Consider the following 72,089-nt stretch of genomic DNA (forward strand, 5'->3'; position numbering starts at 1 on the left):
GTTCCAGACTGAAGCGGCTAGAACCGCTCGGCCATACCGGCCGGCAAATAAATAGTTTAATAAACCTTTCTAATAACTTAACACTTCGGGATTGTAAATACTTGTAAGATGTGAGCGTTAAGTAGGCATAACTGTACCATTTTCGAACATGTTTTAAGTGGAGTTCACATTTTCCCCATTGCTGTAGTTGTGTAAGCAATGGATTTTAACATTTCCAGTTGATTATTACGAAACACCTATTTATATTTCATTTATAAACATTATTTAGGGGGTATGTTGTATTTAGTCTTAGTCGTATTCACTATAAGTTATTGTGTAGTGTTATTTCGCAGTCAGTGATTTAGCGTGTGTTCATCGCGATGTGCACTCACTGCTCAAAGTAAACGTGAGTGCTGTGACTGCAGTTGCTGTCGTAGGTTTAGTTACAGTACTGGTGAGAGTGATCTCTGAATCCTGACGTGAGATTTGGTCGATATTTTTTCTTTCCAACCCCTTGCTCTCTCGTTGTCTATTAGAATATATACAAGCATATACAAGATATGGTAATATTGGGCGATAAAAAGGTAGATGTACAGTTACAACTTGATGCGTGGAAGGAAATAATGAAAAGGTATGGATTAAAAATAAATAAAGATGGGTAGTAATGATAAAAATTGTTGGTGACGGCCGGCCGAGGTGGCCGAGCGGTTCTAGGCACTACAGTCTGGAACCGCGTGACCGCTACGGTCGCCGGTTCGAATCCTGCCTCGGGCATGGATGTGTGTGATGTCCTTAGGTTAGTTAGGTTTAAGCAGTTGTAAGTTCTAGGGGACTGATGACCTCAGAAGTTAAGTCCTGTAGTGCTCAGGGCCATTTGAACCATTTTTTGTTTTTCTTTTTGTTGGTGATGTCTTTCAGTCTCCCTATGAACGGGAGATTTCTATGTGACTCCCACCCACATAGGGTAGAATGGCAAATCGGAATAAAATCATACCGAATTTATAAAGTGTTTCGACTAGGAAACGTAGGCTTTGCACCTCCTACCTGCTGATGGCTATTTCCTGCACTAAGAAACGATATTTCTGTCAAGTGATGTATGCAGTGTAACAGATTTCATGGCATGTCCACTCGTGCAGTATATGTAGGGGTGGTTTCACAATGAGCAGAAATTGAGAACCATGCTGCAATGTCGCTGGCTGACAGCATGTTGGGGGTCGAGCCTTTTTGTTGAGGTGACAGCAAATCAAGAGTGATGATTTAGACCTAGAGTAATTGAGCAAAATGTGTTGAAATTAAGAGAACCTGGTAATATTACGAAGACTGATCGATAATACGTAAAATTTATGAAAATGCGTGAAAAATGTGGAGGAATGAGTATACCTACATGCTCGCCTTGCTGTATGAAGTCACACCATTCCTCCAGCAGTGGTACTGCCAACTAATCGTGAATACTATCTGTGCTCTATGGGTTTAAGTCTTGTAGGTTACCATCTTGTTCCACATGTGGTTATTCATTGTAAGTCACAAAAATGAGAGACGTAGTGTCCACAGATCTGGAGATCAGAATGACTACCACCTAGCACACTGAAACAGCAAACACACACCTCAGTGCAATAGGCACCATCAACATAAGGAATGAGTTCTCTGCGTCTCTTTGAAAATGGAACACTGAGGCATCTACTGCCCCATTACCTCAGAAGATGAGATTAACTGTAGAGATCATCTCATTTGAACAGCTTTTTGGAAACGCTCCACAATGAATAAAACTGTTCCAGTTTCCCTTTATTTAGATGTCTTCCACATTTTCAACCGTATGAAACACTGCCTCTGCCTTTTCAACCATCCTGCCTGTTGTGGGAACAGCTTAGTTTACAGAATGCGATATCGAGCTTTCTCTGAGAGTCAGAGAGTCAGTGGATCAAAACATATCAATGTCAGTTTAGTACCTGAAACAGACCTTGAAGTCATGGTAAAAAAAAAAAAAAAAATGTTTCGCTGCATTCACAGCTGTAGTCACATACTGCTTCCAAGTGTTACGGCAAAAAACAGTGTATCTAAATGATTATGAAACAACAAGAACCCTGTACTGTGATCGATAGTCTGTGGTATATGGCCTTTCCCCAATACAGGCGATTAAACTATACACTGGTCCGTGGGAGTGACTTGGATCACTGGCCGTCTGTTCCAGCGGATCAATACATGTATATTTAATGGGTTCACGACATATGGTCAATATATTCCGGAGAGAACCAGCCCAGCCTTTATACAACAGTTCAGAGAGTGGCCGCTGTCAGCAAGGGTGCTCTGATCGCCCACCAGAGCAGCATGTGTGGGGCAGTTGTCTCATAACTGTTGACTGCGATGGATGACCAACCGACCTCATGGGGAATATACAGGGTGCTACTATATAGGGTGCATGTGCTTATGTTTGTGGGATCTGTGCGTCTTTGTGGTATATGCATGAGTGCCTGGTGGTCCATAGATACATGGAGGATGCTGAAGTGATGATTTTATATGGTGGAGGATGCAAATTGTGTTTGTTAAAATTATCTGGTATGGTGGTACCCTCGTTAGTGGTTGATTGGAGATCGGTTTCATACCGAAAAATTCAAGTTTTCTTCAACAGTAGCGGAGCAGTGTAATTGAGGAAGTATCTTTCTCTATATTTTCCATATCTTGATCTGCAGACCACTCTTTCAGGGTTTAAATAGCATTGCGATATGACTACTTAATGTTTTTCGATCAGTACAAAATAGTCCATCGCTGTAATTCTCGTAATTTGTCTATCTGTAGAAAATGGTGGACAGTGCTCCCACACCAGCAGCAGCAGTTTGGCAGGTAAATTCAGTAAGAACCATCAGAATGCTCCAGTCACAGGAAGTTCCATGATGACAGGGAGTCACAAGACATCCTCCTTGGGGGCATAGGAGTATCTCACAAAACAGGGGCAGAACAAGGTATCTACAGAAAGTTCAGTGACGTATTCTTTGTTCGAGTGTTCAGAGACGAGTCCAGACAGGCCAGTCTTCTTTGGGATGCTGTCCCCCATCTGCCATTGTGGCTTTAGAGATATCCATATCAGCAATTGTAACACACGGAAAACTCACCGAAAGTTCCAGGCATTTTTGTCACCTGTAGAACAGTACTTGAATTCTAGCAGAAACTTTTAGACATCCGATCTGGTATGTGCCTGTGTTTTTTTCACTATCTGTTGTGGGTTTCGAAATGTGTCATGAATTTTTATTAATGTAATGTTCTGATTTTCCCTTCTGTTCTTACGCACCAGTGTGCTTCGAAAAATGAAGAAAATAAAAATAAGTGCTTTAACATCCCTTACTCCAGTAGCAAATATAAACTAAACTCAACCAGCGTTTCGAAAAAGTGATGAACACCACAGCAGCTGTAGGAGTCAGAATTTTTTTCTGCCTGGCAGTGTCTTCAAACAAGCAGCTAAAACTGGAAAAGTGATGAGCGTCCTGTTTAGAGTTACTGAGATATTTATTTATTTGTAGGTAAGGGAAGCGCTCTATGTAGAGTTTCAATCTGCCCGCTACTGGTTTCGAGTGTTACTGTGAACTTTTTCAGCAGATTAACACCAGTCGTGTGATATCATTAAATCGATCTTTATTGTCATTTAAGAAATAAATAAACTACATGAAATCCATCCCTACAATTTGTTTAAATAAATAATATTCTGCACAGCTTTGGCTCCTATATATTGTTTAAATAAACACTATCCCCAAAAATTGTTAAACAATATTCCTATGCATTAAATTGTTAAATGCAATGTTAACAGTGATATATTAGCCTATTTTGATGAGATCTTCCTAGTCCAACACCGAGCGAGGTGGCACAGTGGTTAGCACACTGGACTCGCATTCGGAAGGACGACGGTTCAGTCCCGTCTCCAGCCATCCTGATTTAGGTTTTCCGTGATTTCCCTATATCGTTTAAGGCAAATGCCGGGATGGTTCCTTTGAAAGGGCACGGCCGATTTCCTCCCCAATCCTTCCCTAACCCGAGCTTGCGCTCCGTCTCTAATGACCTCGTTGTCGACGGGACGTTAAACACTAACCACCACCACCACCACAACCACCACCACCACCTAGTCCAGCACTGACTGAGTGATTTTTCCAGCCATTTCCAGGGGTGGCTGGGTGCTGGGAATGGGTGACATCATAGGAGTGATCGGGAGCTGTATTTGTGGATGTAGCCCAAATACTTTATTTTCCAGCGAAAATTTGAATTTCCAACAATTTTTTCGGTGAGTGGGGGGAGATGGAGAGGTGAGGGAAGGAGTGGGGAAGGGATTTTCCAGTGCAATGGTGGGGGAAGGGGACACATGCCAGCCAGAAAAATCCCATGATGTCTTGACACGATGGGGGAATGAAATGGCCAATTAATTAATTTGAATAATTAATTTTATGTCACTTTGATATCAATCTTGCATTATTGGTTTTCTGAAATGAAAGAATGCGTCTTTCCATGCTAAAAGCCGCAGTAAGGCATGAAATTTGATGTGTATACACGTAGGTACCCCTGAGTTCCTTTTATGATGTTTTGAAATCTGTCCGATGCAGTTACATGGTACCAAAACCAAGAATATAAGTGGAGTCCTGCAGACTCCATGTGCGTGACGGTGTACCATGCTAATGTCATTTAATAATTTATGAAGTACTATTAATTTCATAGCATCCACTGTGCTCGCTCTGATGGGTGGTTTTCGCAGATGGCACTTGAGCAGTAACAGAAAAGTGCAGCAGCAAGCGTCGATGTAGGGTAAAGGAATTCACTTGTTGTATGGGTCCGTTTAAACTGAAATTCCACAACTTCACGGTGTCATATTTAACTTACTTTGTAATTTATATGTATGTCTTGAAAGCTGATATACTGTAATTGAATTGCAAAGCTATCTGTGAGCCACTTGATTTGCACATGTCTATAGGTGCTCAGAGCCCATTATTACAATTGGAATATTTTTTAATTTCCTAACTGCTTTTGAATTTTCCGTCATTTTTTTCTGACAATTTAGACATGGGATTAATAGCCTGTGTTAGAGGGGTGCGGGGCGAGAAGAGGGGAAAATCAAAAAAACTGTGCATGGCGTTACTGGCCATGTAATATACGATATCATCAGAAATCAGGCAATGCTGAACTATACACCCAAACACAGTCAGCCTTGCTACTAATGGTGGCGGACGTATTTTTCAGTGTCTGCGTACTGAATGAGTACTCTTGCGCTCTACATATTTTCCTCTACATCATAGTGCGTGGCCATCATGATGACGACACCTCTTTCCCTATGACGTCGTTTCACAGCATTTTCAATTCAGGTCATGGGACAAAACTACAGTATCCAGTACTGACAATCAGTACATGATCACCGAGGTAGCTTCGGGCTTTCTTCAGGAAACTATGGTACGCGGCGGTATTAACGACCTAGTGCATAAGATTAACGGTAACTGCTTACAACATACTGATGATATATCGGCAGATGACTACGGATTATGTGATATCCTTAAGGAACTTGCAACTTTTCAGCGTTGTGCAAAAAATACCGACAATAAGTAATAAAAGTTGAATAAAGGGAGATGGAAGATTAGGGACTAACATACAGTCGGCAATGATGTCATTAGAGAAGCTAAAGCATAAAATTGAAGATTTGTGTAGATAAATGTATAGCTAGTTGTATTTGATAGAATAAATGCAGTAATGCTATAGTGAGTCATTTGAAATAAAGTTATATGCGTGTGGATATGAAATAAACTCTCACGGAATAAGTAGCTTATCCAAAGTTGTGTGAGTGTTTTAATTCCCAGTGAAGAGCAGAGTAACACGTTTTGCCGCCAACCTTCCTTCACTCTTACAAAAAGATGGATATACAATACGCTACTGGAAATTCATAATCCTTCTGAAAAGGAGATTTACAGCAGATATACTAACAACCCTCCCCCCATGAACCATGGACCTTGCCGTTGGTGGGGAGGCTTGCGTGCCTCAGCGATACAGATGGCCGTACCGTAGGTGCAACCACAACGGAGGGGTATCTGTTGAGAGGCCAGACAAACATGTGGTTCCTGAAGAGGGGCAGCAGCCTTTTCAGTAGTTGCAGGGGCAACAGTCTGGATGATTGACTGATCTGGCCTTGCAACATTAACCAAAACGGCCTTGCTGTGCTGGTACTGCGAACGGCTGAAAGCAACGGGAAACTACAGCCGTAATTTTTCCCGAGGACATGCAGCTTTACTGTATGATTAAATGATGATGGCATCCTCTTGGGTAAAATATTCCGGAGGTAAAATAGTCCCCCATTCGGATCTCCGGGCGGGGACTACTCAGGAGGATGTCGCTATCAGGAGAAAGAAAACTGGCGTTCTACGGATCGGAGCGTGGAATGTCAGATCCCTTAATCGGGCAGGTAGTTTAGAAAATTTAAAAAGGGAAATGGATAGGTTAAAGTTAGATATAGTGGGAATTAGTGAAGTTCGGTGGCAGGAGGAACAAGACTTCTGGTCAGGTGACTACAGGGTTATAAACACAAAATCAAATAGGGGTAATGCAGGAGTAGGTTTAATAATGAATAGGAAAATAGGAATGCGGGTAAGCTACTACAAACAGCATAGTGAACGCATTATTGTGGCCAAGATAGGTACGAAGCCCACACCTACTACAGTAGTACAAGTTTATATGCCAACTAGCTCTGCAGATGATGAAGAAATTGAAGAAATGTACGATGAAATAAAAGAAATTATTCAGATAGTGAAGGGAGACGAAAATTTAATAGTAATGGGTGACTGGAATTCGAGTGTAGGAAAAGGGAGAGAAGGAAACATAGTAGGTGAATATGGATTGGGGCTAAGAAATGAAAGAGGAAGCCGCCTAGTAGAATTTTGCACAGAGCACAACTTAATCATAGCTAACACTTGGTTTAAGAATCATGAAAGAAGGTTGTATACGTGGAAGAACCCTGGAGATACTAAAAGGTATCAGATAGATTATATAATGGTAAGACAGAGATTTAGGAACCAGGTTTTAAGTTGTAAGACATTTCCAGGGGCAGATGTGGACTCTGACCACAATCTATTGGTTATGACCTGTAGATTAAAACTGAAGAAACTGCAAAAATGTGAGAAATTAAGGAGATGGGACCTGGATAAACTGAAAGAACCAGAGGTTGTACAGAGTTTCAGAGAGAGCATAAGGGAACAATTGACAGGAATAGGGGAAAGAAATACAGTAGAAGAAGAATGGGTAGCTCTGAGGGATGTAGTAGTGAAGGCAGCAGAGGATAAAGTAGGTACAAAGACGAGGGCTGCTAGAAATCCTTGGGTAACAGAAGAAATATTGAATTTAATTGATGAAAGGAGAAAATATAAAAATGCAGTAAATGAAGCAGGCAAAAAGGAATACAAACATCTCAAAAATGAGATTGACAGGAAGTGCAAAATGGCTAAACAGGGATGGCTAGAGGACAAATGTAAGGATGTAGAAGCTTATCTCACTAGGGGTAAGATAGATACTGCCTACAGGAAAATTAAAGAGACCTTTGGAGAGAAGAGAACCACGTGTATGAATATCAAGAGCTCAGATGGCAGCCCAGTTCTAAGCAAAGAAGGGAAAGCAGGAAGGTGGAAGGAGTATATAGAAGGTTTATACAAGGGCGATGTACTTGAGGACAATATTATGGAAATAGAAGAGGATGTAGATGAAGACGAAATGGGAGATACGATACTGCGTGAAGAGTTTGACAGAGCACTGAAAGACCTGAGTCGAAACAAGGCCCCCGGAGTAGACAACATTCCATTAGAACTACTGACGGCCTTGGGAGAGCCAGTCATGACAAAACTCTACCAGCTGGTGAGCAAGATGTATGAGACAGGCGAAATACCCTCAGACTTCAAGAAGAATATAATAATTCCAATCCCAAAGAAAGCAGGTGCTGACAGATGTGAAAATTACCGAACTATTAGTTTAATAAGCCACGGCTGCAAAATACTAACGCGAATTCTTTACAGACGAATGGAAAAACTGGTAGATGCAGACCTCGGGGAGGATCAGTTTGGATTCCGTCGAAATGTTGGAACACGTGAGGCAATACTGACCTTACGACTTATCTTAGAAGAAAGATTAAGAAAAGGCAAACCTACGTTTCTAGCATTTGTAGACTTAGAGAAAGCTTTTGACAATGTTGACTGGAATACTCTTTTTCAAATTCTAAAGGTGGCAGGGGTAAAATACAGGGAGCGAAAGGCTATTTATAATTTGTACAGAAACCAGATGGCAGTCATAAGAGTCGAGGGGCATGAAAGGGAAGCAGTGGTTGGGAAAGGAGTGAGACAGGGTTGTAGCCTCTCCCCGATGTTATTCAATCTGTATATTGAGCAAGCAGTAAAGGAAACAAAAGAAAAATTTGGAGTAGGTATTAAAATTCATGGAGACGAAGTAAAAACTTTGAGGTTCGCCGATGACATTGTAATTCTGTCAGAGACGGCAAAGGACTTGGAAGAGCAGTTGAACGGAATGGACAGTGTCTTGAAAGGAGGATATAAGATGATCATTAACAAAAGCAAAACGAGGATAATGGAATGTAGTCAAATTAAATCGGGTGATGCTGAGGGAATTAGATTAGGAAATGAGACACTTAAAGTAGTAAAGGAGTTTTGCTATTTAGGAAGTAAAATAACTGATGATGGTCGAAGTAGAGAGGATATAAAATGTAGACTGGCAATGGCAAGGAAAGCGTTTCTGAAGAAGAGAAATTTGTTAACATCGAATATGGATTTATGTATCAGGAAGTCGTTTCTGAAAGTATTTGTTTGGAGTGTAGCCATGTATGGAAGTGAAACATGGACGATTACTAGTTTGGACAAGAAGAGAATAGAAGCTTTCGAAATGTGGTGCTACAGAAGAATACTGAAGATAAGATGGATAGATCACGTAACTAATGAGGAGGTATTGAATAGGATTGGGGAGAAGAGAAGTTTGTGGCACAACTTGACTAGAAGAAGGGATCGGTTGGTAGGACATGTTTTGAGGCATCAAGGGATCACAAATTTAGCATTGGAGGGCAGCGTGGAGGGTAAAAATCGTAGAGGGAGACCGAGAGATGAGTACACTAAGCAGATTCAGAAGGATGTAGGTTGCAGTAGGTACTGGGAGATGAAGCAGCTTGCACAGGATAGAGTAGCATGGAGAGCTGCATCAAACCAGTCTCAGGACTGAAGACCACAACAACAACATACTAACAACATTGTTACCGCAACTTTGCTAGAGTATTTCCAGAAGATTGCAGTTACAAAAAAGAAAGAAAAGAGAAACAAGAGAAAGGGCACTCCATACGGTCACAAGTTCATGTGACTCACTGAGAGGAACAAAAAAGTTGATGGCATACCTGAACTGACAAAACCAATTTTTAAAAAACTGTTGTCTAGAAGGAAGACATTGCCACATAAGGAGAAAACTGCGTTACTATTCACCCTCCTACGTGCAACTTTGGTAAGAATTGTTCAAGCAATATTAAATTCCTTGGTTACAGATATCTGCAAGAAGTCATTAACCCTCTTGTTCATCTATGAATGGGAAGCACAGTTAAGACACTCTATGCAACACTCTGTAAGGCAGTATCATCTAAATTTAGACCTATGTATCACAGAGACAAATGAACGTGGTTAAAGTTTCCACCTTCGCACAGCCGTACAATTACACTTCGCCTCAAAGAATCTGTTTCGTCTCTACGAGCAGTTCTCCGATTGACTGAGGTTGCCTTTGTAGGAATTTGTGAGTGCCGCCTGTATCTCACTGAAGGAGTCGCATTTCAAAGAGAATCTGATTGTCCTCGGCTCACGCCTTTGAAGGAGGCGCATTAAAATACTTCTTTGAGTCGTTTTCAAAGGGAAATCAACAGCACGCTGTTAGCAGAGGAGTCTTAAGCGGCGATTTGTTTCCGGAAGGGGAACAGCCGCCGCGTTTCCAGTGACTCTGGCTGCATTTGTCTCCAGTGCCCCTCCAGAGCAGCTCCTTCCTTACTGCTCTTTATAAACATCGTGCCTGAACCAGCACAATTTGTGGAAAGACATATGCCCGAGCGAAAATTATCATAGTGTGACTATATGATGTGCATTTCACTGTATGACCAGAAACTTGAGCTTACATGAAGGATTATAATTATTGAACTATATGAAAGAAGTGGCCTCAAAGGAGGATAAAGATGAACATCAACAAAAGCAAAACGAGGATAATGGAATGTAGTCGAATTAAGTCAGGTGACGCTGAGGGAATAAGATTGGGAAAAGAGAAACTTAAAGTAGTAAAGGAGTTTGGCTATTTAAGGAGCAAAATAACTGATGATGGTCGAAGTAGAGAGGATATAAAATGTAGACTCGCAATGGTAAGGAAAGCGTTTCTGAAGAAGAGAAATCTGTTAACATCGAGTATAGATTTAAGTGTCAGGAAGTCGTTTCTGAAAGCATTTGTATGGAGTATGGAAGTGAAACATGGACGATACACAGTTTAGACAAGAAGAGAATAGAAGCTTTCGAAATGTGGTGCTACAGAAGAATGCTGAAGATTAGATGGGTAGATCACATAACTAATGAGGAGGTGTTGAACAGGATTGGGGAGAAGAGGAGTTTGTGGCACAACTTGACCAGAAGAAGGAACCGGTTGGTCGGACATATTCTGAGGCATCAGGGGATCAATAATTTAGTACTGGAGGGCAGCGTGGAGGGTAAAAATCGTAGAGGGAGACCAAGAGATGAATACACTAAGCAGATTCAGAAGGATGAAGATTGCAATAGGTACTGAGAGGTGTAGAATCTTGCATAGGATAGAGTAGCATGGAGAGCTGCATCAAACCAGTCTCAGGACTGAAAACCACAACAACATCATGAAAGAAAATTAGTAACAAACTACGCCGTACCTACACTTTGTTCAAAACGTAAACATCACTACAGATATTCTGGTTTAGGTTATGAAATGTTCTATATGCCTACCATCATTGGCGATGATGTGCCGCAGAACAATAGTGAAATTCTGTATGACCCGCTGAAGTGTCGGAATTTCGGTGATGTCGATGACCTCCTGAATGGCTGATTTCTGCTCAGCAATGGATTTGGAGTTATTGCTGTACACCTTGTCTTTAATATAGCCGCAGAAAAAGGAGTCGCATGCGTTCAGATCCGGAGAATATGGCGGCCAATCGAGGGCCAGGCTAGTGGCCTCTGTGTATCCCAGATCGTTCCCCAAAATGCTCCTCCAGGGCATCGAACACTCTCCTGGGCGAGCCAGGTCTTGGATGAAATCAGGGTCACTTTGGATAACGGGGATCAAATCATCTTCCAAAACCTTCACGTACCGTTCGGTAGTCACCGTGCCATCGCACCGAATGGCTCAAATGGCTATGAGCACTATTGAAAATGGCTCTGAGCACTGTGGGACTTAACATCTGAGGTCATCAGTCTCCAAGAACTTTGAACTACTTAAACCTAACTAACCTAAGGACATCACACACATCCGCATCCACCGTAGCGCTCGCTCGGTTCTAGACTGAAGCGCCTAGAACGGCTCGGTCACAACGGCCGGCTATCGCTCCAATTATTCCGTGACTGGACATAGCACACCACACAGTCACCTATTGTGGATGAAGAGACTTCTCGATCGCGAAATGCGGATTCGTAGTCCCCCAAGTGCGCCAATTTTGATTATTGGCGAACCGATCCAAATGAAAGCGGGCAACGTCGATGAACCAAATCATGCACATACCACTTCCCATCATGCCCCGCGGCCAACCGTGCTGTTTGAACGTCCTAACTCAAACCATCCAGAAGTTATGAAGTTCAATAATTGTCATTCTGTATGTTGTTACTAACGTAGTTATGCGGAGGCTCTACACCAGCAATTAGCTATAAGGGCAGATCAAAATGTCTGTGCACCAAAGCCGTACAGTCCACAATCGGTATGACAATCAGGCAGAATTTCCGTGAGCATTGATCCAATTGTACCACTGACACACCAGGTTGAAGATACCAATTTGGTAAAACACTGTGTCCATCTGCGTGAAGAAGTCCGTAACTGCCTGCTGCACATCTTCATCCGACATGAATCATCGACCCGTCAAGATCTTTTTCAAGTGATCGAAGGCGTGATAATGACATGAGAAGACGTCAGTACCATAGGCCGACAGCTCGAGTGCCTTCCACTTGAGTTGGCATCACCTCTGCATTACGACGTTTTGCGATATGGGGACGTGCGTTATAATGAAGCAGCAGCAACCCTTGGCGCACCATTCCACAACGGTTGTTTTCGACAGACATGCTGCCCCGTACACATTCTTCATTCTAAGATGGATGTCTACCGGTGTTTATCCTTCGGCAGTCAAGAAAAGAATAACGGCATGTCGCTCCTGTTTGGAAGCATTTAGTAATAATGCCGCCGTAGTTCACGTTTCCACGCATATCAGAAATACAGGAATACCACACTAATCCCTTGACTGCATGTCGGTGCTTGTATACCCGCAACGGAGTCGCGCTACGTTGTTTATACACTGCAGCAACGCCCTCAAACAGAAACGTTTTGATCGCAACTTTTGGTACCTAGTCTACCGCTTGGGATTACGAGGGCTGTTCGGAAAGTAAGGAATGATAGGTCGCGAAATGGAAACCACAGTGAAAATCAAAAGTGTTTCATTTGCAAAAGTTAGCTACAACGTCCAGCTATTTGTCTCTATAGTCGCTGATCCGACTTAGACGATTGTCGTAGCGTTGTACCAACTTCCCAATACCCTCGTTATAGAAGGCAGCTGCCAGTGCTTTCCTCCAATTCTCTATGCTGGCCTACAACTCGATGTCTGTCTTGAAAAAGAAACCGCACGACAGTTACGTAATGTTGGCTACATAGCTTCAGGCCAAATTTCTCACCAAGCCCTAGTACTTGGCGGGAGACACTGTTGTTCTAGGTATCTTAATGTGCTCCCTGTGTGCTCAGAAATAAAAAGAACAACGTAACGCGATCTACGGACATACTAGAGACACTCCCCAACACACCTGTGCAAAACTTCATGGGATTTTCACTGTGGTTTCCATTTAGCGACCGATCGTTCCTTACTTTCCGAATAACACTCGTACTTTTGTCGTGAGAATGTGGCTAAGTTCTTTTCTTGTGTCTAATTATCTCAACTGCGATTCCACTCTGTCATGATTACACTGTAAAAACAGATCTATTTTCACTGGTAAGACAGTAAGGTAGGGTCTAATGCAGAGGTATTTGATTCGTTTTCTGGTACAGCAGGAAATTGCATACGCAGTATTCGGCCACAAGCTGCAAGTGTGGTGGCAGAATAAGATTTCCGATCACCAGACTATGTGCACTTGTGTCGGGTTTAATTCCAAACCTCTATCGAATGACACTATTTGCACACCCGAAGACACTTGCAAGAAATTTAGTTCGCATACTTTGCAAATGAAGGTGCTCAGTGACTGCTAATAAGTGAATCCTCTCCTATTTTAAGTGCCTAAATCCACAGCAAATATCCGTGCTAATGATAATGTTTTATCATTAAACATATCTATGCGCCATTTGCACTCAATATCAAACTTTTCTTGTACTATGTGAAATTTATCCCTAACCTTTCAACTTTAGCGTGAATACCCCTAAAGTCCTTTGGGGCGTAGACTGCAATTCATAAAGAGTTGGTTAACATTCGAGTAAACCTCTCTAGCAACTATAAAAAACTTACTAATTCGTTACAATCGATTTCTGAAGAGTCTGCAGTCCTCAATGTCTTGCATGTTGCTCCTTTAGCCAGAAATATTAACAATTCACAAGAGTCATATGTGTTGTCATTTTTATCCTATCCATAATGGATACAGCAGAACCCTGTAGTCGTATATTAACTGAAATGTGAATACAGACGTCTGGAAGCAATCACTTATTAAATATTCATTTATCTACATGAACTAGTTTTCGAGCTTGATGATTTTCATCTTCAGATTAGGCGTGCAGAAGTTTACATTTTCATACTTGTAGCCCGATACTGGCCACTGGAGTTTGCGGCACTATGACAAAAAGCTAAGAAACAGGTTAATGTATCTCTCTGCGTCTTAGTTATATGTGATCATTATTCTCACAACCCACTGCAAGTGGAAACGGAGCAGATATGAATGGAGAGTCGTTGCAGCGATGATACGGACTGCAAATGTTCATATTCACTAACAAAAGTGACACCAGATTTTATGGCCTGGCTCATTGGAACGAGCGTGTCGGAACCAGCAAAATTCTTCTGCTGTTCGCGTGCTGCTGTTGTCAGCATTTATGGATAATGTTGGAAAGGTGATGAAATCACAAGTGGCGACAAGGTGTTCAACGTTCACGCCTCATCACAAAACGTGAACATCGGAGACTTCCCTACTCCGTAAATTGTGGTAGGTGGTCATCTGCGGGCCGCGGGATGTGTGTGATGTCCTTAGGTTAGTCAGGTTTAAGTAGTTCTATGTCTAGGGGACTAATGACCTCAGATGTTAAATCCCGTAGTGCTTAGAGCCATTTGAACCATTTGGTGGCGATCTGTGGTAGATCTGACGAAAGACTGCAATGGCGGTGCAAGTCTGTTTCCGGATACACTATCCAGCTGACTCCGTTGAACATGGAGGCCAGCAACAGACAACCCATAAGTGTTGCCATGTTGAGTCAATGGCACTGTGAGTTACGATTGCAGTGGGCACAGTAGCGTAGATACTTGACCATGGACCATTTGAAACGTTTCACCTGGCCAGATGAATCACATTTCTTGTTACACCAGGTCGATGGTCGTTTCTGGATACGCCGTCTTCAAGACGAATGGGTGCTCGAAACAAGCATCATGCCACGGACGGAGGCCGTTGGGCGCAGTACTATGTTATGGGGAACACTCACTTGAGCTCTCGTGGGATCTGTGATACTAGTCGAAGACACCATTATTTCTGTGGACTACATGAACATTACTATGGAACACCTGTATACAATTATGCTCGATGCCTTCCCCGACGGTGACGACATCTTCCAGCAGGATACCTGTCCATATGAAAAGCCCAGAACCGTGCTATTGTGGTTTGACGAGCATGATACCTCAACGTTGATGTCTTGGTAACCAAATTCGCCTCTCTGGGCCCTATGAAACCCAGGACGCTAACGGGCTTCTACTCCGTGCCCACAAATCACCGGCCCTTTATTAACGACAACAGTTTGACCTGTGCTTAGATATCGGGTGGCACATATCTCGTAAAACCTACCAAGTGCTCCCGAAATCCGTACCAGGCGGACTGTATTCCAAATGTCGACTAACATGTAACTAATTATTAAATGGTCTCAATGTTTTGGCCTTTCAGCGTGCATTATTCTTCGTTCTCAGGTATATGAAATTTAACAGCTTTAATACAGGCAATGAGCATCATTAACTATAAAAACAAACACCCATCCACATACTTTACCGTGATCTACAAAACACAATTAGGTATCATGTGATAAGTTGTACATCGTATATATGAATATATGGAGACTGACGTTGTCACGTACGCCTTGTAAGTAATTGTTAACGCTTATTGCATAAACGGTGACGGAGTGTTTTTATTATCAAGACGGCGTAATGAATGATTGCCTATGCTAGAAGAGGTTAGAACGACACTGGGAACGAAACGGCAGGCGGAATTCAAGCCCTGGGTGGAAGGCTCACACAGGTATGATGGTTCAGCTCCACACAGGAAGTGCCAAGGCGGACAGTCCGGACACCTGAGAGCGAAGACACATTGTAGTAGGGCCGGAAGGATAATTAGTCGGACGAGTCTCGTTTAAAATTTTATCGAGTGGACGGACGTGTCCCGGTGTGGACACAACCTCATGAATCTGTGGACCCTTCATGTCAGCATGGGACTGTTTAAGTTGGTGGAGGCTCTGCAGTGATGTGGGGCGTGTGCAGTTGGAGCGATAAGGGACCCCTGATACATCTAGATACGACTCTTATAGGTGACACGTACGTAAGCATCCCGTCTAATCATCTGCATCCATTCAAGTCCATTGTGTATTCCAACGGACTTGGGAAATTCCAGCAGGACAATGGGATACCCCACACGTCCAGAATTACCACAGAGTGACTCCAGGAACACTCTTATGAGATCAAACACTGCCGCTGGCCACCAAACTCCCCAGACATGTACATTATTCGGCATATCTGGGATGCCTTGTAACGTGCGGTTCAGAAGCGATCTCCAACCCCTCGTACTCTTACGGATTTGTGGACAGCCCTGCAGGATTCATGGTGTCAATTCTCTCCAGCACTACCTCAGATATTAATCGAGTCCATGCAACGCCGTGCTGCGATACTTCTGCGTGCTCGCGGGGACCCTACACGATATTAGGCAGGTGTACTAGTTTCTTTGGCTCTTCAGTGTACATCGGACTGTATACAATCATGTAACATCCTAAAACTTTCAAACCATGTGTCTCGCATTCGGGAGGACGACGGTTCAATTCCGCACCCAGCCATCCTGATTTAGGTTTTCCGTGATTTCCCTAAATCACTCAAAGCAAATGCCGGGATGGTTGCTTTGAAACGGCACGGCCGACTTCCTTCCTCGTCCTTCCCTAATCCGATGAGACCGATGACCTCGCTGTCTGGTCTACTCCCCTAAAAACAACCCAAAATATGTGTCGAAATGTGAACAGGTGAAAGACTTGAGAGGTGGCAAGAGCCACCTCTCATATTTCTATCTTACTTTGAGTAATTCGCTTTTCCTCTCTAATTGCATGCGGTGAAAAGTTGCTGTTCCTTCACGTGCGGACTTCCCATGCAGCGTCTCTCATCACCTGGGTGGTCGGGTGACAGGCGGGTTCTACTGATCTTGAAAGGGTTAAGCCGACGGGTGTGAGGGAGTCTAGTGGATACTTTCCAGACGCCGACATTCTCATAAGAGTGGGGGCGACACGCCCCACAGGGGCCTGACGGAGCGGCTGGGCTACAGATTCCGTTACTGCGCAGAAACTTTGCGAAAACACTTTCTGGCAGGCTACCAGCGAGGCGTGGGAATGACTTGTGTTCCCAGACAGTCTTGGCGGGCAAATTCCCGCGTTTTTTGCAAAATCATAACTGATTGGCTGCTCAGGGGATAGCTCCATGACGTAGCAGAATCGGCGCAGAAATTGGCGCCAAGTATCTCCACTGGTGGAACAGTAGTGCGTCGGCAAAGAGTGGAATTCTCTGCCGGCTTTCGAGTTGCTGATTGGAACGTTTAACCACGGCCACTGTCGTGGAGATAGGAATGTTCTATGTTCGGCTTGCACGGGTGCTCTTGAGAGGGTTGGCTCTCAGCTTTCAGACAGAGTAGGTTACAAGACTGAGCTCTCGCTGCTATGAGCAGCCTACCTTCCGTTGGCTGTCTAATATACTTTCATTTAATTATAACTGTTTGAGAAAGTTGCTGAAGTTTCGACTTCCTCGTAATATTCCGAGTACAGTTGGCAATTGAGCGTTCTGCGTACAAGCGGCCTATGTTGTCCGTCTTGAACAGTTTTCGCTAAAGTTCACTGTACTGGAGTTACTGTGTGACTTCTCCTGTTAAAATCACTCACTGTACCGTCAGTGAATGTGTATTGAGACTTCTTCGTCTCCCTCAGAGTCGTATTTGTGTTGGTAGGAAGTCTTTAGTCTGGAACAACCAGACCAGGAGAATTTGTTTTGGGCTATACTCACGACATTATCATCAACATGACGGGACGTTGAAGCAACCAGCCATTGCCTCCGGTATGCCAGATCGTGTCCTTGCAGTTAAGAAGACAGCTTGGTAATGTACGTCCGCAGCACCGGCAAATCAGGGAATTTTGCTGGGTGATAATCAGAGCTCAGCAGAGCGCGCCTGTTCGTCTTTTCTAACTTTGTTCTGTCTTGGGTGTTCATTGTCTGAGTTCTCACTACTGTAGCAGCAATTAATGTTGGGTTGGCTGGGTGTTTCTCTTAAGATTTGAGTTGCAAGGAATTGGCTCCACATACCACTTGGTCTTAAATGTCACAATCTAGTTTATAGACAACCTCACCTTCACAGAATTTATTTGAGTATGCAATTTGATGTATTGTAAATGTTTCATGTGATTTGTTTATTATTTTGAGTTTAGTCATAATAAATCAAATTGTTATTTTGGACAGAACTTTCATTCTGCTAATTGGTAGAGCAACCCTTTCATTTCTCAGTACGTTAATGAAACTTTCCTTTATCTAATTAATTTCTATCAAATTAAATTATTGCAGGTGCCAAACTCTTTTCTACTCTACTTGCAGGGTCGATTACAGTCAGTTCGCGTTTCTTCTTAAACCATGTGCAACAGCAAAAGTCGAAGTTAGAAAAGGGGGGGCTTAAAGCATCATTTCCATATGAGGGTTCTAGAAGAACTTAGTGTTAAATTCACTGCTAGCTCCGGCACCTCGCAGACTTAATTTTGTGGTATTGTTTTTCTATTTTACTGATCTGTTTTCACTTCCAGCTCACAGCTTAAATTAGCCTTCCCCTTTCTTCTACCTCCCATACTCATCCAGTGCAGCTAAACAGATAAATCGATTTTCCTGGGAGGAAGACTGTTGCTCACGGAAGCACGGATCAGCGTAGATCTCTGGACGACATTTTAATTTGTCTGAATGATAGTGAATATTAATTGTTTTTCCTTCCGTGGCTGTACAGTCGTTTGTGGATCTTCACGCCTTACACGATTTTCCACCAAATCTTTCAGTTTTTGCGCTAGTGGCTTCCAGTTCCCGTATCCCATTTCCTGAAGCCACTTGATGGTGTTTGACGGGAGACACGTCTGGTACCACTAACAACTTATATCCCTTACCTTGGCCAACTCGCGAATGGCGCCAGAAGAAAGCAACACTCTTCGTTTGATCTTCTCTATCTCTTCTATGAGTCCGACTTGGTGAGGGTCCCATATTGATGAACCATACTCAAGAATAGGTCGAAGAAGTGCTTTGTAAGCCACTTCTTTCATGGATGAATTACATTTGCTTTACATTCTTCCTAAGAATCTCATCTCACATTTGCTTTTCCTGCTATTTGTTTTGTCTGGTCTTTCCGCTTAAAGTCGCTCTGGACAGCTGCTAGTATGCGCAATGTGTTAATTTCTGGGTCAACCACTAGAGCCTACAGCATTTATCAAACTTGTGTAGGCCATACTATAAATCGATATTATCTTCTAGCGTTGCTACTTTCTTATAAACAACAGCACTGTCTGCGAATAGACTCAAAGAGCTTCCGACGCTTTCTACTACATCATTTATATCTAATGTACACTCTTCCTTGGGGCACTCTCGATATTACCTTCACTTCTGTCGCTTTTGTGCCACTAAGAGGGCTTGTTGATTTCTGTCTGCAAAAAAGTCTTGAATCGAGTCGCTAATCTGGTCGTATGCTCGATAAGCTCATAGTTTTTTTCAGTAAACAGCAGCGCGGGACGATGTGAAATACCTTCTTGAAGTCGAGTAACACGGCATCAACCTGAGCGCGGTTGTTTTCAGTGCTATGGCTCTCATGGAGGAACAGAGCGAGCAGAATTTCGAAACATTATGTTAGCGAAAATCATATTGAATTTTATATAGGAGATCTTCTTTCTCCAAAAACTTCATAACTGTTGGAAATTAACAGGTTTCATAATTCAACAGGCCGCTAGAGCATGATTCTACAACAGACCGATATCAAGGAGATAAGCCTATTATTATGTGCATATGCCCTACGAACCATCTTGAAAATGGGAAGACCCTGCAATTTTTTCTAAGCATTATGTAACCCTTGCACCAGCAAACTCCAATAAACTTCTGCTAAAGAGGGAGCAAGTTCTTTACCGCAACCGTTGTATTATCTTACAAGAATCTTATCTAGTCATGATTCCTTTCCATTAGTAACTAACCATAGTTTCTTTTCTATTTCGCGATCGGTTATTCCAGTATCTGCCATTTTGACGTTTTGATAGGAGAAACCGTATTACGATCTTCCACGGTGAAATGCTTTCGGAAGACCGAATTCAGAATTTCGGCCTTCTCTCTGATCTCTTCTGTTTATGTGTCAGTATGGTCACTGAGTGATTGAACAGACGATTTCGAAGCGCTTGCTACTTCTACGGTACGTAAAACCAAAACTTCTTAGAGTTTGTAGTTACATTGGATGACACAATTTTACTTTCATAGTGAATGAACTCTCCTCTCATTGCTTTCCTTACATTCATATTCGCTTCGTTCAGATTTCGTTTCTACCCTACGTTTTCACTTCCTGTTAATCTGCAATGAAGCTCTCTTTGTCTTACGTAGTAGATAAACCACGCCTGGTCTTTCCCGTCCCTTACCATCTTACCTCGAAAATATTTATCTAAGGCGTACTGAACGATGCTTTTGAATTTTTTCCGTTGTGCTCCACATCTTCTTCCTCACCACTGAATATCTAGTACTGACTACTCAGATACTCTGCAGTTTGTTTCCTGTCACTCTTGCTAAGCGAAAATATTTTTCTACCTTTCTTATTATTCTTTGTAATACCCGTAGTCATAGCTGCTATCACGGCCTTATGATCACTGATATCTTCCTCTGCGTTAAATTATTCGTTAAGTTAAAGTCTGTTTGTTGATAGGAAGTCTAAGATTTTACCCTCACAAATTGGTTCTCTAATTATCTCTTAGAAGTAAATTTTGGACAAGACATTCAGAATAATGTCACACGAATCCCTGTCTCTGGGAACAGTTTGGATCACATGATTTTCCCAGTCTACACCTGGCAAGTTGAAGTCGTCTCCTATTAAACAGAATGATCAGACTGGAGGATATTTCTACATACAGTAGGTTTTTTCTTCTGCCAGTACCTTTTTCTGAAAGCCGCATACATATTGGTATATCTCATTGTCAGAATTCAAATATCTGAACCACAATTGAACACTGGTATTATAAATGTTATGTAGGTCATTAATTTTGTCAAGCACGATAGAAGCTTTGAAGAAAGTGCTTTTCGTAGGACAAAATATACTTTATTAAAGCCAAGAGTCATTTTTTAATTTCATTCTGCGTATCAATGTTTTGTATCATCGTCATCTTAGTTAAACTGTTCACTCTTCTCAAACTTACAGCCATTCGTAGTTACTGATATCATAATGTCTGTTATGTGTGCTCTTCCCCGAGTCGTCAGTTTATTCCTAGATTCATAGGTCATCTCTTACAGCTGTCAATTAATTCTTATGCAGTGAATGCCTCATTTGTTGCTCTCTGATATCTTCCAAGAATACAGCATTTCTGTAAAGTAGCCTCTGCGCTAAGTCGGTTAGTTTCCTCCATTATGTACGATGGACTCCAAAATTTAACCTCCACCTGACCACCTCGTCGAAGTCCATGTGCCGTCGTCAGTATATATCTGGATTCTTGGTTATTATTTTTTTCATTTTCTTCCATGATTGCAGAACTAAATGACTTCCATGGAAAGACATAAAATATTTCCTTTTTTCATTCTTTTTTGTACTTTTGATAGTTTCCTCTAGTTCCCTTTGATGAGTCTGATGTACGATGAGTTTGTGTTTCATATACTTTCCTTAATTCTGACCCATACCAGACACTGATCTGAGTTTATGTTGATGCTTATCAGATCAACGGTGTTTTTTTCCTATCATCTGTCAGTACATGAAGATCTGATTCTCTGTATTGTCCTCTGGAAATTTTCATGTGGCATTGTAGCAATATGTAGCGATTCGCACGCTACAAGGTCGGCGCCGGTGGCGACACCTACAACGTGCTGGAATGAGGAAAGTTTCCAACCGATTTCTCATTCACAAACAGCAGTTGACCGGCATTGCCTGGTGAAACGTTGTTCTGATGCCTCACGTAAGGAGTAGAAATGGGTACCATCAAGTTTCCGACTTTGATAAAGGCCGGATTGTAGCATATCGCGATTGCGGTTTATCGAATCGCGACATTGCTGCTCGTGTTGGTCGAGATCCAATAACTGTTAGCAGAATATGGAATCGGTGGGTTCAGGAGGGTAATACGGAATGCCGTGCTGGATCCCAATGGCCTCGTATCACTAGCAGTGGAGATGACAGGCATCTTATCCTCATGACTGTAACGGATCGTGCAGCCAGGTCTCGATACCTGAGTCGACATGGGGACGTTTGCAAGACAACAATCATCTGCACGAACAGTTCGACGACGCTTGCAGCAGCATGGATTATCAACTCGGAGAGCGTGGCTGCGGTTACCATTGACGTTGCATCACAGACAGGAGCGTCTGCGATAGTGTACTCAACGACGAAGTTGGGTACACGAATGGCAAAACGTCAGATTTTCGGATGAATCCCGGTTCTGTTTACAGCATCATGATGGTCGCGTCCGTGTTTGGCGACATCGCGGTGAACGCACATTGGAAGCGTGTATTCGTCATCGCCATAATGGCGTATCATCCGGCGTGGTGGTATGGGGTGCCATTGGTTACACGTCTCGGTTACGTCTTGTTCGCATTGACGGCACTTTGAACTGTGGACGTTACATTTTAGATGTGTTACGACCCGTGGCTCTACCCTACATCACAACACGATAATGCACGACCGCATGTTGCAGGTCCTGTACGGGCCTTTCTGTATACAGAAAAAGTTCGACTGCTGCCCTGGGCAGCACATTCTCCATATCTCTCACCAATTTTAAATGTCTGGTCAATGGTGGCCGAGCAACTGGCTCGTTACAATACGCCAGTCACTACTCTTGATGAACTGTGGTATCGTGTTGAAGCTGCATGGGCAGCTATACCTGTACACGTCATCCAAGCTCCGTTTGACTCAATGCCCAGGCGTATCAAGCCCGTTATTACGGCCAGAGGTGGTTGTTCTGGGTAGTGATTTCTCAGAATATACGGACCCAAACTGCGTGAAAATGTAATCACATGTCAGTTCTAGTATAATATATTTGTCCAATTAATATAAGTTAATCATATGCTTTTCTTCTTGGTGTAGCAATTTTAATGGCCAGTAGTGTATTTTGAAGCAGAAGGCAACGCCGCGTCGTTGTCGTGACTGCCGTCGTCGTCCGCCGTCGGGTCTTCGAGTTTGTCGACTCGACGAGAACTCTGACGAGCAGTGACGACACCTGTTCTTCCAAACCCCGTCACACATTCTGCCGCATTTCTGGACGTCTAAACATTTATTGTGTCTAACACAAGCACAAACATGCCAAACCACGTTCAGTAGTAGATTGTCTTCTGTGTTTTCTTAGTCATTCGCAGCAACTTCATTGGATAGAATGTTCTCGATGTTATAGCTGCGTCGCCACACGGTTTCAACTATACGTGCCTCCGTACTGTAATACACATGCAGAAGAAAAAACACACACACATACATAATTTTGATTTCCATCTGGGACAATGAATGACGTTGTCACAGAAAATGTAACTTAGATTTTCTGGTGGTTTTCCTTGGTTCTCAGGTAAATACCGGAACTGGTAAGCCCTTTTCATATTTTCCCAGTTGGTAACCCCATCTGTAAAACTAACAGCTTGCTTGGTACTAGCTAAAAGAAACTCAACTCTGTAATGTGTACGAGTCTGAAACAGCCCGCTCTACTACTTGGAGTAAAAAAGAGGGTCACACCCATACAGATAAAATTTTCGAACCTGGCCGTAATTGTCCTCAAGAGTTAAAGCGACGATGCCGAGGATACCTGCTCAAAACTTTATCTCAGTTGACGCGACTTCTACTGAAAACATTTTACCCAGCTCCTCTTCTTCCTTTCCAATAAATTTTTGACGCATTCTGGCTCCTGTCAATCATGGATTTAAATGTTTTGGTTAAAATGGTTCAAATGGCTCTGAGCACTATGGGACTTAATATCTGTGGTCATCAGTCCCCTAGAACTAAGAACTATTAAAACCTAACTAACATAAGGACATCACACACATCCATGCCCGAGGCAGGATTCGAACCTGCGACCGTAGCAGCCCCGCGGTTCCGGACTGCAGCGCCAGAACCGCACGGCCAGAAATGTCATCCAATGACGCTACAGATAGTCAAAGTTATAGGCGCCGGCGCCTGTAAATGTATGTATACACAGGGTTATTCCGCGATAATGTTACAAACCTTCAAGGATGATGGAGAAGGATAAATGTATGAATCTGATGTAGGGGCTCCTGTACCGGATATGAACGAACCGAAAGTTATACGCGAAAATCGTTCTTATAGTTCTGACAGTGGAATACATGTACCGGTACTGCTGTTGCTAAGACTGTAAGGTGTGCTACTTTCAGAGGTGGTAGTATGGACTGAAACAAGAAAAAATGTCTAGTAAACATGGGATCTAAAATGCATACCTTAAGACTATGAGCACGCATTCAGTAGAGGAGAGATGTTTGACACATGCATTTTAGAGCCTACGTTTACTAGATGTTTTTCTCTTATCTTAGTCCATCCTATCGGTTCTTAAATTTGCTTGTGCTACAAATGGCGTTCGAAAAGTTTTGCACAGTCGTCTATTTTTTTTTAACTTTTTGCAGGAGGAGAATGAAATTTTTTGTGAAGGTACTTGGAACATTTAGCTATACATTGAGGCTACTCAATGTAGCATCATCTTTCCATGATGTAAATGCACTTTGGTAAAATTCTGGGAACTGAGTTTTACACCATCGCTTGACACAGGTTCAAAATGGTTCAAATGGCTCTGAGCACTATGGGACTTAACTGCTGTGGTCATCAGTCCCCTACAACTTAGAACTACTTAAACCTAACTAACCTAAGGACATCACACACAGCCATGCCCGAGGCAGGATTGGAACCTGTGACAGTAGCGGCCACGCGGTTCCAGATTGTAGCGCCTAGAACCGCACGGCCACTCCGGCCGGCCTTGACACTGGAAATAAGGTCTTTCCTACTATCAAATGTTTTACCGAGCAGATGGGCCTTCAGACGACCAAAGAGGTAAAAATCAGACGGAGCCAAGTCCGGACTGCGGGGAGGATGAGGAACAATTTTCCAACCCATTTTCCTAATTTTCTCCTGCGTCATAAGGGCTGTATGGGGTTTGGCATTGTCATGGTGTAGTCTGATGAGCTGACCCTGAAGCTGTGGTCTGTGGGTCTTAATGGCACGTCACAGCATGCTCAGCGACGAACAGTAACAGTCCCGGTTAATTGTGGAGCCAGGATCCAAAAATTCAATGAAAATGACACCATACTGATCCAGGAAGGAGGAGGCCATCAACTTACGGCCTGCTGTTCGTGAGAGTCTTGGTTTCTTCTTCCGAGGGGAACCCTGATGACGCCACTCCATAGATTGGGTTTGGCTCTCAGGTTCGGACAAGAACAACCATGTTTCATCCTGTGTAATGACGCTGTCAAAACACTGTTTCCACTCTTCAGTAAAGGTCTTCATGAGACCCTCGCACACATTCTTCCACATCGTTTTCATTTCTCTTGTCAATAATCTAGGCACCCAACGTGCACAGATTTCTTTCTACCCTGGTGACTGTACCAGTGATACCACACTATCCAATGACAATAGAATCATTTCAGCAAACTATTGTGTCGTGACATATCTGTCATTTTGGATGATTTGATCAATGGTCTCCATATTCAGATCACTCACTGCCGTCGATGGTTTACCGCATCGTGGATTGTCCAGTAGAGAGAAATCACCTTCTTTAAACCCCTGCATCCAGCGCTGGATACTGCTGCGATCCACTGAGTCCTCCCCATAAACAGCGGGCAACTTCCTGTGAAACGATGTGCCAGAGTCATCGCCGGTCTTGAAGCGAACTCCATCACGGACCGTTGTCGCAACCTGACATCTACTTCAGGATACATTATTTCACACCTGTAAATAAAAAAATAATACTTTTATGCACTAATCTTCCAAGTATGCCCACAAAAAATTTCATTCTTCTGCAAAAAAATAAAAAAAATTAGAGACGACTGTGCAAAACTTTTTGAACGCCCTTTGTACATTCTTGGCAGCAGTACTAGAGCTAAATGTATCCCACTCTCAGAGATATCGGAATGATTTTCGCCTGTAACTTTCGGATCTTCGTTTCCGGTACAGGGACCTTTGACTCAAATTGATATATTTATGCGTCTCCATTATATTTGGAAATTTGTAACATCATCATCGAATCACCCTGTACATACACACACTTACAGGCGCCGGTGCCTTTAGCTTTGACGCTCTGTAACGTCGTTGGACATTTACGCACATGGGTTTCTACTGTATGTTAAATTTCATCTACTGAATCTACTCTACAACCTCTAGAAGTGTGTAACGTGAACTGTGAACTACACTCAACAAGAGGCAATGTCCCGACTGACTCACTCATCATCACCCAGCCCGAACTGCTAAGGATATTAACTTTAAATTTGGAGAGGGTGTTGATCTTATACTGTAGACGTCAATTAAAAAGAGATTTTTCGAAATTTCACTCCTAAGAGGAGAAATGGTGAATGAACTGTTTTTTGAAAATACGTCACTTAGTAGATAGTGTCGGAAGTTCCATGCTGCTTTTTGCGGATGATGCTGTAGTATACAGAGAAGTTGCAGCATTAGAAAATTGTAGTGAAATGCAGGAAGATCTGCACCGGATATGCAATTGGTGCAGGGAGTGGCAACTGACCCTTAACATAGACAAATGTAATGTATTGCGAATACATAGAAAGAAGCATCCTTTATTGTATGATTATATGATAGCGGAACAAACACTGGTAGCAGTTACTTCTGTGAAATATCTGGGAGTATGCGTACGGAACGATTTGAAGTGGAATGATCGTATAAAAATAATTGTTGGTAAGGCGGGTGCCAGGTTGAGATTCTTTGGGAGAGTCCTTAGAAAATGTAGTCCATCAACAAAGGAGGTGGCTTACAAAACACTCGTTCGGCCTATACTGGAGTATTGCTCATCAGAGTGGGATCCGTGCCAGGTCGGGTTGACGGAGGAGATAGAGAGGATCTAAAGAAGAGCGGCACGTTTCGTCACAAGGCTATTTGGTCAGCGTAATAGCGTTACGAAGATTTTTAGCAAACTCAACTGGCAGACTCTGCAAGAGAGGCGCTCTGCATCGCGTTCAGCTTGCTGTCCAGGTTTCGAGAGGGTGCGTTTCTGGATGAGGTATCGAAAATATTGCTTCCCCCTACTTATGCCTCCCGAGGAGATCACGAATGTAAAATCAGAGAGATTCGAGCGCGCACGGAGGCTTTCCGGCAGTCGTTCTTCCCGCGAACCATACGCGTGTGGAACAGGAAAAGGAGGTAATGACAGTGGCACGAAAAGTGCCCTCCGCCACACACCGTTGGGTGGTTCTGCGGAGCATAAATGTAGATGTGGATATAGATAAAAACTGTTTTTAAGATAGAACTACGATAGTTCGCATTTGGTTTCCTTGTGTAGTAGTTGCTGAATTTTTTTTTTTTTTTTTTTTTTTTGTATAATAAAATACAACTAAAGCAGTTTTTAATCCGACATCTATGAAAATCTGTATATTGAGCAAGCAGTAAAGGAAACAAAAGAAAAATTTGGAGTAGGTATTAAAATTCAGGGAGACGAAGTAAAAACTTTGACATTGTAATTCTGTCAGAGACGGCAAAGGACTTGGAAGAGCAGTTGAACGGAATGGGCAGTGTCTTGAAAGGAGGATATAAGATGAACATCAACAAAAGCAAAACGAGGATAATGGAATGTAGTCAAATTAAATCGGGTGATGCCGAGGGAATTAGATTAGGAAATGAGACACTTAAAGTAGTAAAGGAGTTTTGCTATTTAGGAAGTAAAATAACTGATGATGGTCGAAGTAGAGAGGATATAAAATGTAGACTGGCAATGGCAAGGAAAGCGTTTCTGAAGAAGAGAAATTTGTTAACATCGAATATAGATTTATGTATCAGGAAGTCGTTTCTGAAAGTATTTGTTTGGAGTGTAGCCATGTATGGAAGTGAAACATGGACGATAACTAGTTTGGACAAGAAGAGAATAGAAGCTTTCGAAATGTGGTGCTACAGAAGAATACTGAAGATAAGGTGGATAGATCACGTAACTAATGAGGAGGTATTGAATAGGATTGGGGAGAAGAGAAGTTTGTGGCACAACTTGACTAGAAGAAGGGATCGGTTGGTAGGACATGTTTTGAGGCATCAAGGGATCACAAATTTAGCATTGGAGGGCAGCGTGGAGGGTAAAAATCGTAGAGGGAGACCGAGAGATGAGTACACTAAGCAGATTCAGAAGGATGTAGGTTGCAGTAGGTACTGGGAGATGAAGCAGCTTGCACAGGATAGAGTAGCATGGAGAGCTGCATCAAACCAGTCTCAGGACTGAAGACAACAACAACAACAACATCTATGAAAATTCGTATTTCACTTCTCGGTTGAAAATTTAAAAAATATGTTTCATGGTTTTTGTAAATTCAACTCCTAAGGACTGTAAAATATAGGATGAAATGTTTTATGAAGATACTTCACTATCAAAACATTTTCAAAATTAAATCTATGAAAATTTGTATTTGAACCCTGGGCTACAAGTAAAAGATTATATGTTTTGTCATTTTGGAAATTCAGTCCGTAAGGGATTGAAATAGGGGCTGGCTGACTCTCTGATTAATCATCGCACAGCCAAAGCCGCCAAGGATAGAAACTTGAAACCTGAAAAGAGGGGGGATTGATCTGATACTGTAGACATCGTTCACCCTTAAGGGTTGAAGTGCAGTATTAAAGAATTTTTAGAAAATATGTTGCTATGAAGGCAATTTTGATGCTAGGACTACGAAAATTGATATTTGTTTCTCGGTCAGAAAGACAGAAATACGCTTTACAGTGTTTTTGGAAATTCTACCCATAAGGAGATGAAATACGGGATGAAATTTTTTATGAAAATTTTTTTATGGAAAATTTCATTATGACAGCATTTTCGAATCTAAATCTATGAAAATTTGTATTTGAGTTCTCTGTTAGAAAAAACATACGTGTTTGAGACTTTTTGGAAGTACAGTCTCCAAGGGGGTGAAATAGAGGATAAAACGTCTAAGAACATATTTCGTCATATTAAAACGTTTTAAAGCAAAATCTATGAAAATTGATATTTGACTTCTCTGTTAGATATAAAAAAATATTTGTTACAAGAATGAAAGTTTCAATGTAAATATTAGCACAAGAATTCAAAGGAATGGTTAACGAAAATCTCGGAGTACAGCTACCAGAATTGCTTTTGGCCAGAAGTACATTGGGAAAAGATTATGCTTCTATGGGCTGAAGTCGTGTGAAAAGTATAGAAGGAGAACAACATAAAAATTTTATTAAAGAAAAGAAATCTGTGCAGCGAAGCAGCGGGCGCTAAGTTAAACTTTCTAGAAAGGAAGGAAGATTTGGGTTCAACGCCCCGTCAACGACGAGGTCATTAGGAGCGCTCACTGTCTAGGTCTCTCAGTCGTTCTTCAAGCCACTGGAGCGTATCCATGAACTGTTACATGGCTCTCTTACTTCCTCTTGCCGTCTTTTATATTACTTATGCTAAGAACTTAAAACCCTTCTCTGACTACTTTATTTCTTATTACGTATTGCATAGCCTTTGAACGATCTGTGGAATTCATCTCTGCTGCCTCTCTCCTTCGTTCTGCATAATCCCTTCCTCCAATCGTCTTTTTCTCGTCATAAGTACATCAGCGCCGCGAGCATAAAGAATAATTCTGTGTTGAGTTCAGACACTGAAAACTTTCTTTTAATATAAATGAAAAGCACAAACATGTGGTCGTTGTGTTCTGTTTATATAGTTAATCAGTTTCTGGCCGCATGAGCCTATACCTGTGACTAATTCAGTGACAATGTCAATTTCATTTAAAATGATATCCTTTTCTGTTGTTTTGCTGCATGTATACGTCTTCTCCTCTGGAAGCCGTAATTCATTGCTAGTTACCCTCTTCCTCTTCCGCCACACACACACACACACACACACACACACACACACAGACTTTTTTAGGTTTGTTCTTGAAGTGCCCCGGTACGTTCTCTTTACATATTTATTGTTCAGCTGAAAAATATTTTCTGTTATGTCACAGCTGCTCTGTTGAAGATGACTATACTCCGTTTTTGAATCTCACGCTCCATATGCAATATCTTTTTGAAAGATATTCACCAGCAAAGTATTCTCTTTGATGAACAACGCCAGCTGCACTTTGATGAATGTCTTGTAAGCTGAACACCGCTTAACTAAATAAAACAGTATTGTAAAACATCCACATTTTTGCCCTCTTCAGTCACAAAATGATGCTGCTCTATCGGAAAGCAACAGAAGAAGCACTTATGTAGGAAACTTACATGAAAGCTTTAAGATGAAAATTAAGGTCGCAATGTCTTGAGTACCTCACTTAAGTAAAGAAATAATGTACAGACATAACTTATTAAAACATATAGTTCTATTCTTGTTTCCCCTTTCTGATTACGTTTAGTTTTTTCGCACATAACCCTTGCCAACTACACAACATCAAAATTCATAATCTGACTACCAAAGCTGCATAGCTGAATAATTTCCTGAATGCCATGGCACATTTCTTTAGCATTTGCTAAAAAGCTAGTATAATCAATACAGATAAATTTATGACAAGTACAAAAATAGCTCCTATAGATTATCTCATACAAAACACTACACGCTAGATATAAATATATTTTGAAAAGGCGTTTTGTGTACTGCACTGAAGATGGTTATCTCCACAATACGACTCGGGCAATAATCAAATAAAAATTTCTGTATTTGAGAGTTTGTGTCAATACAAACGGTATAAGTTTCAATCTTAATCAAGGACAGAGCACTGGAGTGATTCTCCGGCAAACGTTATCCACTTCGCCACCAGGTGCGCGAGCGGTGGTCCCTCCAGAAAGGGGAGCGCCCTTAGCAAAGAGGGTTCCTCCAATATATAAGGCCTATAGGGATATGTAAAAAGGGCAGCAGGGTGGCGCAGTGGAAGCGCATTGGGCTGTTAACCTGAAGGTCCGTGGATCAAAACCACGCCCTGCTACAAATTTTAATTTCTTGAGTTCTGTTACGCTTTAATACAGCAGAGTGTAATAGCAACACCGAAACACTTCTGCCTGCTTCTGTGATTTATGCTCAGCTCACTTTCTCCCAGACACTAGCCACACTGGTTGAACAGCTAAATCGATTATAATTTACAAAGCATTTTCGTTTGGCTTCTCCACCCACTCCTCCACTTATTCTCATTCTGACTGCAAACACATTAGACTTGCCTTAATAGGGAACATTATCCACCTTCAGAATGAGTGTTTCATTCCGGAACACTTAGTGGTATGACTCCTTTTCGGGTGTAGTTCTGTTACACTGTGACTTACACGCATGCTATGACCCATCCTCTTGCACCGACTAACATCCCATGTTAAAAGTCGTCAAACCCGCGTTGAGTTGCACACTTGTCTGTAATAGGCCGCTCAGAAATCGCTGCTACATCCGCGCAAGAGCCGCGTCTAGAAGCAACATTCCGGCGTTTACACGACACGTCTTCGAATCCGACGTCCCTTCCCGTGATTTTCTACCATTCAGTTCATACATAACATTCACTTTACGACAGGAGCCTTATCTCTCCATCACAGCAGGTACTTACATTTCAGTTTTGTTCACATCCACATTTACGATTCGCTGACGAGTAAGGGAAGAAAGCACAACAATGTAGTGAATTTTATGTTGGGAAATGTGATTTATTAAGTTTAACATGTAGTCGTCGTTTGTCTTCTGACCAAATAACTGTCCGTCGTTTCTTTAGCGACTTTAGCCTTTGGATTGTCAACTTTCAAACACTGGTTGTACACAAATATAGACTTTTATAGATGAATCACCATAATGGGCAGTAGAGCATCCACACCTTCGTATTTTAAAATGAGTTTTATTCGAGCTGGGGTACTTACATTGCTAGTTTTACAGTGAGACAGGCAGCTTGCACCATATCAACCAGTTCGCCTTTAGTTTTTGCTGTGGATCCATACACCGCACCAACAGGAAAAAATCAGTAGCAGTAATATCTGGTTATCGTTCTGGCTATGGAGTAGGACATCCCCTTCTAGTCCCTCTATGGGTGCTCACAAATGTTAATATCGAAACTGGAATGAGCTCTGACGTGTTGAGACAACATCCTCTCACCCAGAGGTGCAATCTTCAACAACTGTAGCACCACGTCTCCAATGAACACCAGGTAGAGTGCAACATTGATGTAATCAAACGAGGTGTCAGAAAATAAGGCCCTATTATCTGACCCTGTACGATTTCAGAAGATAAACAAAAGTCGAGATGAAAGAAAGGGAAGCAGTGGCTGAGAAGGGAGTGAAACAGGGTTGTAGCCTACCCCCAATGTTATTCAATCTGCACATTGAGCAAGCAGTAAAAGAAATCAAAGAAAAATTAGGACAAGGAATTAAAGTTCAGGGAGAAGAAGTAAAAACTCTGAGGTTTGCCGATAATATTGTAATTCTGTGAGAGGCACCAAAAGACTTGGAAGAGCAGTTGAACGGAATGAACAGAGTCATGAAAGGAGGATGTAAGAAGAATAAAAACAAAAACAAAACAATGATAGTGGATTATAGTCGAATTAAATGAAAAGTTAAAGCAGTAGATGAATTTTTGGGCAATAAGACAAAATGATGAAGTCTCCAGTAGACAGGACGTAAAATGTAGACTGGCAATGACACGAAAAGCGTTTCTGAAGAAGAGAATAATTTTAACGTCTAATATAGATTTAACTATTAGGAAATCTGTTGTTGAAGGCATTTGTCTGGAGAGTAGCATTTAATGGAAGCGAAACATGAACGATAAACAGTTTAGACAAAAAGACAATAAAATCTTTTGAACTGTGATGCTACAGAAGAATGCTGCTAATTAGGTGGTGACCGAGTACCTAATGAGGAGGTACAGAGTCGGTATAGGGAGAAAAGAAATTTGTAGCACAACTTGACTGAAAGAAGGCTTAGTTAATACAACACATTCTGGGATATCAAGAGCTCACTAATTTAGTACAGGTGGGGAGTTTGGGGGGGGGGCGGTTAAAAATCATGGTGGGAGAACAAGATACGAATACAGCAAACAGATTCCAAAGGATGTTAAGTTATAGAAATTATCCGTGGATGAAGAGGCTGGCACAGGATACAGCAGCAAGGAGAGCTGCATCAAACCAGTCTTCAGACTAAATACCACCATAAAAACAACAACAAAGGACCGTTAACAGTGGTCTGAGATGAGTGTAGCGTGTTAGTGGGCCACAATATTATTGCACATGCGGTCGGCATATCGTGAACAATTGTATTCAAATCATTCACAATGCGATGCATGTTTCATAGTCGTCACGATAGTTGTTTACTGTAACGTCACCGCCTAATTCTGATAACGCCCGTAGGAGGTCAAGTAAAGTAATTTCGTGCTCGGGTAGTACGCGTTTTCGTCATACCAGGCATGGAGATTGAAGCATATTAATCATTGAAAGAGGCCTAATCAGTGAGCAACGCAAATGACAGAAAGTCTAACACTGCTCCATTGCGCTGAATAATTCGTTGAAATACTCTTTCCTGGTTCCAAACTCATTTCCCACCACTGTTCACATGTTGCTTATGGTAGGATTCTAACTGATACTCACTATAGTGCATTATTCAAAGTGTGCACTGACAAATCGCCGTGAGATTTCTTATGATCGTTCTCCCACAGCATGATCTCCTCGTGATTTTCCGTACAAAACACGTTTCTTGTAGAAAAGAAGAGAATTAAGATTATCAACTTATTGTTATTGCACATTTTGGCCCTTGAAAAGGTATTTACCCTGAACTTTACATGATTATTCAATTTTTTTTCTTTTTTGCTTCGTCTTTTTCTCTACCCAAAATCTCTTCATTCTCTGACTGTGTTCCTGTTTCCTTTTCTCTGTCCACATTTTCCTCGTTTGCTTCCTTTCTTGTAATTCAGTTTGCGTGTTCATAATTTTGTTTCTAGTTTCGTCTCTTATATTTAGCATTTCCCCACTGATTCCTGCTTGTTTTAGATTGTTCTCTATTTCTTAAAATCAACTTGTAGTTTTGTTTGAGATGTTTAATACATCTAAATCCTCTTTATGAGTCTGTCGCTGTTCATTCTGTGTAGATGTCCATAGAATATTAGTCAACGTTTTCTGATTATTTCTGTAATTTTGTAAGTGTGTTTGTACGAGGGTCATTAAATAAGTAATGCACCACTTTTTCTGAATGTAGATTGGTTTTGTTCAGGGTTCAAAAACACCATGTTAATCCCCAATCTTTTTGCTACAAAACGCTGGTTTTCAACATAATCTCCGCACAATGCGACGGCCTTACGCCACTTTCCTGTGTAGACTAGTATGCCCGCATCCTACCACTCTACTGCTCGAGGTGGGACACAACGTCTTGTTGCATCAATAACCTGCCAGTACTGCTTTCCGTGGAGTGTATCCTTCATTGGTCCAAAAAGAAGTGTCGGAAGGTGGAACACCGTAGGGTGGATGAGGAACAATATCCCGCTGAAAATTTATGAGCTTTCCTCGGGTACCCAGTCTTGTATTAGGCCTTGCGTTGCCATGGAGAGAGCCAGCCAGAGTGGCCGAGCGTTTCAAGTCTGGAACCGCGCGACCGCTACGGTCGCAGGTTCGAATCCTGCCTCGGGCATGGGCGTGTGTGATGTCCTTAGGTTAGTTAGGTTTAAGTAGGTCTAGGTTCTAGGGGACTGATGACCTCAGATGTTAAGTGTTATGGTGCTCAGGACCATTTTTTAGGCCCAAAAGACGGTCGCCATGAGTTTGAACTTTTTCTTCGGAGGAGAGATAGTATGGAAACACTTCTTGATTGGCTCTTTGTTTGCGGATCGAAGTGATGAAACCATGTTTCATGACACTATCAGTCTCGTAATGTGCAAGCAATTTCGCACATACGGTTCTTCGATTTTTTTTTTGTTTTTTTTTTTTTTGTCTTCTGTTAGGATCCAAGTGAACTAGCGGGCACACATTGTTGAGCACCAGAACTGGTGGATGAGTGTGCAGAACTAGCAAGAGTAACGTCTAGCTGTGCAGCGAGGTGATTGATTGAGGACCGCGGATCGCCTCGACTTTGCCGAGAAAAAAATGTGTTGTATTTTTTACTCGTCGCCTCCCGTATAAATCTTTCGTTGGTCTCTTCATCCATATACCGTCTCTGTAAACTCCACCAAAATTTTTTGAGGCTTTTATGTTCTACTTTTATCTGTCTTTTTAGTGCCTGATGCTCCGATTATGGTCGTTTCTGATGTGCAGAGTGCTTCTGGTAGAACAGTAGTAGCGCACCATCATGTCTGAGATTAATACACTACTGGCCATTACAATTGCTACACCAAGAAGAAATGCTGATGATAAACGGGTATTCATTGGACAAATATATTATACTAAAATTGACATGTGATTACACTTTCACGCAGTTTGGGTGCATAGATCCTGAGAAATCAGTACCCAGAACAACCACCCCTGGCCGTAATAACGGCCTTGATACGCCTGGGCATTGAGCTTGGATGGCGTGTACAGATACAGCTGTCCATGCAGCTTCAACACGATACCACAGTTCATCAAGAGTAGTGACTGGCGTATTTTGACGAGCCAGTTGCCCGGCCACCATTGACCAGACGTTTTCAATTGGTGAGAGATCTATAGAATGTGCTGGCCAGGGCAGCAGTCGAACATTTTCTCTATCCAGAAACGCCCGTACAGGACCTACTACACGCACCCATGCGGACTGCTGTTCATCAACGACGAAGTCCGGCATTTGTACTCCAACACACCACCATGAATCCTGTACGCGAAATGTAGTACCGCTGCCTGGACACTCAAGCCGGCATGCCTTCACTTACCTTCTGGAAACTTACTGATTCTCATTCTGAATGTCTAACAGAGGTCCGTGCCGGAAAAAGTGGTCAGTGGTCACTCAAGCTTTTGACAGATAATCACAATAATGTGACCGAACTGACTAAATTGGGGCAAACTGCCGCTATGTACTGGATGAGAATGTTGTTGTTGTGGTCTTCAGTCCAGAGACTGGTTTGATGCAGCTCTCCATGCTACTCTATCCTGTGCAAGCTTCTTCATCTCCCAGTACGCACTGCAACCTGCATTCTTCTGAATCTGCGTAATGTATTCATCTCTTGGTCTCCTTCTACGAGTTTTACCCTCCACGGTGCCCTTCAATACTAAATTGGTGATCCCTTGATGCCTCAGAACATGTCCTACCAACCGATCCCTTCTTCTAGTCAAGTTGTGCCACAAACTTCTCCTCTCCCCAATCCTATTGAATACTTCCTCATTAGTTATGTGATCTACCCATCTAATCTTCAGCATTCTTCTGTAGCACCACATTTCAAAATTTTCTATTCCCTTTTTGTCCAAACTATTTATTGTCCATGAGCTGGCAGAACGTAAGCGGATAGTTACTGCTGTGGAAGCCAGGAATCAAAAATTTCTCCCTCATACTCGTTACCTCCATGCAGCTTGTGGAATGGACTCTCCAGGATCGTTATTCACTTATGAGCCGAAACGTTATGACCACCGTTCACCAGGGACTGCATGCCACATCACTGCGTTTTGTGCACTTAATGCAACGAGGAAGTGTATCAACATGAACGGGAAATTACTCTAGCGACCATATTCACTAAGGTACAAAAGTCACGGTATAGGGTTATGCACTTATGCAGATAACGGCAGTACCGGGTATACAATGTACAAAACGGCAATACATTGGCAGCACTTTCACGTGAAAAGGTTTCCGACGTGACTGTGGCGGCCAGAAGGAAATTAACAGACTTTGAACGCAGAGTGGCATTTAGAACTAGAAGCATTGGACATCCCATTTCGGAAATGGTTAGGTAATTCAATATTCTGAGACGCACAGTGACAAGTATGTGCCGAGAATACCAAGTAGTATAGCATACGCAAGGTGTAAAAGGGCAATACATTGTCGGAGCTGTCATTTATACTCGGGTCATTCACGTGAAAAGGATTGCGACGTGATTGTGGCCGCAGGATGAAAAGTAACAGACTTTGAACGTGGATTGGTAGTTGGAGCCAAACATTCCGTTTCATAAATCGCTAAAGAATTCAGTATTTAGAGATCCACAGTGCTAAGAGTGTGCCGAAAATACCAGATTTCAGGCATTACCTCTCATCATGGACAAGGTAAAGGCCGATGGCGTTCTCTTAACGACGGAGAGCAGCGGCGATTGTGTAGAGTTCTCAGTGCTAACAGACAAGTAGAAAGGGTAAAATAACCACTAAAATCAATATGGTACGTACGAAGAACGTTTCGGTTAGGACAGTACTGTTCAATTTGGTGTTAATGGGCTATGGCAGCAGACAACAGACGCGAGAGACTTTTGCTAACAGCACGATATTGCCTGCAGCGCCTCTCCTGACCATACCGGTTGGACTCTAGACGATTGTAAAACCATAGCTTGATCAGATGAGTCCCAATTTAAGTAAGAAAGAGCAGGTGGTAGGGTTCGAGTGTGGCGCAGATCGCACGAAACCATGGACACAAATTTTCAACGATGCACAGTGCGAGATCGTGTGGGCTGGGTTTACATGAAATGTACTGCATACTCTGGTCCAGCTGAACCGATTATTGACTGTAAATGGTTATGTCCTTTTACGTGGAGATCATTCGCAGCCATTCATGGACTTCGTGTACCCAAACAACTATAAAATTTTTATAGAGGACAATGCCTTATGTCACCGGCTCGCAGTTGTTCGCGATTGGTTTGGAGAAAATTATGGGCAATTCTAGTTAGTGATTTGGCCACCCGGATCGCCCAACATGAACATCATAGAACATTTATGGGATATAATGGGGAAGTCAGTTTGTGTACAACACCCTGCAGCGACAACTGCTTCGCAGTTATGGACGGCTATGGAGGGAGCATGGTCAGTATTTCTGCGAGGAACTTCCAATGACTTGTCCATGCCACGTCAAGATGCACTATGTCAGGCAGAAGTAGCTGCACCCACAATGTTAGGAGCATCCCAAGACTTTGGTCACCTCAGTGTAGGCCACAAATGAGTAACTGAAGTGACATAATCGACTTTGGTAAAGGGCAGACTGTTATGGCGCAGCGTATGGGAATAAACATCTCGGAAACGGCGATGGTGGCCGGCAGTTTGCGTGCTGCTGTCGCCAGCAGGACGGAGAACCACGAGTAGACGACAAAGTTTTGGACGTCCACGCCTCATCACAGAACGAAGATCTGAGTGTTGCTCTCTCTGTAAAGTAGATCTGTGGTAGTTCTGACTACAGAGTATGGCGCTCCTGCCGGCACAAATGTTACCTGTACACAGTTCAGCGCACACCATTGAACATTAGGCTCTCCAGCAGACAACCCTGACGCGACACCATGTTGACCCAATGTCACTGTGTATTGCGACTGCAGGCATAGGATTATCGAGATTGGACCATAGAAATATGTTACCTTGTAGGATGAATCATCTCCTTACACCAGGTGGAGAGCCTTGTACCTATCCTGGTGAACGGATGCTTGAAACGTGCTCCACCCCATGGACACAGGTCTATGAGACAGTCCCACATTGATTTCTGCGGATATTTCACCCGATGTTGTTTGTCTGTTAAAACTGACATTTCTAAGCATACGCAGCTGCACTCGGTCGTTAAGCGAAGGCCGCCGGCCTTTACCTTATCCATGGTGAGAGGTAATGCCTGAAATCGTATTTTCGGCACACTCTTAGCACTGTGGATCTCGAAATATTGAATTCTTTAGCGATTTATGAAACGGAATGGCTCACGTGTTTGGCTCCAACTACCAATCCACGTTCAAAGTCTGTTACTTTTCATCCTGCGGCCACAATCACGTCGCAATCCTTTTCACGTGAATGACCCGAGTATAAATGACAGCTCCGACAATATACTGTCCTTTTATACCCTGTGTATGCTATATTACTACCATCGGTATACCTGCATATCGCTACCCAGTGACTTTTGTCACCTAAATGTGTTTCGTATTCCCCCTCTCTTTGAATACCTGCTTTCAATATTTATCCAACGCCGACGACCCATCAATAACAGCCTGAAGATCTTTACCCAGTAAAGTTCAAGGCCTCCATGAGGTCGAGGATTTGTCTGATGTGATAGAAGAATAAATAGGAGTCGATTTAGAAGCGAGAGCGGATCTACTATTAGAATCAGAATTTAAGAGAGCTGTAGAGGACTTAAGATCAAATGAGGCAGAAGGGATAGTTAAAGTACTATCAGAATTTCTAAAATCATGGGTGGCATGGAACAGTAAAACGACCATTCACGTTGGTGGGTAGAGTGTAAGAGTCTGGCGACATACCATCTGACTCTGGGAAAAATATCATCTCAACAATTCCAAATTGAAAAATGCGAGAATCATCGAAGAATCAGCTTAACAGCTCATGCATCCAATTACTCACTAGACTAATATACAGCAGAATGGAAAAGAAAATTTAGGATGGTGTAGATGACGACCAGTTTCGCCTTAGGAAAGCTAATGGCACCAGAGGGGCAATTCTGACAATGCTGTTTATAATTGAAGTAATCGAGCCACGTTCATAGGATTTGTTAAGCTGGAAAAAGCGTTCGACAATATAAAGTGGTGCAAGAGGTTCGAAATTCTGAGAAGAATAGGGGTAATGTATAGGGGGAGATGGGTAATATACAATATGTACCAAGAGCCAAGAGAGGAAAAATAGGAGAGGACGACAAAGAACGAAGTGCTCGGATTAAAAAGGGTGTAAGACAGGTCTGTAGTCTTTCGGCCCTGCTGTCCGTTTTGTTCTAATAAGAAGCAGTGATGGAAATAACAGAAAGATTAAGGAGTGGAATTAATATTCAAGGTGAAAGGATATCAATGATACAGATTCGCTGATGGCATTGCTATCCTGATTGAAAGTGAAGAAGAATTGCGTGATCTGATGAATGGAATGCACAGTCTAATGAGTACAGAATATGGATTGAGAGTAAAGAGAAGAAAGACGAAAGTAATGCGAAGTAGCAGAAATGAGAACAGCGAGAAACTTAATATCAGGACTGATGGTCACGAGGTAGATGAAGTTAAGAAATTATACTACCTAGGTAGTAAAATACTCCATGACAGACAGAGTAAGGAGGACATCAAAAGCCGATTAGCACTGTCAAAAAGGGCACTCCTGGTCAAGAGAAGTCTACTTAGTATCAAATATGGGCCTTCAAATGGTTCAAACGGCTCTGAGCACTATGGGACTTAACATCTATGGTCATCAGTCCCCTAGAACTTAGAACTACTTAAACCTAACTAACCTAGGAGCACAGCTTTGTATGGTAGTGAAATACGGACTGTAGGAAAACCAGAAAAGAAGAGAATCGAAGCATTTGAGATGTGGTGCTACGGACGAATTTTGAAAACTAGGTGTACTAATAAGGTAAGGAATGAGGAGATTCTGCGCAATAGTTGAGGAAAAGAATATGAGGAAAACACTGATAAGGAGAAGGTGCAGGATGGTAGAACACCTGTTGAGACGTCGGGAAATGACTTCCACGGTACTAGAGGGAGCTGCAGAGGGCAAAAACAGTAGAGGAGGACAGTGATTGGAATACATGTAGAAAATAACTGAGATCGTAGGTTGCAAGTGCTACTCTGAGATAAAAAGGTTGCAAGAGGAGAGGAATTTGGAATTCGTTGCGGTCTTTAACAGACCAGTCAGAAGACTGATGACTTAACAAAGAAAAAGAAAGAAAACCTTCATAAGAGCGGTAAAGTAACATTGTGTAAGTCAAAGTTACACAATCTTTAGACAGTGTTAAGCCATCCAGCGACAATAGTGGAAGCGTGAAGAATATCCACGGAGAAGAGCGAAACGTCTAGCGTTAACGTGTCTGAAGAGGACATGACGCGGCTTAAAGCTGTACCATAAACATCGCCCACAAAAGAAGGCAGACTCAGATTTCCGGTTTGGCTTTTCGTCATATTTGTTGTCATCATGTTCAGACAGTGCTGTTCTCCAAGGACATAATTTCAGAAATTTGTGTTTTCAACAATGTGGTGCTCGCTCTTGCTCTCTGTTTATGCAATCAAGTGATTTTCTTTTTCCTATCCAGCTGTCATCCTTCTCACAGAAATTGCATTTTTCGAGATAGTTACTTATACTCGTAGTTAAAAATCCAGATTCTGGCCAGTTTTAACAATCTGATCGTCAGGTACTTTCACTTTCAAGTTTCATCTCTTCACAGCTGGGCTTTGACCAGATACTTCTAGAACAAGTGAAACAAGATGCATACGCACATATCTGTCTGAAATTGTAACAGCATTATATCAATGACTTCCAACCTCGACAATAAAGCTGTGTTTCCAAAATTGTTTGGTATTATTTCTGACAAATATGAGGTAAAGTACGAGTATAATCTATAGGTCTTGTTTAAATAACAGTCCCGGCTAAAGTCAGTAAATGTGAATGGCAAAACTGGGATCAGAAATCAATTACTCACTGGTAAAAAACCTTGTTACTGCGCGACACCGTCAGCTGCTTCTGAGAAAGAGATACAGAATACCCCTAGTACCCAAGACATTGTTTTGTTGATTACGGGAAAATATTATCCACTAAACGGAACGGCGGTGTTAACCAGCTCGCATCTGTAGTGGAATACTACACGTGCACCCCGGGCAACGCTAAATGAGCTAGAACGAATCGGCAGCGAGACCTAATATTGGATTTTCTGGGTACAAACATGCAGATAAATGAAAATCAAAAAGCCTTGAAAAATTCATCATTTCAGGACCAACTGATTAAAAGACTTGGCCCTTCAATCCGAGTATGCCATTTAAACATATAAGGCATTAGCCGAGCTAAAAGCGAGTACCTATCTAAACTCCTTGAGTTAATGATACTGACGTAGTTCTAATCCAGAAAATACACGCTCTATGGAAGACCTGCGTAAAAGAGGTAGGATCCATGGATACCATCTTATGGGTGCTACATATCACATTATGTACGGTGTTACCATCTATATAAGAAGAAATATAGAGCATGCTCGCCTCATTTAGACAAATATAGAAAATGAGATTCATTATGTCTCGATACAAGTGGAAGAGACCATTATAAACAATATTTACAAACCACCAAATGTGCGGTGGTCACTGGATGTTCTGCCAATTACTACCCACCCTTCGATTTATGCTGGAGATATTAATATTCACTATGGTCATTGGAACTGTGCACGTGAGAATGAGTGTAGTATTGCGCTCAAGGAATGGGCTGAAAATGAAAATTTATGTCTGGTTTATATTGACAAGGATTTGGGAACTTTCAGATCTGCCGCTTGGCGAAGAGATTACAACCTGGATCTCTGCTTTATGTCCTGGAACTGCAGAGGGCAGGCTGCATTCACAGAAGTCATACCTAATTTCGCACATAGCCAGCACAGGCCAGTAATCCTCGACATGGGGCTCTCTGTCCAAATTGGGAACTCTGTACCGCGACCCAGATGGAATTTCCGCTCGGCTGATAGTCGGAGTTTTGTTGATCACTTTAGATAACCAGGACCTAAAAACTAACCTCGATTTGGCGGGGGCTAAGATCTTAACCCTCGTGGATAGCCAAAGGAATACATAGCAGGCTGGAAGGAAGATTGTGAACAACATTATGAACAATATAGTGAAATTGGCGACAGCGATATTGCAGACGACCTCCCCAAAGTCTTGACACTGCTAGAAGAGTACGATGGTAGGACATGGTAGAAAATGTAAACTTCAGACGTTCAAATAAAAAGGCATGGAGACTTCTGCGTAAACTTGTCGGAGCCTCCAATAAACCCAGGCAGAAGCGTGTTATTTGAGGTAACCAAATTGCTAACCATGTAGCTAAAACATCTAAATCATCCCGTGACAAACAACATACTCCCAAAATTCGAGTATAACCAGAACTCATCTCTCTAAACCTGTCCATAAGCTTAGTGCCCAAACGAATCCAATTTCCCTTCGCCATTTACACTGACTGGATTGGCTGAGGGCTTAAAACAAACTAAACATGATAAAGTACCTGGTCTGGATAATATACACCTGGAATTTCTAATAAATATGGGTAACGTTGAGGGGGAAAAAAGGCTGGTGTGCTTCTTATACTAGATAATGGATCACTGGCTAATGAGGTAAAGAGAACAAAACTAGTGGCAATTTTGAACCAGGTAAACCAGCTGACCACTCTCAAAATTTCAGACCAATTTCCCTTTTGGGCTGTACTTATAAACTCTTGGAGAGACACATTTATAATCGACTTAGTGGCTTCGTAATTAGCAGCTTCGTTCTGGAACATATCCCAGTTGAGGGAGCGCGTTTCAGGCCACACAGAATTTGTTGTGATCAGGTACTGGCCCTAGCATCTTTCTGGAACATATCCCAGTTGAGGGACCGCATTTCAGGCCACAGAGAATTTGTTGTGATCAGGTACGGGCCCTAGCATCTTTCATACATGTTGATTTCCAAGAGAACGTGAAGATATCTGTCACGTTCGTGGACCTAACATCGGCATATGACGCAGTCTGGAGAGAAGGGGGTCTTCTACAAATTATTAAAAACAATCCGATGACGAAAACTAGCAACTCTCATTAACACCATGGTAAACAATAGATATTTCCATTTTTACATAGGAGGATACGAGCAAGTGGAGGAGATTAAGTAATGATCTACCATGGGTCTCCGTCTTAGCCTCCCTATTGTTCAACCTATAAATCTCCGATGTCACGAACACCAGGTCAACAAAATTCTGCCATGCGGACAACATCACTCTTGCTTGTAGAACCAAGCTTCTAGGACAAGAGGAGACAATTCTCACAGACGATCTAGCCGTTACGACCACCTATTTTAGAAAGTGGTGACTGAAACCCAGTACAAGTAAACCTGAAGTATGCACATTCCATCTGAACAACAAACAAGCTAATGCGGAGCTCAGAGTGAAAATTAATGGAAACACTCTTTGACATAACAAGTACCCAAAGTTCCTTGGTATCACCCTTGACGCATCCTTTCGAATCGAAAACATCTTGAAAATACTGCTGCCAGGATAAAAACTTGTAACAATATTATTCAAAAATTGTGTGAAATGACATGGTGAGCTTCAGCGCACGTCGTCCACTGAGCTGGTCTTCTCAGCAGCCGAGCATTGTGGCTAAACAGCTGACACACCAACCTGATCGACGTCCAATTGGACCACACTATGCGATTAATAACCGGGATAATCCTACCAACATCGATTTATTGGCTGCCTCTGCTGATCAACATCCATCCACCTGCAGTCCGTAGAAGCAAGGTCTTGCTTGGGGAGTACTGCAAGTTACAGGAGAATCTGAAGCTACCCAAACAGGACGACATACCAAGTCTACTACGAAATAGTCACCGTTCAAGAAACCTACCATTACGGCAAGAAGAACAGTTAGATGCAGAAATACCGGCGTGAGAGACGTGTGGAACCAGAGCTGTCTACTTATTGAAAACCCTGAAGTGCGTGAGTGGTTCCGAAAGTATAATTGTGATACCGTCGGCAGAGAACTCGACGGGAAACTATGAGTCAAATTGGGCATGGTAGACGCGCAGACTCTCTTCAAAAATTAGGTGCTACAGAGTCTCCGGTTTGTGACTGTGGGGCTCCAAACCAGACAGTCAAGCACATTAGAACGCCCTTTGCGTTCCTACAGGGTAGTTAGAGCGACCTCATGAAAGCTGATGATACAGCTCTTAAATCTATTAGGAACTTAAATATTGACATTTAGTTTGTTATATATGTTGTTTCGTATTTTCGTATTCTTGTTATATCCGTATACTAATCTTGTGCCTGCATTTCTAACTGCATGTGAGCCATAAATAAATAAAATAAACTAAACAGGACACAAGGAAAAGACGTAGCAGTAAATAAACATCACGCAATTCAAGTCCAAAGTTCGGTTCAACCAGTTGTAACGTGAATACACAGATGTGGATTCCGTCATCTTTCATGCAATTTATCAACAAATTTCTCGTATTATTATTCAAACAACTGTTATATCAAATATAATCTTCGCTGTTCTCATTTAGTTTTTGATTTGCGCATCTTTACGAGCGTCTGTTTATCTAATGCTGTTTCCTCGTAGCTGTTAACATCATTACCTTTTCCGTCCCGAAAAGAACATTCATTATTATTATTATTATTATTATTATTATTATTATTACTGTCACATTATCTAATGGCAATACGGTTATCACGAATATTAAGTTTCACAATATTTATTGGTTCACGTTATTATCATTTTATTCCGTTCTTACCGTGCCCCTCATTATACAACGCCGAATTTTCATCTAGAGTCGGTTGTGTTTCCTTGTTCCTGAGGCATCGACGCCGCTTCCCGTCGCATAATGGACACCCCTGCGCCCCTACCTGGCCGTCCCCCAGGCGCCAGCGAAATCTTCCTCGGCGGCAGCACCAGTTTCGCACGCATTGTCATGTGAGTGAGGGGGAACCCCAAGCTCTCCCTCATATGCAGTTTCCAACACCAAGAGAACAATAGAATGCCCGCCGCTCCACTTAGCGAAGTCCAACGTACACCTATTAGGCGATTAGATCCGCAAATTTCGGTATAACTTATGACACTTGATTGCTAGTTACCACTTTGGCAGTAAAAAAATGAAATGATCGTGTGGCATTGTTAGCAGGGAAGCTCCATCCGGGGAAGTTCGGCCGTCGGGCTGCAAGTCTTATTGCAGTAGACGCCACTTTTTTTCGTGCGAAGACTTTTATTTACAAGATAACGAATTAAGTTTTACAAAACACTTTTCATGCTACGCTTTCCATTAAGACAAATTGTTCCTTATTTTTTATTGTCTAGGTCATTTTTTTATTGGTCTCTGTATTTTAGAGTGTCTCTTAAGGTGACTTGGTTAGTACATGCCTATGTTGTTTAGAATATTAATTTATCTTTTTTGTGAAGACAGATGCATCACATTTACACATTTAAATTGAAGGAAATCAGAAAATGCTGAGTGCAATAAGAAGCTAAATTACCCAAAAGTAAGGAGAAAAAAATGATAGTAATGTCTTTTCACTCAATATAAGTTTGGCTATAGTGGTATTTCACATCGTGTGTGTTTTCTATTTTTATGGCTGCATAAATTGAATTAGTGAGCAGGCAATATTTTTTTATCCTTTTAGGTTTGATAGCACATAGATGTATTAGCCCCCCCCCCCCCCCCCCAAACCCCTGAACCATGCAGCTCGCCGTTGGTGGGGAGGCTTGCGTGCCTCAGAGCGATACAGATAGCAGTACCGTATCTGTTGAGAGGCCAGACAAACGTGTGGTTCCTGAAGAGGTGCAGCAGCCTTTTCAGTAGTTGCAAGGGCAACAGTCTGGATGACTGACTGATCTGACCTTGTAACACTAACCAAAACGGCCTTGCTATGCTGGTACTGTGAACGGCAGAAAGCAAGGGGAAACTACGGTCATAATTTTTCTCGAGGATATGCAGATTTACTGTATGGTTAAATGATGAGGGCGTCCTCTTGGGTAAAATATTCTGGAGGTAAAATAGTCCCCCATTCGGAACTCCGGGCCGGGACTACTCAAGAGGATGTCGTTATCAGGAGAAAGAAAACTGGCGTTCTACGGATCGAAGCGTGGAATGTCAGATTCCTTAATCGGGCAGGTAGGTAAGAAAATTTAAAATGGGAAATAGATAGGTTAATGTTCGATATAGTGGTAATTAGTGAAGTTCGATGGCAGGAGGAACAAGACTTCTGGTCAGGTGACTACAGGGCTATAAACACAAAATCAAATAGGAGTAATGCAGGAGTAGGTTTAATAATGAGTACGAAAATAGGAATGAGGGTAAGCTACTACAGATAGCATAGTGAACGCATTATTGTGGCCAAGATGGATACGAAGCCCGCGCCTACTACAGTAGTACAAGTTTATATGCCAACTAGCTCTGCAGACGACGAAGAAATTGAAGAAATGTATTATGAAATAAAATAAATTATTCAGATAGTGAAGGGCGACAAAAATTTAATAGTCATGGGTGACTGGAAATCGGTAATAGGAAAAGGGAGAGAAGGAAACGTAGTAGGTTAATATGGATTGGGGCTAAGAAATGAGAGAGGAAGTCGTCTGGTAGAATTTCGCACAGAGCACAACTTAGTCATAGCTAATACTTGGTTCAAGAATCATAAAAGAAGGTTGTATACATGGAAGAAGCCTGGAGATACTGACAGATATCAGATAGATTATCTAATGGTAAGACAGAGATCATAAAAGAAGGTTGTATACATGGAAGAAGCCTGGAGATATTGACAGATATCAGATAGATTATCTAATGGTAAGACAGAGATTTAGGAACCAGGTTTTAAATTGTAAGTCATTTACAGGTGCAGATGTGGACTCTGACCACACTCTATTGGTTATGAACTGTAGATTAAAACTGAAGAAACTGCAAAAAGCTGGGAATTTAAGGAGATGGGACCTGGATGAACTGAAAGAACCAGAGGTTGTGCAGAGTTTCAGGGAGAGCATAAGGGTACAAATGGCAGGAATGGGGGAAAGAAATGCAGTAGAAGAAGAATGGGTAGCTTTGAGGGTTGAAATAGTGAAGGCAGCAGAGGATCAAGAAGGTAAAAAGACGAGGGCTAGTAGAAATCCTTTTGTAACAGAAGAAATATTGAATTTAATTGATGAAAGGAGAAAATATAAAAATGCAGTAAATGAAGCAGGCAAAAAGGAATTAAAAAAACTCTCAAAAATGAGATTAACAGGAAGTGCAAAATGGCTAAGCAGGCATGGCTAGAGAACTAATGTAAGGATGTAGAGGCTTATCTCACTAGGGGTAAGATAGATACTGCCTACAGGAAAATTAAAGAGACCTTTGGAGAAAAGAGAACCACTTGTGTGCATATAAAGAGCTCAGGTGGAAACCCAGATCTAGGCAAAGAAGGGAAAGCAGAAAGGTGGGAGGAGTTATTAGAGGGTCTATACTACGGCGATGTACTTGAGGACAATATTAGGTAAATGGAACAGGATGTAGATGAAGATGAAATGGGACATACGATACTTCGTGAAGAGTTTGACAGAGCACTGAAAGACCTGAGTCGAAACGTGGTCCCCCGAGGTAGACAACATTCCATTGCAACTACTGACGGCCTTGGGAGAGCCAGGCCCTGACAAAACTCTACCATCTGGTGAGCAAGACGTATGAAACAGGCGAAATACCCTCAGACTTCAAGAAGAATAAAATAATTCCAATTCAACAGAAAGCAGGTGTTGACAGATGTGAAAATTACCGAAATATCAGCTTAATAAGTCACAGCTGCAAAATACTAACGCAAATTCTTTACAGAAGAATGGACAAAGTATTTGAAGCTGACCTCGGGGAAGATCAGTATGGATTCCGTAGAAATGTTGGAACACGTGAGGCAATACTGACCCTACGACTCATCTTCGTAGCTAGATTAAGGAAGGGCAAACCTACGTTTCTAGCATTTGTAGACTTAGAGAAAGCTTTTAACAATGTTGACTGAACACTCTCTTTCAAACTCTGAAGGTGGCAGGGGTAAAATACATGGAGCGAAAGGCTATTTACAATTTATATAGAAACCAGATGGCAGTTATAAGAATCGAGGGGCATGAAAGGGAAGCAGTGGTTGGGAAGGGAGTGAGACAGGCTTGTAGCCTCTCCCCGATGTTATTCAATCTGTATATTGAGCAAGCAGTGAAGGAAACAAAAGAAAAATTCGGAGTAGGTATTAAAATCGATGGAGAAGAAATAAAAACTTTGAGGTTCGCCGATGACATTGTAATTCTGTCAGAGACAGCAAAGGACTTGGAAAAACAGTTGACCGGAATGGATAGTGTCTTGAAAGGAGGATATAAGATGAACATTCACAAAAGCAAAACGAGGATAATGGAATGTAGTCAAATTAAGTCGAGTGATTCTGAGGGAATCAGATTAGGAAATGAGACACTTTAAGTAGTAAAGGAGTTTTGCTATTTGGGGAGCAAAATAACTGATGATGGTCGAAGTAGAGAGAATATATATTGTAACCTGGCAATGGCAAGGAAAGCGTTTCTGAAGAAGAGAAATTTGTTAACATCGAGTATAGATTTAAGTGTCAAGAAGTCTTTTCTAAAAGTATTTGTATGGAGTGTAGCCATGTATGGAAGTGAAACATGGACGATAAATAGTTTGGACAAGAGGAGAATAGAAGCTTTTCAAATGTGGTGGTACAGATGAATGCTGAAGATTAGATGGGTAGATCACATAACTAATGAGGAAGTATTGAATAGGATTGGGGAGAAAAGAAATTTGTGGCACAACTTGACTAGAAGAAGGGATCGGTTGGTAGGGCTTGTTATGAGGCATCAAGGGATCACCAATTTAGTATTGGAGGGCAGCGTGGAGGGTAAAAATCGTAGAGGTAGACCAAGAGATGAATACACTAAGCAGATTCAGAAGGATGTTTTCACTATATGTTAAGATCTGTTTCAGCATTTGAAATCATGTGGTATTTTAATTATTTACTCATTAAGTCTAAGTATTGGGAAGCAAGAATCACATCACATTGGGTCATGCAACAGATCGTGTTGCATTTAGACATATCGAGTGAGAAATAACACACTGGGAAGCATTGGGCAAAGCAAATATAAATCTGATTTGATAAAGGTGGGGAACGAGAGTAAAAGGAACTGATAGGAAAGGGGGTAGACAGTCATGGTGGGGGAGAGCACATATTTGAGCATGTAAAGACTAATTGGTTTCACTGCTAAGCTGTAATGATATTGTGGCACTCACTGTTTGGAACACGTATTGACTGTACACGAATAAAGATAAAACACACTCACCAACGATTACGATGGTACTGCAAGAAATTTTACGTGTGAGAACTTTGAAGAAGGGGAAAAAAGCACTTTTAACTGTCATTTTTTGCACCTTGATGCTTGTGGGGTGTGGGAGGGTGGCAGAGGAGGCGACGGGGACCTGGGGGGTTGTGAGGGTGGTTGGCGTCGTCGTGGCCACAGACAGGGCTTCCTTGAGGGCGGCGGTCAGCGTGATCTCCGGGAAGTTTTGAAAAGTCTCGTCATATTTGGTGTGCAGTTTTACCTTCTTGTGTTCTTGCCAACAAGTCCATGAGGAACTACACTCTGTCTGATTGATTTTTGGCGATGACTGCGTGTGCAGTCAATGCTAATACCCACATCGTGGCCGAGCTTTTCGGCCTGCGTAACGGTTTCGCATCAGGGACGGTGAGTGCCGTGATTTGTATGTTGGGTGTGTCGCTCCTATTTATGTGGGCTATCATTCTTTTGCTTGTCACCCATAAATTGCTGCTTGCCCTGCTTAGGAACCGGTGTTCTGTGGTATCCCTTTGGTTGCAAATTTCGCAGTTCGGGCGATTATTTTACATGGATTAGGGCCAGCCTCCCGTTAGTTGGTCCATTGTTGTGCACGACCTCGAACCACATAGATCTGGCGTGCTCCGGTACTGCGCGTTCTGAGAAGTGTTTCCAGACTACTGGCCAATCGTGCTCTCGATTCTTGTTTTGCTCGTTTGCCCTTTCAGTACACCGTAGATGTGTTTCGACGTCGGTAGTTGTGGGTTAGCCAAAGTGGTGAGTGCCTAGCTCTTGTCGAGAGTCAGTTGCCTAATGTGTCACATCCTGAAGGGAATATGGCTATTGTCTACCGGCGCTTCCTCTGACCGTGGCCTGTAGGTATCTATTAGGCAGGCCGTGACGCTGTCACCACTGTTGATCTCCATTTCGATTGCTCTGTGCAGCAAATATAAATCTGATTTGAGCGTGGTACACTTCGTCTTCAGTCCCAGGCCTCTTTCCTCAGTGATCACGTCGCCTGTGACAGAATATCTCCGGCTTCCACAACAGGTAACAGACAGCCCCTTGTATCGCTCGTGCAATTTCTGTTGATGCGCTTAGTATCTGTGCCACACTCCAGGCTTTCGACGAGATCGTTGTGTTGATGAGATCGACTCTTTATCCCAGCGTTAGATTTCGGTTCGCATAAGTTCTGGCGAGTCCTCTCATTCTCTGTAGGGTTGTTCACCAATTTTGTGCCGCCATCTTTAGTGGACATTTTCGTATTTCTGTCCCGAGTGTTTTATGAGTGTCAGTTATTCGGTAACACTGCCTGTTGGTTCTCAGGCTCCAGTTGTCAATGGGGAGCAGCAATGTTTTCCTCGGATTCACTCTTGCTCCTGATGCGTTTTGGAAAGTTCTTATGACTGTCTCTATTTTATCGCTGTCCTTCTCATTGTTGGGGAACATTCCCACATTTCGGCGTAGGCCTCACATGCGACCGTTTGTGCTCCAGTTTGATAACCTTTTAGGCTGGCTGCCAGTTTCCAAAGGAGGGGGTCCAGTGGTGCCGCGAAAAGGCCCATTGACAGCGGGCACCCTTGTCTCACTGACTTCCCTTGTTTTATTCTTCTTGTTGTCCATCCATTTATGGTTATTACTGCAGTGGCGTTCGTTAAGAAATTTGTTATGATCTGAGTAAATTTGCGACCAAACCCGTGCGAAATCACGTCTCTGTATGCGCAGGCGATGTCGAATATGTCCTACCAAGCACTGCACACGTTTCCCATGGGAAAATCGCGTTTATTAATCCCGTCTTGCTGTTGTCTGCGAGGCATTTCGCGGCAGTCTTGTAGTCTTCATTCCAGCGCTATGCGCCTGAACCCCTAGATATGTTTCGCTACCTGTTCCTTTGAGAGGAGAATTACCGTCCCTTCCAGGAAGGAGGCCGACTGCGTTTACCATTTCGGCTCAGAATCTCCCTACTGGGTCCCAGGGATGTCTGTAAAATTCCTTGGGGATGCCGTCGGAGCCAGGTGCTCCGCAGTTTGCGTTTTCTTTGAGGATGGCTCTCAACTCATCCTCAGCAACGTTTTCGGTCAGTAGCACCCGGTCATCACTGTTCAGGATCCGGCATGTTTCTTGCAGGACGTCTGCCGTTAGGCGTCGTCCGTCCCTTCGCTTCTGAACAGTTGTCCGAAGTTATTGACCTTGCTGTTGGCCCTTTGCCTTGCCCTGACTAAGTGGTGCAGTGTGGCAGGCTCATCCTCGACGATGCCATGTGCCTCGCTACGAGCGATGACGCCTTTCATTGCTGCCGTTTTATGCTGAGGAGAGATGCTTTCAATTCTCTCACTCATCTCTGGTACTGAGGGTCGTCCGCAGGTGCGTTGAGTGCGTCTCTTAGACAGAGTGCTCAGACGTCTGCCGCGCCTTTCTTCCAGAAAGCTTTTTCCACATTTTATTCGATCAGTGCTCTTCTGATCGCTGGCTTGGCGAGTTCTACCTATCACTCTAAAGTAGAGTTGCATGAGTGTCGCCTTTCTGAACGTTTTCCTAATGTCGCTGTGATTTCTGAGGATAGTCTCTCGTCTGTCAGATGTTGTGTGTTCGTTTTCCATCTTGCTTTCTGACCAGCGACCTTTCTTTTTGACAGGCGAATTTTGGTCTCGTATGTACCAGTGATAAGAGAGGATCACTGGGCAGACTTCTACGTGTGGTACAGAGGCGGACAACTCTCTGCTCAAGTGCACCCTGCCTGCCAGCCGCTGTGGCCGAGCGGTTCTGGGCGCTTCAGTCCGGAACCACGCGGCTGCTACTGTCGCAGGTTCGAATCCTGCCTCGGGCATGGATGTGTGTGATGTCCATAGGTTAGTTAGGTTTAAGTAGTTCTAGGGGACTGACGACCTCAGATGTTAAGTCCCATAGTGCTCAGAGCCATTTGAACCAATTGAACACCCAGCATAGTCTGCCTTTTTCCTGTTCTAGTGGAAAGTGAACTCTGTATTTTCTTTATTGCGCAGACGCCACGAGTCGTCGAGTTTTAGAAGCCTCATCATCTCTTTCAGCTCTACGCATAGATTTGGTTCCGGGATGTGGTTTTATTACGCGGCAACGCCATTAGAATCTCCTCCTAGCACAATCTTGGTGTTATTGTCGGGGAGTAGTTCGCAAATGCGTACGTAAAGATCTGACTTCTTCGCCTCTTGTTCTCTGTTCCCGACGATGCATATATGTTTATGAACAGCGTTCCTGCTACTTCTAGTGCTATGCCGTTTCCATCTACCACAGTTTTGGTGCTCCTGTTTCTATTTCTTCTCGTGCGACATGGGTGTAGGCGATGATGATGAAAGGATGATGACGACGATAAAAACCCCAATCCACGAGCGGAGAAAATCTCCAATTCGACAGTGAATCAAAGGCGGGCCTGCTGCATGGTAAGCAAACACGTTACAATTCAGCTAAGCAGGCGGACTTCGGCAAGACAAGAGCATACGTCACACCCCTCTTCGGAAAAAGGAAGTACATGAGCAGTCACATCTATTTGTGGGAAAATCCTCGAATATACTCTATGTTAAGAAGTTTTGACCTACTTGGGGAAAAAAAAATTGTTACCTGTCGTTCCGTAGGTGTTTCTATGTTCTTGAAGATGTGGTCCCGCCAACTAAGTACAACGCACAGGACGACACGTATGGAATAATAATACAAATTAAACCTTATGAAACCCGAGCTCCAAAAAGGTGTTTCTTGTTTAACAGGGAGGGGCTAAGAAAAAGACTGTAATAAACTAAATGAATATGTAATGTAAGTATAATACACATAAAGAAGTATGCATTACAGACCACTGAAGAAGCTTCATAAAAAAAAGCGAAACGCGTATAGCACAACGCAAGCAACCGGTAATTTAGCTGCATAGATAGACCACATCTGTGTGAAAAAGTTTTTGTTCATCACGAAAAGTTAGCAGGAAAAATTCTCATTGGCAAGGTAAATGGTAAACCGATAAATTTCTTCCCATGCCTCCCTTATATACAATAATAACAAGTTCAGTAAATTAATTAATATCTTAGTTCCTTCATACTTTTATCTCAATATCTGCAACAGAATTGAGTAAAAATAAAATATAAAGCATACTTAAATGATTCACATTCGTTACAGAAAGACAATTGAGTGCAAAAAATGTAATCCACTAAAATATAATACCTCTGACTGTATCTGAACTCTTTAGGAAGCAATTCTGCCATAATATCTTTGCGTCATTGGGGGTTTTTCGTAAGAAGCAAGTATGATTGATTTTTTTTGTTTAGCGAAAATTCCTGCTCAATAAAGGAAGTGCGACACCTGTAAGAAGACATGAAGAAAGGAATAATGTTTTCTAACATTATCATCTGAAAAATTCCAAGACTTATATCTTCCGACTGCCGAAAACCATATAAAGTGGACAGCAGGGCAAGAGAAGCCGAACAACACACACACAAATAGCGTGCACAATACTAACGTAAATAGTTGCACTTTAAAATGGAAAAAAGCTACTGAAATGCTTCCTGCTACGCTTGGAAATAGCGTGTCTTATTATTTAAATCATTAATATGGTACAGACGCAGGCTTTCGAAAATGACCGATTATGATGGATGAAGTTAAGGTTAAATTCAGTGCCATGCCCACATTTCAAAAGAAATAAGTTGCTGTGGCATGTTAATAGGTTTACAGCTAGATCTTAAACATCCTAACACAGCACGCTATTGTGGATGAAAGGGCGTCTACAGAATCTGAAGTAATGTTTAGTTGCCGATCATACTACATGACGATGACTCAGAGCTTAGTGTTACGTTTCGAAAATGCAGCTGTCTGTGAGTAGGTTCTATCCGCTAAAACTTGCGTTAATATACAGTTATATAACCTTGAAATATTGTACTGATGCAGAGACTAACAATTTGCTCTTATGGATAAGAAATTCAAAGATGTGCCCTTGTCTTGCCGAAGTCCGCCTGCTTAGCTGCATGGTAACGTGTTTGCCTACCATGCAGCAGGCCCGCGTTTGATTCCCGGTCGGATTGGAGATTTTCTCCGCTCGTGGATTGGGGTTTTTATCTTCCTCATCATCCTTACGATGTAATTTATTTTTATTATCAAAATTATTGTGGAGTTACACTCTTTGTGTAAATCAAGTTGACCACGTGAAGCTTGTGGTGTAACCATCAAAGTAGCCCTCAGCTATTCTTTTCGGAAAGATTTCACAGTGATTTGGTTTGAACTTAGTATACGAGTGTGTGGTAATTTCATGATGGACAGGATTGCGCTACGAACGTAACTTCTTTGAGTGAAAATTGAATCGGTTGGTTGTGGTTAATTTCCTCTTGCATATGTTTCAACGTTCTTCGTGTTTTATTTTATGAATGCAGTGTTGTATGTAGTCTCCCAATCTTGGCTCCCTATTTGATGTGTTCCGTAAGATTACAAACTCTCATTTACACAATACTAAATAAGGCACCAGTTTAGTTATGAATCAAGTTTGATATGCTGAAATTTTAACGGAACAATGATCAATGTTAAAATGAATGTTAAAATATAAACTGATTTATTTCTTTTTATTTAAACTGTCTTTACAAAAGAAGAACCTCGAACAGGTTACTATCGTCTTACTATTAACCTGATGGGTCAGACAATTGTATAAGCACGTGGTACTGGTCTCACAAAGTACACCCCACGTGGGTTAAACAGAAAGAGAAGTTGCTATATTGAAAAATATTGTCAAGACGAGACGTTATAATCTCACGCACAATCGCATTTAAGATTGATGATCTTAGTTAGAGTTACTAATCAACACGTGTTTCCACTTTACTCACAAAGTAGTGACAAAGCAACTACCAGAAGATATTCTGAACTTCACACTCGAATTACACTGCTTTGCAATTTAAGATAACATTAGATATTTTAGAGCTAAACCTGAAATACAGCTGATTCAATTCTCAGTTGGGCTGAACTTAAGAAATCCATTGTCCTAAAGATTTAGCAGACACGCGCTTAGCCACAGATCTTACCACTTCAGACGCTCACCGCGGACCGACTGACCTGGGCCCCTACCGAGCGTACTTAACAGATAGAAACGGAAGTGACCAGAGAGGCAGCTTCCTATACCAACATGACAAGGGACGGACAGGACTATACTAAGGAAACCTCTCTGCTTTTAGAAAGCGCAGCTAGCTGTTCCGACGTTGGACCTACTGTTCTCTACCAGACAGGATTGTCTGCTTCCATCAAGCATGCAACTAGAAACACATTTGCTCATTCATCCTCTCACACAGAAGGGAAGGGGGATGACAGTATCTTATCATATACAGTATATAAAAGAAAACGGAAGCAGGTTCCGTATGAGACTGTGCGACATGAATTACTGGTATTCATTGGACAAATATATTATACTAGAGCAAACACGTAATTACATTTTCACGCAATTTCGGTGCATAGATCCTCAGAAATCAGTACCCAGAGCAACCACCTCTGGCCGTAATAAGGGCCTTGATACGCCTGGGCATTGAGTCAAACAGAGCTTGGATGGCGTATACAGGTACAGCTTCCCATGCAGCTTCTATACGATACCACAGTTCATCAAGCGTAGTGACGCGTTTGTGACGAGCCAGTTGCTCGGTCACCATTGACCAGACGTTTTCAATTGGTGAGAGATTTGGAGAATGTGCTGGCCAGGACAGCAGTCGAACATTTTCTGTATCCAGAAAGGCCCGTACAGGACCTGCAACATGCAGTCGTGTATTATGCTACTGAAATATAGGGTTTCGCAGGGATCGAATAAAGGGTAGATCCACGGGTCGTAACACACCTGAAAAGTCACGCCCACTGTTCGAAGTGTCGTCAGTGCGAACAAGAGGTGACCGAGAAGTGTATCCAATGGAACCCCATACCATGACGCCGAGTGATAACGCCAGTATGGCGATAACGAATACACGGTTCCAATGAGCGTTCACCGCGATGTCGCCAAACACGGATGCGACCACCATGATGCTGTAAACAGAACCGGGATTCATCCGAAAAAATGACGTTTTGCCATTCGTTCACCCGGGTTCGTCGTTGAGTACACCATCGCAGGCGCTCCTGTCTGTGATGCAGCTTCAAGTGTAACCGCAGCCACGGTCTCCGAGCTGATAGTCTATGCTGCTGCAAACGTCGTCGAACTGTTCGTGCAGATGGTTGTTGTCTTGCAAACGTCCCCATCTGTTTACTCAGGGATCTAGACGTGGGTGCACGATCCGTTACAGCCATGCGGATAAGATGCCTGTCATCTCGACTGCTAGAGATACGAGGCCGTTGGGATCCAGCACGGCGTTCCTTATTACTCTCCTGAACCCACCGATTCCAGATTCTGCTAACAGTTATTGGATCTCGACCAACGCGAGCAGCAATGTCGCGATCCGATAAACCGCAATCGCGATAGGCTACAATCCGACCTTTATCAAAGTCGGAAACGTGATGGTACGCATTTCGCCTCCTTACACAAGCCATCGCAACAACGTTTCACCAGGCAACGCCAGTCAACTGCTGTTTGTGTATGAGAAAACGGTTGGAAACTTTCCTCATGTCAGCACGTTGTAGGTGTCGCCACCGGCGCCAATCTAGTGTGAATGCTCTGAAAAGCTAATCATTTGGATATCACAGCATCTTCTTCCTGTCGGTTAGATTTCGCGTCTGTAGCACATCATCTTCGTGGTGTAGCAATTTTAATGGCCAGTAGTCTACATAAGCGACTTAGGAGACAATCTGAGCAGCGCCCTAAGATTGTTTGCAGATGGTGCTGTTGACCGTCTATTGCAGTCATCATAAGACCGAAATGAATTGAAAAATGCTTTAGACAAGGTAAATGCATGTTACGATAAGTGCCAATAAAAAATGGTCCTGAACAATAAAAATTGTGAAGTCCTCTACACGAGTACTGGAAACTCTTCAGCCCAACTTAAAATTGTTGATTCATTTAAGTATACAGGGATTAAAATTACGAGCAACTTCAACTGGAGCCATAACAGAAAAAGTTGTGCAGAAAACGAACCAATGACAGCATTTCATTGACAGAACACTTTGAAGATGCAACAGTGTTACTAAATAATATATATATATATATATATATATATATATATATATATATATATATATATATATATATATATATATTGCAGCTAAATGACCATACAAGTTCAAAGTACAATTATAATAACACAAGTAAGTAAAAATCTTACACCTCGTAGTTTGCATAGTCACTTATTGGTCGTGTCCTTTTAGTGCATAGTTCTGTACGGAAACATTCTCATATTCGGTTATACAGACCACACTCACACCTAGCTTGTGGTTCATGGCGTGTTGTGTTTGTTTAGATTAGGTGGTGAAAACCATGGACTCCCGTTCTGTTAACACTGCGTGTCAACAATAGTGCCTGTGCCTTAAAGAAGAATGTCTTCGATTTTTTCCTTTAATGTTGCCTATTGCCGCTTCCCTTAGCCGCTTCCCCGGCGGCCACGGTCAATTCTGAGTACTTCCCTGGGGTAAACTAACCTCCAGTAAATCGACGCATTTCCACAAAGTTTTCTTGTCGTGTGAATTACTTTAAAACATCACCCGACATTAATTATTCCAATATGTCCATACTATACCCTCTACAAGATGCATTGTATCTTGTCAGTCATTTTTGTTCAGCCCTACTGTTCGCTCAAAGTAAGTTAGGTGATCTTTAATGACTTCATGTAAGGGGCATAGTTCTTGCTATCTTACAAAATGACCACATGATAAAATGAGACAAATTGGAGCTCACAACGAAATATTTAAGTGCTCCCTTTTCCCATCTGCAATTCAAAAGTGGCACGGTCGGGAAACAGTCATAAAGGTGTTTTATAAACCCTCTGCCCAACACTTAAGTGTGAATTGCTGAGTATTCATGTAGGTGTAGAACTTATCTAAATAAGAAACAGCTTATAGATCACATGTACAGTCCGCACGTGAATGTTGCTCAAATGTATTTTATTTATTTGTTTATTTATTTAAACTGATGTAACCAGAGCCATCATACCCTTTCTTACGTGGGACCAGGGTTTCTCGCTTACTGTACCCTTCTTACATCATAGTTATCTAAGAAAAAACGATTTCAATGTGACAAATGGTATGGTACCTAGTGACGTGAGTAAATGATACGGGCTATGAACTAAAGGTAATACTGACAGTACCTGTTCTACTGCTGGTGCAACTACAGCTACAGAGTTACTGGACAACGAAGTGCGGACGTCCGAGGATAACAATAGGTTGTACAGCCTATTCCATGATGTGAAGATGAAGCTGATATGATTAGCATTTCGAATGCTCCCAGTTTCCTCTTCTCCAGTTTTACTAAGGTCCACGTTTCAATTTCATACAATGAAGTACACGAACTCCTTCCTCTTTTCCATATCAATATCTGATATCATTGAATCCCTTTCATGGCAGAAAGTATTCTTCACATTGGTCAGCCTTCTTCTAGTGTTCATTCCTTGGACATCATAAATTATCTTGCGCCTCGTTCTTCTTCTACTTTTTCTTCTTCTTCGTCTTCTGCTTCTTCGGTCTCCTTGGACCACTTCAGTCAATCATTTTTTTGATAATCTTCTTCAACAAGTTTTCTTTCCGAATTGCTCAGTACCTTTTCATTCGTTCCGGTCTTTTTTGTAGTTTATTGTATTCCGTTGGTCTATTTTTCATTTGAATCTTATTTGTATGTTTTCAGTTTCTTTAAATTTTCTGTTTTGTTTTGCAAAGAGTCAAGGGTTAATTCTAGCACCTTCATAACCTCCCTGATTTCGTTTATCCGTCCTGGTTGTTGCTTCACGTCCCAAAGTTCCTCCCCAATATCTCTTGGTGGTCTTCCTTCGTATATAGAACTCTTTCATTTCGCCCACCAGTATCTCGTGTGACATTAGGGAAGTCCTCCTTCGTACTTCACTGCTAGCTTTAAAATTTCAAAACCAAGAACGATATCAAAGGACTAAATTTTACTTGTTATGACCACACGGTATAGAAGGAAGACTATGTGATTTAATGTGTAGGTGATTTGAGGGTATACAGGATGAAAAATTTAGTACACTGAGCTGGCATCTCTGTCAAGAGCCAGGACCCCAACTCGTCTGGTCGTCGAGTCATATGGGTGACCCATACAGGTGAGTGACTCCATGCTGCTTCAACTATATGATGGAATTCGTCAGTCTTAGTGGTTCGTGAGTGGTGATGTGCCAGTCCATCATATATCTATGGCAAGATGTTTTCAGGGAGTGAGAGACGTAGAAGACGTGCTGGCCAGGCAATAATTGAACACCATCTGTATCGAAATAGGTCAAAATAAAAACGGAAGGGACAAACAACGTAAAACACAACAAGACAATGCGTAATAATTTTTTCACATAGTTAATCCTCTAACCATGATGTAAATGCGATGTAATTTCTGTCAAATGTACCTTCTATTATTTTATTAATGTTGTCATACAATTAAATGTCAAAGAACTAATTGAAAATTAATTAAAAGGAATATTATCGTTATGAGGTAGTAAAAAGGCTGACCAAGACAGGGAAATTTGCTATTGTATAGCGCGAAAGAAAACGTTTGATGCAAAGAATATTGTCGCTGGCCGCGTAAGCGCGCAGAGTCCCGCTGAAGTAGTGGGCGGAGAGCGTTACTAGCGACGAATCAAGTCCAGACGCGGTGCGTAGAAATGTGAGGTATTAACGGCAAGATTATTAATTTTTCAAATTTTTTAGTTTATTTTAATTTTTAGTATATCGTCAGGCATATTATTTGGTTGTAAATAGGTGCAGTACATTGTCTTCAAGAGGAATCAATATTCAAAAAGAGTATTGTGGGCTCAAATTTGTTATGTGGAGTGACGGTAAAGAAGAGCCTGTTAGCTTACATTGTCAACGAATAATACTTTATATTACACCATCAAAGTAAGATCCGACCTATTTCATCTTTAGACTGTACAAAGCTAGCAATCGTAGTAATTTTTCTTAATTGAATAACAGTGTGTTCAGTGCAGCAACTGGTATAGTGTAAACGAACTTTACCTCAATCATTTACCTAGCAGGGTCGTATCCTATCACCATTATTGACTCCGAGAACAACGCCAGTGAAAGAATAGTACTTATTGGAATTGATGAGCTGATTTAATTTCGGTAACTAAGACAAAGCAGTGCAATTTCCAAAATTGAGAACTATCCAAAACTGTCACTTGAAAGCAGTGAACTTTGTTGCTTTAGAAAACAATTAGTTAAAGAATAAAGACCAACAGTAAACAATTAAAAGTATAATTTAAAAATATTACTACAGAATAATACATTTAACATTTTTTGTGTGCACTTCAAACTCTTCTCACATTTGCAAATTACGTAAAAGTATAATGTACAAACATTCACGCATAGTTTTCTATAATAGAAAACAAATGTTAATGAACATTTGCATTCCTAAAATCAGTAACAGCATTACAGTGAGTAATGCAAAGCTATTAATTACGCGAACAACTTTTTCATGAAAGTGCGTGTATTCAGTACAAATAATTTTACTGGTTTCCTGATTTATTTTAATTCATGGTGTTAACTGTGTTTTTACATTTGAGCTCAGATCAGTGCTTTTGCTTCTGCCCCCGTATGATTACAATTCAGTCAATAGTTCGTAATTACGGTCTATAAAGAATTAATAACCACACAGTCATTTTTCCTCACACCCTCTATTGAAGACCGTTGTTAAATTACTTTCGATCTAAAATTGTAACAGATTTAGTTATTTATTCCTAATTTCACTAACTGTTTCTTACTTTTACTTTTTTGTTAAAATTTCTGTCGACCGTTATCGTGCAAAAGTAGATACGTGATAACTATTCCGTTACGACTGTATATGCACTTATTCAGATATTCATCATTCTTGATAATGGATGCCTTTCCCGAACAACGGAATTCTAGGTGCATGTGTCAGTTAAAGATCTTAATTAACCGGAAGTGTAGGTCCGTTATAAACGGATTGGCAGTTCAAATGGTTCAAATGGCTCTGAGCACTATTATCAATGGAGCACTTATTATCAATGGTCATCAGTCCCCTAGAACTTAGAACTACTTAAACCTAACTAACCTGAGGAAAACACACAACATCCAGCCATCACGAGGCAGAGAAAATCCCTGACCCCGCCGGGAATCGAACCCGGGAACCCGGGGGATTGGCAGTATGTGCAACAAATAATCAGCAGTAGTTCTCCTGTGGTGAGTGATCCGCAGGTCTAAGACACTGCACATGTTGAAGATTATGAGTACACGTGAGATACTCGTGAAGTATCCTTCATGCTGAAATTGAAGATATACTACCTATCAGGACCAGTTGCATCGCCTTGGTACTTCGGATCTTCTTCGACATCCCGAAGACGCTCTTCGTGGTCAGTCGCACGAGCAACACGTGGTCATCGCAATGAGACGATACACAGTACCAAAGGTTGGATGATTCAGCTGCCTTGGGGCTGGAAACGCTGTCTGATACAGCCGTGCAGTATCGCGTCCCTTACCACTCACAGGTCCTTACACAAAAATCAGGTCAGCCTTCTCACGAAATGAATATCCTGCCATGTGTGAACGCAGCACATTCAGTTAACTCACTACCTGTAGCACATGTACATAATGGACACGTTAATGACAGACTAGTGGCGAATGTAAACGAGTCTCCCTGTTAACACGACACCATCTAGGACGCAGTGGGTCAAACAGGTACATAGGTAAGTTTAAAAAATGTCTTTAAGCACTATGGGACTTAACATCTGAGGTCATGAGTCCCTTAGACATAGAACTACTTAAACCTAACTAACCTAAGGACAACACACACACACACACCCATGCCCGAGGCAGTATTCGAATCTGGGACCGCAGCAGCAGCGTGGTTCCGGACTGAAGTGCCTAGAACCGCTCGGACACAGCGCCCGGCATAGATAAGTGAAGTTAGTTGGTATTAACTGGACAGCCATTCAACGTCAGCTTCCATTAATAACTTGAAAACGAAGAAATTTCGGGACATCTCATTATATGAACTTTTTTCTTGTTTTGGCATAAGGAACTTGTGCCGAAAGTTTGTAGAAGTGTTTGTGAAACACTCTGTATACTCTATACTCCCATGGCAATCGTGGGGTACCGGCCAACACGAGCATTAATATTGCGTGAAGACGAAGTACAGTCGCGAAAAGGCGGGATTCCGCCGCTGTCAAATTACGACATGCGCTGGTGGACGCTCCTCCTTTTTACATAATATATGCGAGTATTGTTTTCTTATTCAGGGTGTCCCGAAACTATTCGTTCAAATAAATATGGAAGATAGAGATCATCAAAGTAAATATATTTAGTTATGGTGCATACTGCCCTCACGACAGTTTCTGATCCCAGGGACGACTTACACAGAAGGTAGTTTAGCACGCTGATTACACGAGTGTCATTCACAGGAATTGCTGGAATGCGTGATCATTCATTGGACTGTATGCAGGCAGTTCATTGTCGGATCTTTGACTGTCACAATACTACGAGCAGCAATGTAAGTTCTAGCGACGTGGTCTTATTCTATTTTCACAACGGTCTCACACACCAGCTACTTCATGCCCCGAAAAGAAGAAACGCCAACGCGTGAGGTCATGTGAACTGGGTGGGCCACCTCGGCCGACACCGCGAAGATATCTCTTAGATGATTCCTCACACCAATGCTGAAATGACAGAATTTTCTCAATTTGAGGGAATTGAAGGGCGATGTATGTGAACGTAGCCTGCTGCACAAGGTGCTTCATGTTTTTAATTGTTTTAGCGATGGCAAATCTTGTACAATGTGCTGTTTTTATCCACTTGACATCTTGTGTGTGAGATCAGCGTAAAATGTACATGTTTTACAACAAAATATTTTAAGATTTGAAGATGACAACGTAGTCTCCTGCAACCGGCTGCCTTAAAAAAGTTTTATATGACCTTGGCAGTTGAATGGTTAATGACAATGCTGAAATTAGCTGGCGCCCCAAGTTGCTGGAAGAACATACTTGGGAAAGAATGGGTGTGTTTCCAAGCAGATCTCAGAGCCAACCACCCGCACACGTAGCAGTTTTGAATGTCAGTACAGATTCACAGTCGAACACACTGACACAGTAACTTACTTCAGCGCCGCTAACAAATTGTTCCGTAACATTACCGGTTGACTACAGGGACCATATATTCCAGATCAAAATATATGTGTTTTGGCGTTTACCTCCTGCATTAATTTGAACGAACAGTTTCGGAACACCCTGTCTATAGAATGTAGATGCTTATGCTGCTTCGTACGAGTACTTTGTGCGGTTTCACTGAAGCGCAAATAATTTGCGCATGAAATCCTATACACGTAGTACACTTCGTGGCAAATTGGCGCTTATTGCATGTCGACCTCACTACGTTACAGCTGTAGTGACTATCAGTGTACTTTCAATCAAATGTATTACCGAAATGAATGCAGGCCGGGAATGGCCGTGTACAAGGCAAATGGCGAGACAGCCTTGACGCCTTTAGGACGCAGTTTCCCTATTCAAGACAAGTCCCCTGTCTCGCCGCAGACAGTGTCGAAACTGGAACGTGTCTCGCCAGCCGGGGCCAACGGTGACTCGCACAACAGACGCGCCTGCCATCGGAAAACCCGCCGAGAAAGCTGAGTGCGGGGAGACAGCTGTCTCCACAGGTGTGGCCAGTAGCCGCAGACACGACTTCCCGTTTTTACGGTCTGTGTTGCTCTCTGACACTTACACTGAAGAGCCAAAGAAACCGGTACACCTGCCTAATACCGTGCAGGGCCCCATCGACAACGCAGAAGTCCCGCAACAGGACGTGGCATGGACTCTACTTTCCTGAAGTAGTGCTGGAGAGAAATGACACCATCAGTCCTGCAGGACTGTCTATAAATCCTAAGACTACGAGGGGGTTGAGATCTCCTCTAAACAGCACGTTGAAAGGTTCCCAGATATGCTCAATAATGTTCATGTCCGGGGGGCCTTGGTGGCGAGCGGAATTCTTTAAACTCAGAAGAGTGTTCCTGGAGCCACTCTGTAGCAATTCTGGACGTTTGGAGTGTCGCATTGTCCTGCTGGAACTGGCCAAATCCACCGGAATTCACACTGGACATGAATGGATGCAGCTGATCAGAAAGGACGCTTACATGCGTGTCACCTGTCAGAGTCGTATCTAGACGTATCAGGCGTCCTATATTACTCCAACTGCACATGCCTCCACCAGCTTGAACAGTCCGCTGCTGTCATGTAGCGTCCACGGATTCATGAGGTGGTCTCCATGCCCGTACACGTCTATCCTCTCGATACAATTTGAATCGAGACTCGTCCGACGAGCCAACATGTTTCCAGTCATCCATAATCCAATGTTGGAGTTGACGGGCCCTGTTGAGGCGTGAAAATTGGTGTCGTGCAGTCATCAAAGATACACGAGTGGGCCTTCCTCTCCGAAAGTCCACATCAATGATGTTTTGTTGAATGGTTCGCACGCTGACATTTGCTGATGGCCCGGCATTGAAATCTGCAGCAATTTGCGGAAGGGCTGCACTTCCGTCACGTTGAACTCATCTCTTCATTCGTCATTGGTCCCGTTTTTGCAGGATCTTTTTCCGGCCGCTGCGACGGCGGAGATTTGATATTTTACCGAATTTCTGATAGGAGTAATGGTCCACTAAGCTGGAAAGCAAAACCTGTAAAGTATTTAAAGTGCAGGAGAGTAGTGGCTGCTTTAATTTATGAGGATGGAGTGTAAGCGAGCCCATCTAACTCAGATGGTACGAACACTGCAAGTGAAATAGAGGTTTCTACTTGTATTTGTAGTTTGTCTTAAAATCTCAATCAGGAAATCACTGCACTCTCTATTTCACAACGAAATACTCATTCTCGATCTCAACGGTTCTCGTTCTTCCATGTCCGCATTCACAATTAGAATGATTGGAGGAATGAATGAATTAGAGGAACAGAGACGTAGTGGAAACTATAAACGAATCTTCAGCGTGCAATTACTCTCGGCAGTGCATGTTACACATATTAAATGGATACAATACATTAACGGTACAGTGAGAAGAATTACAATTTTGCGACTATACCGAGCTACAACGTACCAGAACAGAAGAAGTTAAAATCTGTAGCAGGACGTGGTTTTGACCCACGGACCTTTGGGTTAACATCCCAATGCGCTCCCAGCTGCGCCATCCTGCTCCATGCATATCTGTTTCCTTCAGGTAGAACATACCGAGCACACCCTCTTTGAAGGGGGAAGCTTCCGGCAACTGGCAGGTGCGAGCTTGCACCTGGAGGGCGTAATTTTCAACTGGAAGAACCGCTAAACAGCAATGCGATTTGAGAAGTTATTTTATTTCATTTTATTTTCATAATCAGTTTCAGCAATTCAAGTGCCACCTTCAGGCCCCTCTGCACCTCATGTACAGGCATTCAGACGTGTCGATATGGGCATATTGTAGCCTTCTGTATCTGGATGTCATGAATTCGTACTGCAAGCGTTTCCTTCGAAGACCTGACAACAGCTGACTACATCTTACCTGTTTTCGTTTTTACCCTAATTACAGACTTCATTTCTTCCTATTATTATTTACCTGGTTTCACTCTTCTGTAGAAACGATGCAGCAACCAAGCACTATATTGGCAAAGGCAACTGCTCGACTGTCTTTGCAAACACTATCTCCTCTTTCTGATGGCATGCTCTGCCTTCATCTTTGTTAATTCAGTGATGTGTTTCTCGATTTTCCTTTCATTTTTTTCTAAAATCTGTCTGGTTTTTGCAAATTGTTTCTCTGTTTGAGCTACTAGTTCAGCACACTGTCCTTCCATTTGTTGAATAGTTCTCCACTTCTGCTAATCTTTGCCTCGTTCTGCTTCGTCGAGTTAGGCAATAGTTCTTCAATCGCTCGGTGAATTTCTGTGAGATGCGCCATATTACATTCGACATATTTTATTTATGTGCGTTGCGTCGGTTGTCAGGGCAGTGAATCAAGGCTCATAACCTTTGATACAAAATCGTCGCACGTTAGAACTGATCGCGTTAATTTGATTATATGTCTAATCTTCTACGTCTGATTCCGCATCACTAGGTGATGCCAGCTGCTCGAGCTGTCCCTAAAACCTGAGATACTTCCTCTGTAACTTCATCTTTTCATACCTTGATTACATCTGCAATTTTATGCAGCTCGTTCGTTGTGCCTTTCACTTCTTGAGACAATGTGCTTATTTTATTGATGTTGCCACACATTTGCTCCTCAACTATTTGAGTAGCTTGGACTTTTTATCTCCTCCCCAATTTTCTTACCCTTCTCAGCAGTCCCCTTGTCAAAACCGATTAATTGATCTCTAAGCTTATATATTCGCAAAATTTTCCTGTTTTCTTAGAATGTATCTTTATCTTTTTTTACTGATCCACTTTCTCAAGCTTTCTTTGAAATGTTCATCTGTCCTTTTGCAATGTTCATCGTTTTTATAAATTATAGAGAGCAGCAATCAGTCGTCTTTTTTTCAGATTTTATTACGTAAATCCAGATTTCGTCTTTTCTTACCGATCTCAGTGGTCCCCCTGTCAAAACTGATTAATTGATCTCTAAGCTCAAGCTTTCTTTGATGTGTTCATCTGTCCTTTTGTAATGTTCATCGTTTTTATAAATTATAGAGCGCAGCAATCAGTCGTCCTTTTTTTTTTTTTTTTTTTTGCAGGTTTCATTACGCAAATCCAGATTTCGGCTAGCGCCCAGCCACTATCAGTGGACTATTTTCCATTCTCGATGCTTGCCAGTTCCCTGCTGTTCGGGTGTCAGTCACAGTACTTTGAATACTACTGTATAAATAAAGTGACTGATGCCCGAACAGCAGGGAACTGACATGCATCGAGAATGGAAAATAGTCCACTGATAATGGATAGGCACTAGCCGAAATCTGGATTTGCGTAATAAAACCTGATAAAAGGACGACTGATTGCTGCGCTCTATAATTTATAAATCACGTAACAGTCGCTGGGTGCACCCATTTTCCTAATGGGAGGTAACTTGATGGTTCATCGTTTTTCTCATCTTGTTGCTTATTTATCGACGCTAGTACTGCGATATTTTCGTCGGTCTTTTCGTTTTTCTCGTACTGTCGCATGTTTTGCGAAGACATGTCAACCAGAAGGGACTGGAGATCAAACAGAGTCGGAACTGGAGAGGTTGATGCATGATTTGCAATAATCTGTGCTACTTCCTCGCGTGCATTAGTTTCGGAGATTTCTGTTGCCTGTGACTATCTCAGATATTCCTTTTACAAAGACTCAGCTTCGGAATGGTCGCCACTATCCCGGAAATTACTCAGTTCACTTTCTGTTACAACCAATCCCTGAAAGTCATCATTCTCACTTTCCCTAGTTTCGATCTCTTACGAATTTCACTTCTGAACATCCATGTTCAACTTACTATCTGTGGTCACTGACTCAACTTGGCTCATTCTCGCCATCCTACTTGCACGAGGACGGTAAACTTTGATTCCTCGCCTACTGCAGAATTTCTATCCCAGGCACAATAATAGCCCTACCAAAAGCACAAACACAATTGAATCAATCCTCCTACCTGTAAATCAAAGTACATGGTTCAAGAGACCTTTCCAAGTCTCAAAAATGTGTGGTGTATATATATATGCATACTGAAGCGACAAGTCAGACTTGGCACCAAGTAGATTCTCCCACTAGCTAGGCAGATGCGTTAACCGCTTGTGCAAAGCCACTGTGTCGGGTGGTTTATTGGTTAGCGCATCTGGATAGTGAGCTGTGACGGTAGGTCTCATAAATATTGACATTTTTATCGGTTGTATACAGTGAACTAAAAATTATCTGTAAACACTTAAATATTTTATGAAGATAATTAGTATAAAACATACAGTTCATGTTCTTGAAACAACTGATATGCATCGATAATTTAAAAGTAGCATTATTATTTACAACATGTCTATAAAAATAAAAAGGATCGTAAAGAGACGCGATTGTACGGCCGAGGAGGAAGGACGTACTTTATGGTACTCATACTGTTTTGTTTCGCGATACGGAAGGCACCCATTGAGCAGCTACACATATTTTATGTAAGTTATTCAGTATTCTGCTAAAATAAACTAATTATTGTTATCACAATATGAATTTCTTTGTAATAGTAGTCACCTCAAATGGTCGCAGCGGCTAGTTACTTTTAATAAGCATTTTTTCAGTAATTTGCGCTGCGGGAAGCTCATCTTCCGATGCAAGCTCTGGTCGGCCGTTACGCGCCGAAGTATTAATTTATTTTTCAAAGTGTTAACAGTAACGGTAAATGCGAGAGATTTCGTTGTAAGAGCCTTTCTAAATTGCAACAGATAATTAATTTACGTTAAAGTTCATTTTTTTTTATTTATACAGATTCCATGAGTTCAGTAAGTTTTATCTTGGCCACTCCACAGCAACAATAGAAATTCTCTCGATCCTTTCTTTGAAATCAATAAATAGAAATTAAAAAATTACATTCAATTCCGTTTACGGCAACTATATGTTAGTCATCACGTTCAGAATCTAAAGTTGGTACATGATTATCAGTGGCCCTTCACCATCCCGTTTCATATTTACTTATGTACGTAAGTAAAAGTGATAAGAAAAGACAATATCCTTGAGAGAAAGAATTGTGCTCTAACAGAGCATAAGACCTGGGTTCGAATTCCAGCCTTGGTACAAATGTTCAATCGTTGCTTCAGTCTGCAATTATGGACCATAGATGTCTGAGACTTCAAAAGACAACTGGAACTATGCAGTTTAATTTGATTAAAGGTCCTACGCACAGCTTCCAGGTGGGATCCCGTGTCTTGTTTAATGCTGAAGTGCTATTCCTACACAGATGGAGAGCCTCTGCAATGCCGTTCGACTGCAGGGGGAATACCGAGTGCGCTGAGGAGTGAATGGAAATTTGGATGGAGGAGGGGGCACGCAAGGGTTGTGTATGCAGTTGTGCAAAGCCACTGTGCCAGGGTGGCGTAGTGGTTAACGCAGTGATTCATCCTCCCTAGGAGAAGAACCGAGAGTCGCAGGAGAAGGAAAGGCCCCAGTGCCCTCAGACCTGGCGTGTCACAGTCAAGGCGACAGAGAACAAAGTCAAAATCACTCATGGTTCAGCTTTCAACATCATTCACAAGAATCTGAATATGACAAATGTCGTTGCCCGTGGATTCCGCAATTAGATACATTTAATAACCCTGCTGAATCAACACAGTAGTGCAAATATTGCAGCAGTATGAGGTCAATCCAGGTCACCTCTTAGACTCATTTCACCATGAACGAGTACTGCGTATATCGCTATGGTCTCATGCAGTGCAGCATAGCAAGAAAATATGTGTATTCATCACCGGTGAAAACGGGAAATGCCTTGTTGAGTGTTTTTCTGGGACCGCAATGGTGAGTGCTACCAGGTTATGCTCGGAAGGGTACAACATATCACTGGAGCATACTACCGCCGTTTCCTGACCAGGTTACGAGTAGTTGTCAAGATGAAGCATCGTTAAAAGCCATCAAAATAGGTGTTTCTGCTTCATGAAAGTACTAAAGCATATTCTACACGTGACACAGTTACACATGCTGCTTAATTGGGATACCACACTATGCCTCACCCTGCAAATTCTCCTATCATGGCACCCAATGTCATTTTCCTCACTCCGCCCATGAATAAATTGTTGCATTGTAGGTATTTCCAGAATGAAGTCAAGGTAATTTTCTGATTGGAGTTTTCCTGAAAAGTTAAAAATGTAGATTTCTACAACAAAAGACTAATACTATGGCCATGATTCATGGTTGCAGTTTCTTTAGTTGTTAATTAAAGGTTTATTAGTAGACTCCTTTCGCATTAAATACCGTTGTCGAAATAACTATGGACCTTTACTAAGTTTGGCAGTAGATACTAACGCCATTCAGTTATTTATTATACATGGTGGTCAAAATATAACTGGCCTACAAAATTCTCGAGTGGAACAAGGAAGGGGACGGATCAGTTACTGACACAAGAAGCACCCTCCGCCACACACCGTCAGCTGGCTTCCGGAGTACTAATATATAGGGAGGGTCAATTAAAAGTGGCTCGGACATTTTGAAACCATTTCTGGCAGCATTAACGGAAGCAGAAAAAACCTACAGTTACTTCCAATAGAATGGAGCAACTGCCCACATAGCTGGCCGAACCTTGCAGAACGTTAACACAATCTTCATGCTTGACAGAGTTGTTAGCAGAGGTCAGTCTAGTCACAGCCCTGGCTGGCTACCCATGTCACCTGATCTGTCAGATTACGATAACTTCGTTTGGGACCCCTCAAGTCTAAGGTATCGCAACAACCCCCATAGTTTTCAAGTACTGCACGCAGAACATTTAGATTAACATTCCAGCAATTCCAGCAATCCAGCTTCGATCCATCTTCAGCAAATTGTTGACCAGGACCCAAAGGTACCAGGAGATGAATAGTTGTCACGTTCGACATCTGCTATAGGAAGCTTAGTATTGTAATTCCTTTCCTCTGCTTTGTTTCTTTGTTCCCTGCAGCCCTGTTCTCCGGAACACTTTTATTTGCCCATGCTGTAATTCTAGATATGATCTGATACGCCGTCACATATGTTACGTGCCGTTCTGTGAAGGTATTCTGAAGGGCAATGAGGTCACCTTCCCAACGTGCCACACGAGCTAGGAGGCGCTTGAAAGCCACGTCGTTTCCACGCGTCTTGTTTACTGGCGAGAGCAATCAATGACGTGCTTTCCTAGGTGCTCACTTGAAATAAACGAGCTGAGGCATCTGTGACAAAAAAAACTATTGATGACTGTGTTTTCTCAACTGAGATGTGAATAGTCTGTGATAATTATTCTGCCAATTATCAGTTTTATTTTGCACTTATTTATTCACAACTAAGAGAGTTCTACTCTCTATGGTTGATTAAATGATTGCACTTGTTGGTTTCCTCCGTAGCGAAAAAATGGGTCGAAATTCAGCCTCCGTGTTTGAGTACGACATTAACTATTGTTGATGAGGAACGGAACCACTCTCTAATACTTTTAAAAAACTTATTTATAGTAGCTCTGGCAATTATGCCAATCTCCATTGGGTTAAATTCTCCATCCATGAAATTTCCATGCCACCGTACCACAAATGCCGCAATGGTATCCAAACAAAATGGATCAGCCCATTGATAAATTCGAGTATGGTTCGAGGA

At 42.2% G+C, this 72,089-nt stretch overlaps 1 non-coding gene across 1 annotated transcript; it reads left to right on the plus strand.

Annotated features, from left to right (window-relative positions):
- The first annotated feature begins 30,913 nt into the window (after positions 1-30,913).
- Trnan-guu (transfer RNA asparagine (anticodon GUU)) lies at positions 30,914-30,985 on the plus strand. The gene has a single exon. It is a non-coding gene; the product is annotated as a tRNA-Asn (tRNA).
- Positions 30,986-72,089: the final 41,104 nt, after the last annotated feature.

This window comes from Schistocerca gregaria, chromosome 3 (assembly GCF_023897955.1).
Source record: "Schistocerca gregaria isolate iqSchGreg1 chromosome 3, iqSchGreg1.2, whole genome shotgun sequence".
Lineage (NCBI taxonomy): Eukaryota > Metazoa > Arthropoda > Insecta > Orthoptera > Acrididae > Schistocerca > Schistocerca gregaria.